At 33.5% G+C, this 72089-nt stretch overlaps 5 protein-coding genes and 1 non-coding gene across 6 annotated transcripts; 3 read left to right on the forward strand and 3 right to left on the reverse strand.

The window, feature by feature from the left end:
- Positions 1 to 12871: 12871 nt before the first annotated feature.
- LOC133285345 (auxin-induced protein AUX22-like) lies at positions 12872 to 16323 on the reverse strand. Its single transcript, XM_061482554.1, has 3 exons — positions 15963 to 16323; positions 14597 to 14690; positions 12872 to 12986 (listed from the first exon to the last, which is right to left on the reverse strand). Exons 1-3 carry the CDS (start codon positions 16321 to 16323, stop codon positions 12872 to 12874), a joined length of 570 nt encoding a protein of 189 aa, XP_061338538.1.
- A 4625-nt stretch (positions 16324 to 20948) lies between these two features.
- On the forward strand, positions 20949 to 24098 carry LOC133285355 (E3 ubiquitin-protein ligase At1g63170). Its single transcript, XM_061482565.1, has 4 exons — positions 20949 to 21616; positions 23175 to 23300; positions 23386 to 23677; positions 23931 to 24098. The coding sequence occupies exons 1-4, from the start codon at positions 20949 to 20951 to the stop codon at positions 24096 to 24098; spliced, it is 1254 nt and encodes a 417-aa protein (XP_061338549.1).
- A 2200-nt stretch (positions 24099 to 26298) lies between these two features.
- Positions 26299 to 40519, reverse strand: LOC133285332 (N-terminal acetyltransferase A complex auxiliary subunit NAA15). The gene is made up of 26 exons (XM_061482540.1): positions 40347 to 40519; positions 39403 to 39481; positions 39114 to 39196; positions 38883 to 39032; positions 38103 to 38218; positions 36688 to 36793; positions 36187 to 36258; positions 35975 to 36090; positions 35557 to 35689; positions 35077 to 35154; positions 34936 to 34989; positions 34747 to 34817; positions 33469 to 33523; positions 33265 to 33360; positions 31907 to 32035; positions 31710 to 31792; positions 31389 to 31619; positions 31017 to 31149; positions 30832 to 30939; positions 29821 to 29952; positions 29392 to 29448; positions 28929 to 29026; positions 28750 to 28808; positions 28543 to 28654; positions 27582 to 27682; positions 26299 to 26977 (listed from the first exon to the last, which is right to left on the reverse strand). Exons 1-26 carry the CDS (start codon positions 40395 to 40397, stop codon positions 26775 to 26777), a joined length of 2706 nt encoding a protein of 901 aa, XP_061338524.1. The 5' UTR covers positions 40398 to 40519; the 3' UTR covers positions 26299 to 26774.
- Positions 40520 to 47224: 6705 nt separating this feature from the next.
- On the reverse strand, positions 47225 to 52003 carry LOC133285384 (DNA-repair protein XRCC1). The gene is made up of 8 exons (XM_061482592.1): positions 51961 to 52003; positions 51526 to 51764; positions 51230 to 51418; positions 50245 to 50356; positions 49572 to 49657; positions 49334 to 49444; positions 48699 to 48785; positions 47225 to 47672 (listed from the first exon to the last, which is right to left on the reverse strand). The coding sequence occupies exons 2-8, from the start codon at positions 51754 to 51756 to the stop codon at positions 47331 to 47333; spliced, it is 1158 nt and encodes a 385-aa protein (XP_061338576.1). The 5' UTR covers positions 51757 to 51764; positions 51961 to 52003; the 3' UTR covers positions 47225 to 47330.
- Positions 52004 to 52117: 114 nt separating this feature from the next.
- TRNAS-AGA (transfer RNA serine (anticodon AGA)) lies at positions 52118 to 52199 on the forward strand. The gene has a single exon. It is a non-coding gene; the product is annotated as a tRNA-Ser (tRNA).
- A 1884-nt stretch (positions 52200 to 54083) lies between these two features.
- LOC133285388 (centromere protein C) lies at positions 54084 to 60101 on the forward strand. Its single transcript, XM_061482595.1, has 11 exons — positions 54084 to 54337; positions 54592 to 54800; positions 54898 to 54986; positions 55071 to 55185; positions 55290 to 55450; positions 55595 to 56491; positions 56581 to 56652; positions 58635 to 58723; positions 58976 to 59084; positions 59156 to 59263; positions 59626 to 60101. Exons 1-11 carry the CDS (start codon positions 54176 to 54178, stop codon positions 59748 to 59750), a joined length of 2136 nt encoding a protein of 711 aa, XP_061338579.1. The 5' UTR covers positions 54084 to 54175; the 3' UTR covers positions 59751 to 60101.
- The last annotated feature ends 11988 nt before the right edge of the window (positions 60102 to 72089 follow it).

Below are 72089 nucleotides of genomic sequence, written 5' to 3' on the forward strand. Positions count from 1 at the left end.
CGTCCCACTTTTGAAAGTGGGCTGAAAAATCATCTCACCCCTCCCTGTTTGGCAGGTTGACCGGTCAGTCCGAATCTATTTTACACTAATCTATCTCGACCCGCTTATGCCCGCCATCAACACGCCAAAAAATGAGCCCGCCCTGCTCTGCTCCATTTTTGAGATGAGTCAAAAAATTCAATCCGCTCCACCCGATTTGACGAATTGGTTCGTCGAGTCTAACCCGTTTTGCCAGATATAGCTACAACTACACCTAGCCAGCCAAAACCTCAGTTTAGAACTGTACTTGTGCTCAAGATTTAGGTCATGTTATGGAAGAAGGTGAAAATTGAAATAAAATTTTTGTTGGAAAAGAATTAGAAGAAATAGCCCGGGGGACAGGTGGGCCCGTGTGTTTCAGTTTTAGTCTTATAGAAGTAACGGTCAACTTTATGCAAAATCCATGTGCTCGTTGACAACTAATGGTTTCAGGTATAGGCCCCACCTCACCCATGTGAACTTGTTTCTTTGTCGGTTCACGTAACGACTCTCCATTTGTTGCTTTTTTTTTTATCGCATGGCCCCTCATGCTTAAGCTTTAGGAGAAATTTAACTTAGAGAATCATAATTAGGAGGCTTAAAAGGAAAGAGAAGAAAATAAAAAAAAGGACTGTTTTATTAGAACATTTTGATTTTCTTTAATAAATTTTAAATAAATATTTCAATCAAATATTTCATAATTAAGATTTAATTTCAAATTTAATCTGACCACTTATATAATTTCAGGTATGTGCCCCGCCTCACCCATGTGAACTAATACTTTTATTACACTGAAGGGTGAAGGCGTTATTATTATTATTATTATTTAATTTGAACTTCTATATACTTTAGTTCTCAACTATAGCCCGTATTATTTCCATAAATAAACCGAAGCACATACTCCTGGTATATGCTAAAACAGTATATGAAATGATTTCTTCTAACATTTTGCTCGGGTAATTAATTTTTGTATAAGGTATGAGTTTTTCAAGTTTTAGAACAAATTATTTAAAGAATTATATTTATCTTATATTGCTTAAGAGAAACAAATTTCTTACCCATATAAAAAAGGGATAGATCTGATCACCTTTATTTATTTCTTTTTTCTTACCTGTGGGTCTCACTTATAATTTTATTTCTATTATATAAGATAATTATTTTTCTAACGTAAGAAAATTATTTCCCTTATTTTAAATAAGGGAATAACATCTATCCTTTTAAAAGATGTAAACTTATATCTTTTTAGATCCTAACCGTTGATTTCTGTCCATCAACGATTATAATTTATTAGATTAAAATTATTAATTAATTAATAATAAATTTGGCCCAATAGATTATAAGCGTTGATGGACAGAAATCAATGGTTAGAATCTAAAAGGATATAAGCTTATATCCTTTAAAAGGATAGATGTTTTTTCCTTTAAATAAATAAATAAGTGAATGTCTTCTTAAATTTTAATAAATTATAATTATAATTCATAAATTGTTATGAAATAAATTTATGAATGTTCCCCTCCCTATCTTTATATATTTTGTAGGGTTTTGCATCTCTTCTTTGACTGCAAAGTTTGAAAATTTGCAGCTGACATAAAAATATAGTGGACCTCACCATTTTTAAAAAAATAAAATAAAATAAAAAATAATAATAATGATGAGTGTGTGGCAGAAGAAGATCACTTCTGCAGTGAAAGCAGAGGTGATTTCCCCTATTTTGTATTATGAAAAGTGTAACCATTTGAATACGCAGCTAAATTTATTGTGGTTACTGTTCGTAGATATTTTATATGTGGATATTGTTCGCATTTTATACGCGAGTATTGTTCGTGTTTTATACATGGGTACTGATACTGTTCGTGTTTTATACGAGGTTACTGTTATCACGAAATTACTGTTTATGATACTGTTCATGCACAAGATATTATATGCATTTTATATACGGTTATTTTACGTTTAATAAGAGTTTTTATACATGGGTACTGTTCACGTATGAATTTACTGTTCACGGTTACACTGTACAAATACTAAAAATATTGTGGAATAGTAAAAACAATAATTTATAAGTAGGAGTTTCTGTAATCAAAACCCAATACACTTCCTTTCAATCTAAAATTCTATTACATTCTTTTATGAAAAATGCATTTGTTATGTTGAATAGTTATTATGTTAAGAAAAAGATAAGATAAATTTATTGAATAATATGTCCTCTTATTTTTTAATATTATATAATTTATTTATTGTTTAATATAAAAATTATTCATTTGACATGTATCATGACAAATGTATTTTCTTCTTTTATATCTATCAATTTTATAAGAAAAATTATTAAATTATAGTCTTGAATAACATTGTATTCTGCATTTACTTTACAACTTAATGTCTCTTAAATAGACATGGATCGTTACATGTGACTGGACTCTAACGTATCAGTTTGTTATACACAACTGATGCCTAAACAATAGGTAACGATAAGACTAAAGCTAACAGATAATAACTACAGCTAACAAATACAGAGTAACAGATACAGTATCTAAACTAATTTATACAGATTATAACAATAGGTCCTTTCCAACACTCCCCCTCAAGTTGGAGCATGAAGACATGAAATGCCCAACTTGGGAAGGAAGGCAAGAAAAGAAGCTCGACCAAGGGCTTTGGTGAAGATGTCTGCAAGTTGTAAGTGGGAACGAACATATGTTGTCTGAATATGCTTGGCTAGAAGCTGCTCCCTAACATAGTGGCAATCGATTTCGATGTGCTTGGTGCGTTCGTGGAAGAAGGGGTTTGCAGCGATGTGCATGGCCGCTAGATTGTCACAACACAACTCCATGGGGTCTTCATGAAAGACTTGTAGAGAAGCAAGGAAGGATTTTAGCCAAGTTAATTCGGCAATTGCCGCGGCCATGGAACGGGATTCAGCCTCTGCGGAGGAACGAGATACAGTAAGTTGCTTCTTGGTCTTCCAGGATATGGGCGAGTTTCCTAGCATGATGAAGAAGCCAGAGATAGACCGCCGAGTGATAGGGCAGTTGGCCCAGTCTGAATCACAAAATGCATGAATTTTAAGGTCACTTGTGGATGAGAGAAAGATGCCTTGACCTGGACTCATTTTAATATAACGAAGAACTCGTAGGGCCGCTTCATAGTGTGCTTCTTTTGGAGCTTGCATGAATTGGGACAGGATGTGCACCACATAACTCAAATCTGGACGAGTTATAGTAAGATAGACCAGCTTACCAATGATACGCCTATAACGACTTGGATCACCATACTCCGGGCTGTCATCTAAGGCCAAGCGATGATTTTGTTCAATGGGAAAAGAAGCTGGTTTACAATCCAACAAACCAGTTTCCTTGAGGATATCTAACGCATATTTTATTTGGCACAAGAAAATTCCTTCTTTGTTCCTTGCAATTTCCAACCCCAAAAAATACTTCAAGGGACCCAAATCTTTAATTTTAAAACACTTATGGAGATAAACCTTCACTTCTTGGCAAATTTGAGGATCATTACCTGCTATGATTAAGTCATTAACATAGATTAAGATAGCTAAAAACACAGAACCACACAACAAAGTAAATAATGTGTGGTCTGCCTGGGATTGAACGAAGCCAAACTGAATAAGAGAGGTGTTTAACTTTGCAAACCAATTCCTGGGAGATTGTCGCAGTCCATACAGTGACTTTTGGAGACGACATACCTTACGGTCTTGTCCTTGATTGAAGCCTGGTGGTATGCGCATGTATATTTCCTCTTCAAGGTCCCCATTAAAAAATGCATTGTGAACATCCACTTGGTGAAGTGACCATCCTTTCGCAGCTGCTACTGCTAGAAGGGTTCTAACACTGACCATCTTTGCCACGGGAGCGTAAGTTTCATGGAAGTCTTCTCTAGGAACTTGGTGATTGCCCGCGATCACCAACCTGGCCTTGTATCGCTCAATGCACCCGTTCGAGAGATACTTGATTTTATATACCCATTTGCATGGTAGTGCATGTTTCCCTGCGGGCAACTAAAGTAATATGCCAAGTCTGATTATCTTCAAGTGCTTGTATTTCCTGTGCCATGGCTTCACGCCATTCTTTTCTTGCTACGGCTTCCGTGAATGAGTATGGTTCACTCCCTGCATCAATAGCTGCAACAAAGACTTGATGGTTTTTAGAAAACTGATTAGAAGTTACATAATTTGCAATCGGATAACGCTTACTTGAGGAGGAGTCAGACAGGATGAAATGAGGGGCATGCATTTGTGTTTCAGCTAAGTTGCATTTATAATCACTCAAATAACCTGGAGGCTTGCGTATGCGAGGCACTCGTTGAGGCGTTGTTGGGGCGGATTCATTTATCTGCAGTGGAACAGTATCTTCGTCCACTGCTGGTGCAGGTTCGTCCACTGCTGGTGCAGGTTCCTGCAAATTAGTGCTCCCCTATCATCCGTATCCACTTCGTTTGCAGCATCGTTGTGTGGAGGATGTTGGTCTGCATCTTCAGCATCGCTGGGAACTGGCAGTAAATCAACAGTGTCTGAATGAATAAATGGAGGCAATGGTGTGCCAGCAACATTTGGAGCAGCATCAACTGTGTTTTCTGCAGCGAAGGGAAATTCTGTTTCATGGAAACGAACGTCTCTTGAGACAAAGAATTATTCTCTTTCCAAGTCATAAACTCTCCATCCTTTCTGACCAAAGGGATAACCAACAAATATACACCTTCTCGATCGTGGACTGAACTTGTCAGCTGGTCTAGGTTGGGAGGCAGCGTAGCATAGAGAACCAAACTCTTAAGTGTTTATAGTCAGCAACAGTTCCATAGATTAATTCATGAGGGGTTTTCATAAAGAATTTTCGTAGGAGTTCTATTAATAATATGTGTTGTTGCGATAACGCTTTCTCCCCAGAACTTGATGGGCAATTGAGCTTGAAACAACAATGCGCGAGCTACGTTTAATATGTGTCTATGTTTCCGTTCCACACAACCGTTCTGTTGTGGGGTATGAACACAAGAGGTTTGATGAATTATACCTTGTTCAGCAAACAACGCAAGCATTTTATTAGATGTGAATTTCGCTCCATTATCAGAACGAATACTTTTTACTGTTTTTCCAAATTGAGTTTGCACCATGACCAGAAATTTACGTACACAATCAAATGTTTCACTCTTTAAACTTATTAAATGAACCCAAACCCCTCTACTGTAATCATCAACGATAGTGAGAAAATAATGTGCACCAGATAAGAAACTCGTATGATAGGGCCCCCATAAATCACAATAGAGAAGTGCAAAAATATTATTGCTTCGATTGTCACTAAGAGGAAACACATAACAAGTTTGCTTAGTGCGATAGCACACATCGCAAGCTTTATTATCAATGCTACTAACTTGAATACTATCATAAAAAGGAATCATAGAAAAAGCTTCTGGTGATGCATGCCCTAACCGTTTGTGCCATAACTCTATTGTTTCACAGGAACGAACCCCCAATGCTGAAGCTTGGTTTGGTCGAAACACATACACACCCTCTTTGTAATCACCCAGTCCAATCTCCATCCTCAACCTGCGGTCCTGCAAAGTGCAACTTGTATCAATAAATATTATATTTCCATGTCGTTGACGCAACAATTGAGACGCAGAAATTAAATTGCATTTTAATTTGGGCACAAATAAAACATCAGATAGTATAAAATTATGACTGAGAGAAACTGATCCTTGTTTCTCAGCATATGTTACTGCTCCATTTGGTAACCCAACTGCCAAAGGTTCAATATTTGTAACATTTTGGAGTGAGTCAAGTTCCCCTGTCATGTGTCTAGACGCGCCGCTATATATAAGCCAAGTATGATCAATATTTTTACCAATTAATTTGTCATTAGATGGTTGAGGCTTGTCCACCAAAGATAATAGGCGTGTTACTACTTCTGGTGTCAGGACCGAAAATGCATTAGCTTGCTCATGTGGTTCTTCTGTTTGAGCTGCGTTTGCAACGTGTTGAGTTGCATGGAAACCTCTTTGCGAGTTATTCCTTCCACCGCCAAAGTGTCCACGTCCTCTGCCATTACCACGACCGAAAGAGCCTTCACCACGATCAGGATACCCAAATGCTTGCCAACAACGTGAAGCTTCATGGTTGGTCTTGCCGCAATGCATGCATGGAGGACGTGGGGGACGTTCAACAAACGTGTCCTTCTGCTGCAGTGCTTCCATCCGCATTGCATATCCAATTGCTTCTGTTTTATCAACCTGAGTTCGTGCGATGGAGCGGTGTGTCTCTTCCTGTGTGACCATAGCGTACACCTTGTTCATCTACGAGAGTGGTGAGTGATTTAGAATTTGAGAACGTAAATTCCCATAGGCTGCTTCATCAAGCCCCATAAGGAATGTATATATACAATCACGCTCCTTTTCTTCCTCAACCTCTTTGGCATAAACACAATTTTCACCACATGCACACGTTTTGCAATTTTTACTTCCTTCAATTTCATCCCACACACCTCTCAATTGCATATAATATTCGCTAACGCTGCATCCTTGCTGTCGAATATTGGCTAAGCTAGCCTTGAGCTGATATTGTCGTGAGAAATTTTCCACCGTGTACCTTTCCTTCAAGTCATCCCAAAGATCTTTTGCTTCATCAAAACACTTTATGAACGACTGCAGTTTTGGATCAATGGTGTTATGTATCCACCCATTAATCATTGAGTTGCACATCTCCCAGGCTCGCCATTCCACTCCATCTGTCTTCTCCGGTCTCTTTACTGTTCCAATCACAAAACCCACCTTGTTCTTTGCTTTGAGTGCGTTTTTCATGAGCTTTGCCCAATTTTCATAATTGGCTTCTCCTCGCAGCAAAACGGTCGCCTCACAGCACCACGATCGTCAGCAAGATCCCTGGGTTATCCGAACCACCCAAGTAAAGTGGTGATCCAGGGTCAGACGCCTTCAGATTGCTAGTTCCCTTATGCGCCATATTGGGCTCTAGCTTTCGCACTCTTTCTTCAGAATTTATTTGTTGCGGAAGTGTTTAGTACGGATCGCTCTGATATCATATTAAATTATAGTCTTGAATAACATTGTATTCTGCATTTACTTTACAACTAAATGTCTCTTAAATAGACATGGATTGTTACATGTGACTGGACTCTAACGTATCAGTTTGTTATACACAACTGATGCCTAAACAATAGGTAACAATCTAAACAATAGGTAACGATAAGACTAAAGCTAATAGATAATAACTACAACTAACAAATACAGAATAACAAATACAGTATCTAAACTAATTTATACAGATTATAACAATAGGTCCTTTCCAACAAAAATGATCCGTTTACAATTTTTTTTACAAATTACACTAAGTATGACCAATCATACACTCTTGATTAAAGTATGACCGGTCATACTTAATATAATTTATAAACAAAAAGTTTGTAAATATAATCTTGCGAACGAAATTTACTTACAACTTTACGTGTCAGTCTCACACCTATCCTACAGTTTCATTCGTGGGTTCAGCTATCATAACGCCATTTTCGTGTCATGTGGCCTCAACTGATACTCGTGAGGAGTAGTACGTAGAAAGTACATTGCACATACCACCAATATATATAAAGGAAAAAATGTGTGTTATTTTAAATGATATATCTTTTTTTTTTGGTATCCTAAATGATATATCTTACTCTCACAAAGAGGTGAGAATCACACTTTAAAAAAAAATCATCCATTCTCTCTCTCATGATTTATCTCTTTCTCTCACTTAAAATGACATAACTTTGTGTTCTTCAAAATGATACACATTTTCCCATATATAAATTCAGTGACATTTATGCATATTTGAATATCTGATAAGTTAATATGATAGGGGAGGGTAATATTTACAAATTTTTTATTTACAAACTACATTATGTACTCCCGGGGGTACATAGTAAGATTTGTAAAAATTTGTAAAAAGAAGTTTGTAAACGGATCCTTTTCCAATATGATATATTATGTTTTTTTATTTAAATGAATATTATATTATATAAGTTTATCTGTTAAATTTTTTAAATAATGAATAACTCAATAGGTTTTGGAGAGTATAATTAGAATTTATTGGTTTTAATGTAAAAGTCAGGAATTTTTTTTTCATAATCCTCACAACCTCAATATATTTGTAGTTTGTGCCTTGCTAATGATATCGCTGATCTCCACCTCTGTGACACCATACCTTTTTTTTTTTTTGGGTACATATGTGGCACCATAACTTCTCCTTTCTTAATTTTTGTTTTTTTACCTAGAATAAGATATTTAAAAAAAATTATATATTTAAATAAAAATCAATACATTTAAATATTTTTTATTTTGAAGATTAAATATACTGTAATTTTATTAAGAGCAAACATGATACTTTACATGTTATAAAATTTAATACAAATTGAATCAGTTTTTGATTTACTTGGGAAAGCTTTATTAAAGGGGTACTTTTTTTCTTTATATCGGTCAAAATAGTATAAGAAGATTCCTCTATGATGTATGCGCCTCTTTACTAAAGCATAAAAAGAAAAAGAAATATAGAAAATAATCATTGAGGAAGAGAAGGCGTAATACATATATAATTAGGTCAGCTGAATAATTTATTTGTACAAAATCATTCATGTTTCGAATTAAATTTTCCGTGATTAATGGCCATTGATGTTGAAATTTTCGTACTATTCGAGAAAGCAATCATAGGCTTTGAGTGTTTGGAAAGAACCATAGAATTCACCCTTTAAAATAACTAATATTTAACCGTTATTTACTATAGTGGTATTGAATTAACATTTGATTGGATAAGAAATAGTTGTGACTCAAAATGAGGATTGATCAAGTTAAAATTGTATTTCTTTTGGGTTCAGAATTGGAGAAACTGGCAATAAATTAACTCAAACAATGGTACTATATGTACCCCATCAGTTCTATTTTATCTTTTAGCAATCAATTGAAAAAGAAAACAAAACAAGGGGAAAGTGTATTGTCACGAAGCTTCTTCCAACTTGCAAATATCAGTGCTTTATTTCTTGTCCTTTATAAAAGAAACTCAAATCAACGGGAGAAAGCACCCAGTCTACCATTATACTCACTCTGGAGCAAGCACAACTCAAAATCTCATCCCCTGTTCTTTCCTAAAGGGAAGGCAATTGATGGCATTGTGGACCCTTTTTTTGCTTATTAATTATGGAATATATTTTTTTTATGTTGTAAGAAAAAAATTACCTTATGTTATAGAAATAAAAGTATATGTGAGACCCACGGGTAAGAAGAGAGAGAAAAAAGAGTGGTGGGACCACACCTCTTTTTGTGTGTATAGAAAAATTGTTTATCTCATATAAAATGAGATAAACATAACCCATTAATTATAGTGTAAAAAAGAGAGCACTAGTGCTAGTATTTGTGCTTAAATTTGCTTCCTTATTCACATGGAAGACCTTGACAACAACTAGATAGACCTTATCGTTAGCCCAAGTTCCTATAGACATAGTATGGCTAGAGGCTAAGATCAATGGTACCTTGTCTTGCCAAATAGCTATAAAAGGACATCTGACATTTACTTCCATTGTTGAAGCCTAGCTAACTAGCTATGGCCCAATATATGTTTTGTATTTACCATTGCTTTCTTCGTTCCTTGTTTTGAAAGGGCACAATAGTTTCCCATCCACTTGGAATCTTTCTTTTTTTGTTCATAGAATGTCATTTATTTGTTTTGTAACTGAGAGAGGTCCATCTCTATTTCTCTTTCTCATTATTAGGGAGGCTTTATTGGACAACTTGCATTCAGACAAATAAGCAGCATTGCAGTTGTTAGCATTAGGAGGGGAACATAGAAGATTTTATTTGATTGCTTGATAATACTCTTTAGATATACAATCTATTAGAAATTTAACTTACCAAAATTGGTCTAAGATGTTCGACGGGTGCCTCGTGGGTTTGGCTAATCTGTGTGGTCCTTTATATTTCCATTTTCACTTAAACACTTCTTTTTTGTAATATTGATTTCTAATCTTGCACTACTTGAACTGGACTAATCAAATTTATGAGAATTTTAAGACAATCGTCCCCTATATGAGTCCGATAACACTTCAACTAAATAAATCAAATTTCGGATTAACTGGTTGGTAAAATAGGAAAAAAACTTACAATAAAATTATGTTTATGCAAGGACTTATATAAAAAGTTTACGATGGTTTAATTTTGTGAGAAACATTGTTTATGCAAGTATATATCATTTTCTCTTTTTTTCCTGTTTTCTATTGCAAAGTTCTTTTTGGTTCTAGGAAGACTATTAATTGAACTCAAGAAACGAGAAGAATGAAAAATAAGGATGCGAACGATCCATCTCTTGCCACTTAACTATAACCCTTAATAAAGACGGGGGAGATTACAGATAAATTAACTATTTATTCAGCCAATTATTGCAATTATAAGTTCTATTAATTTTATAATATCTATAACAGGAGATCAAAGTCAGAAATATTTCGAAGGGTCGTCAAAATAGAATGCGAAATGAATTAGCGACCATGCATACTCAAACCCACCATTCATCAAAAGATTCTTACACGAGCTTATTTAAGGGGACCTCATGCAACGAATGCAAATAAGAATAAATCAGTTTCTTTCATTCCATATACATCAACTATTAATCTCGATAAACTAAATTCGTTGCAGGCAGACAATTAATTTAGATCCCAAAAGAACATTGATAGCAATGCGTGCAGCTTATCGAGTACTCGTGCATGTGTCAGTGTTTGTACATGTAATAGCAACACGAAGAAAACACTTAATCAAAACATCTAAACCGTATATGCTTATTTAATTGATGAGTTCGAATTATTTTCAGTTAAGTAGTTACCATACTTATCAAAGAGTGTTTGGTATACACAAAAGGTGATGGATTTGAACCTTCGAGTTCGTAAAAGAATACATGAACGGGAGTTAATCTTATATCAAAGAGAGTAAAAAATAAATAAAATACTCAAGACCAAAATTTAGTGTGTTTGGTTTGATAAGTTGAAAATTTTGGAATTTAAACCAATTTATAATTATTTAGTGTAATAAAAATATGAAAATAAACTATATATATATATATATATATATATTTGTGGATAAAGATAAAATATACATATTTTTACTTCTCATTGGAAATTACTTATTTGATTTTCCGTTATTTACATTTTAAATGTTCAACTACTCAAATTAAAAAATTTTAAAAAAGAGAGAGTTTAGATTCCATCCAACCGCTTTAGGTCTGAATTGATTTATAAAATGATGAGTTAGTTAGTGTTTGTAAGAAATACTATTATTTTGGGATGTTCGGATTCAACTAAGATTCTGTACCTAGGATTAAGCTAGTGCTCGGTTTTTGCGCTCTTATCATGTGCACCCTTTGTCCGAAACATACATAATATCGTTCACGAACTAGGAATACGGTGACTCTTATAATAACTATATCCACTTGGTTGAAAAGATAATATTGATCCCTTTTGTATTGAACGGCCTCTAAATTTGTATAATAAAAAGTAAATTTTGTTTTAATTCTTAAAAACATACGCTAGTTGTCAACTTGATGCATGTTCAGCTGATATTAATTGGTAATAGAGTGGGTTTTATATCAAATGCGCGCATATGAAATTCTATCATAAACTTGGTTAACTCAAGTATAGGATTCCAATAAATTATTGATAAATATTATAATATTTAATCATTAGTTAATTAATTTTAACAACTAACCATGAAATAATTAATAATGATAATTAAATAAGTAAAATGAATAAAGTTTATGAAAAAATTTCCCAACGCGGAAATGGGGGTAGAGTTTGTGGAGGACAGAGCCTACCAACGACTTATAAGTTTACCTCTCTTCTTTATCAATCATTTAATCCTTTTTTTAATTTATAATTCTTTTCCTATATATGTTCATATTCTCAATTTAATTTGATTCACATTTTCTTTTAATCTGGCTTCCTCACTGTGTGTAACCGGTTACAACCGATGTTACGTTTCACCTTTGTATTTGATCATGCATGGTTGTTAATAACAAAATCAAATGTACTTTTGTTAATTTATCGATCAGTAAAATTTGCACTTTTACAAAAAAAAATAAAAACTGAAAAAACAGAACAATTGATGAACAGCTCAGTATATCGGTTTGTACTGTATCAATGAAAATAGGAAGACAGTTAGGTGAAGGAAATTAAAGGAGATGAAATGGAATTAGCAAACAAAAATGGATTGACAATAAATTTGCTGCAGCGTGCAGTATATTAATATGCGTATGATATTTTTCATATAATAGGAGATAAAATTATCATTTTATTCTTACACACATATAAGAGTGTATGAAACTCTCATACCCACGTGAAGTAATGTGAAGAGAATAGAAAAAAAAAAAATTTATTTCATATAACATGAGAGATATTAAACTCTTAACATATTTCACAAAACTTTTACTAAAACCGATGAGTTTCCCTATTTCATTAAACATGGTCATATGTATATCCTTCATTTCTTAGGTCTTATCATAGGCATAAAAGTCTATGGGAAAAGTGTTTATCCTTTTAAATGGCACAACTTATATCTTTTCACTCTCACAAAGAGGTAGGACCCACAACTTTATATTTTTTTGTCTACTATCTCTCCTCCTTTATCTATCTCTTTCTCTCACTTAAAATGACACAACTTTATATCGTTTAAAATGATACACTTTTCCCAAATTCTATTCATGCATAAAACAATAAAGTGTTGCTTCCTCAAATATAATAAAACGACAGCATGAAATTGGAATGATCACATCAAAACGTGTACGAAATAAATTAGAAGCCTATCTTCTTTGTTTCATCTCTATTATCTTTCACTTTGTCACGCCTTCTATAAATCCCTTTAAGGACCCTTTTGGTTGCAGATCGAAGCCCTTTGCATCTGATCTCTTCATAATCCTCAGCCTCTTGCATGACTCGATAAACATCCTGCAAATGTACCACTTTATATATGAATACAAATTTTTCTACTAGTTGTATAAAATTTTACATGAAAAAATAAAGGTAAAATTATTATAGTTTCAAATAGAAATAATTAAAATTACTATTATCGTTATATGTATCCTTGTTAAAAAATTTATTTACTTATATTTATCTTTTATATACAAAGTTCATATATTTTTCGTGGAAGTTGTAACATTTGACCAACCAAATGATGATAATTTAGTTGATACCAGGAAACTGAGTAAGTGAAGATGAGAGCATATATTTAATCTTTTTTAGTATCGTCTTTGGAAGAGGTTTAAAATTTTAATTTCGAGACATGTCTCGAATCAGACTAGTTGAATTGATTGGAATATATCTAAAAAATAATTATTCTCGGGAAATGTGGCCAACTAATCCGAAGTTTTTCTCTCTTTATTTTAGTGTGTCTAACAATAATAGCTTTGCCTTTTTGAGGTCAGGCCATTATTGATGATATCCTCCGTGCCCCCCTCTCTCTTCCCATGCTGATGTTGTCGAATCTTATAATGAGAGATTCACACATGTCGGCAATATGTGATCCAAGATAATTTTTGGTTTTGAGATTAAGATGATATTTGGCATATAAAGTAGAACTTGGACTTGATTAGGTCAATCGACAACTAAAACAACTTAATCAACACGTATCTAATCAAGTTTCCTTTTGGGGGACTACAAAATGATTTTGTCAAACTTATTCTGCGTTCAATTTTTGGACCAATTCGGATGGCATTTAAATCTGTGGGACTACGTACTAGCTTAGTTGACTCATCATATTATAAACCATGCATCTTTAGTAGTTGTAATTAGCACGTAATAAGCATCATTTATACATAACAGTGATAGAGATCAAGTAGCAAAGTTAATGAAATTCCCTAGCACACAGTTTTCAGACACGGAATCATAGTTGGTGGTGGATGCACTATAAATGTTTGGCGGTTTTTCTGAGCAAACACGGAAAGCTGACTCTATGGTGGACAAAAGTATTTCTGATTTACTTGACTCGTATTTGACACGTATATTACTTTTGTATCTGGAAACATGAATAGATGCACACACCCCAAACCAAAAACAACACACACAAAAAGTGTAACCAATTATAAGGGATTTATTTATTAAGGTGCTTGGGAAGATTACTGGTAATATTATTTTGTATAAATTCAAATGTTAATTAATGGTATAAAAAATATATTTATATATGTATTATAATTGTAGTATTAAACTAATATAATATAACCTAGTTGGCTGTTGTGTGCTATTAAACTGAATCTGAGTTTCATATCTGGTATAGTTAAATGCAAGTTAATTTTTATCATCCATCTCTAATTCAATCTAACAATTTATGAATTTGTGCAATAAAATGGGTCAGCGCAAAAACCTAGCTTGTTGGTTGCTAATTGTTATTGGATTAAATTTGAGACAAAATTAGAGACAACATAATTATTCATATACAGAAAACTTCAATTATGGCTAAATTCAATTTGGTTCGAAAAAGTTGCAGGCCTGTTACACTAGACAACATACTTTTCTGTATATAAAAAAGAAAGAAAGAATAAAGAGGGGCCAGAAGGACTTACTCCCAAGGAACATCTCCAACCAGCATCCAGTCACCATCTTTGTCCTCGTAGATGGGAACGTGTTCAGAATTGTCCGCATCCTTCAACGCCTCGCCTGTTAATTTTGAACAAAATATTATCGTTTTTGATTGTCATTAACTCAAAACCTTTTCTTCTTTTTTTCTTTCTTGGCGATAAGGGATTTGCTTCCCTTTTAACCTTTTCTGATTAAAGTTACATTATTATATATTTAAGTTCGTGATAAACTTTAATATATAGTAATATATTTATTATTAAATTTTATAATATAAAAATATACATTTTTATAATTTTAAATTGTTTGAAGTAGTGATTGTGTATAATATTTAATTTGAATTGTATACTCTTTTAACATTATTTTTCTAATTAAGTGTTTATGAATAATTATATTATGCTTAATTCCCTGTCATGCATCGAGAGATCGAGTAAAACAACTTTATACACTGCATGCCATCACATATTAAGGAGAATGTCTAACTATTATATACGGTTTCCTCTCCCACTTTATCCCTCTATGTCTCCCGTCTAAATTATTTTAATAATGCCCATTCTTTCTAGGATTTTCAAAATTAATTAAGTAAAGCTTCTTCATAACAATTATCGAGGTTAAAATATAGGTAGTGAACATTAACTTAAATGGATGGGCATCTCTATTTTTTATTGGAAGAGAAGAGGTTATACTTACTACCTCTTTTTTTACTATTAAATTTTAACTGTTGATTTCTGTCAATCTAACGGTTATAATTTATTAAAAATTAATAATTAATCAATAAGTATGATCCAATAAATTACAACCGTTAGATTGACGAAAATCAACGGTTAAGATTTAATAGTAAGAGGTAATAAGAAAAAAAAGTAGTAACTATAACCTTCCCATTTTTTATTTTTTCGGTGCATAGGCATCTCGAATTTTAGGTGTACGTTGAGTTCATGAAGCGCATAGACTACTAAACCTATGAAGCACCGTGTTGTTCTTACGCGTTCAAGTATATAATATTCGTACATATGCTCTTATGATTGAGAAGATGAGATCTTGAGTTCCAAAATACATCAAGAAAAATATAGCTAGTAGGCTATAATACTTTTTCAAGTTCCAATAATCTTGTTTCTGAATTTCTTCATTGATAGCTGGCCATAAACTATAACTAGCACGATTAATTAATGTTTATTATACATATACATATATATAGGAATTATACACCTATATATGTATAATTTTGCATGTTTCTTTCTAAAATCTCAACCATATATATGTGTGTACCCTAACTAGCATGAAAATATTTTACAACAATATTAAGGAAGATTTAATTATTAATGATGCACAGATAAAAAAGAAAACGTAACTAACCGATTCCATAACAAGTGAAGAGCATCTCCAAGGCCAAGGCTAACTCTGAGTATCCCTTATGCATACCTAAATCAATTTTACGCAAGAACGGAGCACCGTCCATGCTAACCTTAACGTACATTTTTGAGGCTTCATTCATGCTGTTCTTCTTCCGGTACGAGCACACCGGAGGCCACCCCACCACTTGATTCTTCGTCGGCATTTTTTTCTGCCGGTTTCCGAAGCAACTCATCATGTTTTCATCATCAACATCAGCCTCATCAATCTCCGAGAACACCCTTTTCTTCTCGTTCTTGTCCACCGCACCAGGAAGGCCCAACCTTAGCTCAGTGATTTCAAGTCCAAGACCTTCTTTGTCCATTTCTCAGTTGATATTCAGATTCAGGGTATCAAATACAAAACTAGTGTTCGGCAATTTCGGTTTTTGGATTGAGAATATATATTTTGTGAAGAAGCAATGGTTTAATTTGTATATGGAAGGAAGAAATTAAGGGTTGGTTATAACTTATAATATATAAAAAAAGTGAATGAAAAGAATATAGTGGGAGCAATGACAGGTCAACTAAGGCGAAGTGGTCGGTCACATGAGAAACAAATGTAGGGACTGAGTGTTTCCCTACAAAAACCATTAAAGACCGGCACCATAAGTTGGACATGGGGACAGATCCTACGACTGTAGCTGCCTTGTGATTTGGTGAGATTTGATCATAGCCGTTTGATTACCTGACTGGGGAACAAACCATGTGGTTCGCTTGATTGAGAGTACAAGTCTTCGGAATAATTTATACCTGAGGCTGAAGGTTACTTGAAGAATTAATGTACATGTTTGCATACAATTGCATGTTTTCAAATAAAATAATACACGTCTCTTCTTTAATTTTTAGAAATTACAATAAATTCTCACACTTTATCTTTTTATTTTTATCAAAGAAGTACTTCCATTTAGATTTACTAAAGTTATAACAGAAAAACCTCTTTTAGCTATATATATATATATATATATATATATATATATATATATATATATATATATATATATATATATATATTTGTACATATATAGTAGTGTTTGTGTTTGGGGTGGGGGTGGGGGAAGCACAGAGGATAAATTTGTATAAAAAAATTCGAATTAGGGGAGGGGAGTAAATGTAATATTAAAAAAGAGGAGCATACTGAAGTTTCTCAAATTTCAGGTGAGGTACATGCTGATAATTTAGGATATTTTCTAGGACCATTAAAGAGCCTGTTTGTTTCGTCTTCTCAAAAAAGTAACTTTTATCTTTTTCTTATTTTAAAAATGCTTTTTATAAAGTTAAAGTTATTTATATTTTTATAAAGATATTTAGTTTTGAAAAAAATATTTGGTTTTTGACTTTTATTTTTTTTAGAATTTGAAATTTTTAGTTTATGAAAAAAGTAGATTTTTGATTTTTTTTATGATTTCTGTTTTTTTTTAAACAGACAACCAAACAAATTAAAATTGAAAAGTGTTTTTTTTTTCAAGAAAAAAAAAGCAGCTTTTAGAGAGAGAGAAATCTATCGAAAGAGGCCCTAAATGCTTAAAGGGGCTGGTAAATAGTAGTCCGGCTCATATAAGTGTAGCCCACGGACTTAAATGAGCTTTTTTTTTTAATTATTCTGCTTAAAAAATAAAAATCCAATATTAACATAAAATTTATATGATAGTAATTTATATAAGCCTTAGATAAATTAGTAATTTACTAATCTCCGATAGGGTCCAAAATGTACAACATTTTCTAAAAGCAGCTCGATGCATCAAAGAATAGAGGAAGACAAAATAAGATACCTTCATAATCAAACTTCGAAATATATGTATTGTCAACAAATGTTCATGACAATGCTGAGTATGACGTTTGTGTTTTTCAAGGAAAGAGTTATTTGCCTAAAACAGAGATTTCCCATGCAAGTGACCATTTCTTTAATTGGTTGCTTTTCCTCAACTTCTCTTCTTACTTTTTTTTGCATTCTAATTTTTGTCGCGAAATTAACGTTTCTTTCTTGAAAGACCTTTTGTTTTGTGTCCGCGCTTTATTTTTTCCTAGAATTCGAACAATTTTGCACAAGTGATTGAAACGAAACCGTACAATTATGGAAGCGCATGCGCATTATACTGATCATAGGTCTCCCCGAGGTCCACCAATCGACTACACAGGGACTTTAATTCGGATCTATTGAGGCCCATTTCAAGGTTGGGCTTTAACTATTTAATATCATTAAGTATATAAATGAGTTAGATCGGGTTAAACTTTATTTTAAATAGATCAGATCTAAATAAAATATTTTGAGCCTGACTTTGCTTATTAATCTTGTGTAAGCTACATTATAGGCTTAGTATGACATATATTAAAAAATTAAAAGGTATATCATAAACCTATTAACTTGTTTAAGCTCATGAAATCTTCAATAACTATTAAAATTAGAAAAAAAATATAAAATATTTTTTATTGATTAAAATTATTTAAATAATTGTTTTATTTTGATTAAAATAAATAATACAATACAAATCGGTGTATAAGCTTGCAGGCCAAATTTTGTAAAAATAAACTTATGAACTATTTTCTAAACAAAATTTTTTCAAAGCTCAAATCTGATCTATTTTATTAAATATATTATGTTAAACATGGTCTGACATAGGCCATAGCATAGATTCTTAATAGCTCACCTAACTCATTTAGGTCACTAAATGTCATCAAAAAAAGAAAATTAATCATCATATTAACGAAGAAAATGATAACATTGACACTAGAAAATAATCAATACAAATGATGAGTTTTGCGACTAAGTATGCTAGTTATTATTCTATTCTGTTACCTTTTGTTTATAACTAGATAAGCACAACCAAGTAAAGAAAATATTTAAAGAATGTAACGAATATTCTTTTTAGTAGTAGTGGACTTCTATAATTAACGAATAATAAAAATGTTGTCCTCTTTATTTTTTAGTCTAAATCAAAACAATTTTTAAAAAAGCAATAGTATTTAGTTTTTTAAGAACAATCATCATTATGTAAAATAATAATAGTATAATAGTATATAGCACAGACAAATCCTATATAAGTACAGCGACACCAAACCAACAAAGTAACAAGCAAATCAATAATTTAAGTCAAACAAATTTTGGCAAGTATCTGAATTGCTAATCAGATAGCGACTTGAAATTGAAAATCTTGACCCCCACATGTCTAGTGAATTTCATTCTTGAAACCAAAACCATTTTCATTGCTCCCACAACACAATTTGTATGATAAGAGAAGTGACGATTAGGAGCATATCTCAATATTCCGGGAGTATGTACAGCGTTCCCCTTTATCAAAAGTAGGAAAAAATAAAATTTATGTAGTGTTAGGGAATAAAATAAATTATTAAAAAAGTTCTCACCCAACACTTTAAGATTTTGGATTAAAATAATATTTTATATGATATCAAAGTTTTAGTGAGCACAAGATTACGAATTCGATTCTCACTACTCCACTTGTGAAATTAAATAAGCATAAGATAAACTAAAAAAAAAAATTGGACCTAAACAATATTCATACTTCAAGTCCAAAAAGTTCTTGTACGAGGGAGATTAGAAAATAATATAAACTATTTAAAAGACTTATATCAAGTACCTTAAAATTTTAGGCTGAAATAGTTCTTTACATATAACGTTAGAATGGAAAAATCATTAGAACACTTAATTATATTAAAGAGTGATTGTTCCGTAAATAATTTGATATGAAAGATAAATATGGATTACAGATACAGATAAATAATCATTCTCCCAATTCATAATAAATACAGACATTTTAATTTTATTGATGATACATTAACCATAATTATGTTATATATTTTATATATTTAAGATACTTGATTCTTCGTAGGTGACTAAAAATGGTTGTGATTAAAGTGTAAACCTTCACTTTATCTGATTAGGTGGGTGAGTGAAAATATGTCAATATTAGTCTCTCACATGGAAAGATTAACTAAAATTATAAAAAGAATAACATGGATAAGGTAACAAAGTGACCCCACCTTATAGTTATACATATGATAAAGCTTCAATATCTATCATGATGGGGAGATTCTTGGCCGTTGGATGCGGCTATGAAGAAACGCGTTTCTTAAAATTTGACGGCAAGGAAAGCCCGAGGTTAACACAACAGCACACATGATTTCAACGTTTCTCCTTCATTTCTCTTCTCACAGACACGTATCTTTGTGTAAGCAGAAACGTTGCTTAAATGTAAATAAATATTTTTGTTTAGTAAAAATGGAAACTCTGAAGAAAAAGAAACGGCACAGTGAGCTTGGAATCCTTTGGTTGAGCTGAATCATGTGCAGACACTCTTCTTCACACTCACAATCCAAAATGTCTATAAAGTGTAGGTTGTTTTAAATTTAAGGTTTCGTTTCGATATTTTTTTTTTTTGGTTTTGGATGTCAAATGTTGTTGCCTGAATGTATTGATGATGTGGGTGCTGGTGTTTAACTTGGAATTTGGATTTACTAGGTTTCTGTTTCAGAGATACTCTTTTTGTTCTGAATTCACTGTTAGTAATGTCATGTCATGTTCGTCCCACTTTATCCATTTACTTTCAAATTCCTAATGCACTGTTTTTGGCATTACATTCAAGTCTTGATTGACATTCTCTTGTTATAGGAACAAGATCTTCATGTAATGACGTATCAAAATTATCAATTGTAATAAAACCGTTGCTGCACTGTATTCTAAAACAGGTTATAGAGCATTATGGAGTAATAAGACTTTAATACATAAAATTATCTGTCTGGTGTTGCCTAATCAGGATAAAAATTCTATCCTTTTCAAGGTATGGTGCAAAGTGCTGCAAAGATCTTGGTACATTTCCTTCTGGTTATTACAGCAGATTTGTACATTATAGGAATCAAATCAGGAGAAGGTGCTGATTGGAAACCTTATTACTACCAAATATTGCCTTATCAGTCTTCTACCTTGGTAGTTTAAATGGATGTTGCATCTCTGTGTCCAAATAGGAACACCCAAACCGACCAACATCCTTTGCTAATGGAGCAGCAAGAAACCCCTAATGGCCACATAATCAACATTACAAGGAGTGGTGAAGCTTTATCCACATTATCTCAGAATGATCATCACTCTGAAATGCATTTACCACAGAATGAAGATCTTCCAGATGGGGGCCCACAAGATTATACTCATCAGGGGTCTTCATTTTTTGCAACCAGTTTCAGCTCTAGAAATTCCTCTTTGTCGAGAAGAGGTGAGGGGTATGGTCATCATAGCAGAAGCATACCATTTAATTCTGGACTGTGGATTTCTGTTGAGCTTGTTGTCACTGTGAGTCAGATCATAGCAACTATAGTGGTTTTGTCATTGTCCAGGAATGACAATCCTCAAGCTCTGTTATTTGAATGGATTGTGGGTTATGCAGCTGGTTGTGTTGCCACACTTCCAACTATTTACTGGCGTTTTCGAAACCGTAATCAAAGCGCGGACGAAGATACCTCTCAACCATCTCAAGGATCTTCTGTAAGCAATCCTCCTGAAAGTATTTATACTGCCATCTATGTTTCTCGTGTTTCAGACGAGGAGAATGGTCATGCTACAGAATCAGCAGCAAGAAACACTAATATCCCTGGAGCCTTTACTTCTATGTATGATTTTTTTTTTCCCTTCTCATTCTTTGCTTTTTTTTTTTAAAACATGGCATTATGATATAAGTATCTCTTCTTTTTTCCACCATTGATAGAATAATGACCCTCATATTTGATATTGGATACTGCTTAACAAGGAAGAAGAATAATAGAAACCAATTTGCCATCGTAGTGTGATAGATCATACATCTACATTACGGATGACTTTCTTGCCACCTTTTTCTTTGCATTTTCTAAAACTTTTATCTGCAATTACTTGGATTAATATATATATATATATATATATATATATATATATATATATATGAGAATTTGGGTCGTTCATTGAACTTGTATATTTATTAGACTTGAATTTTTTTTTTTCGGATAAAAATTAGTCTTTGAATTTTTTTTAAACTATAATTTCAGCTGTCGTGTGCCCTTTTTTGAGCAAGCTTTATTAGTTTATTGTTTACAATCAAATAACCTTATTCCTGTAATGTACTTTTGCCCATCATAGTTTGAAATGGGATTGACATCCAATTTGAATTATATTTTCATTAATTGAAACTGTCCAATATTTAACTCCAAAGAAGGCACATGAGTTTATTTATTTGTTTTTGGTGTCTTTTTCTTTTGGGGGTGGGGGTACATGGATGATGGACTGAACAAAGGTTCCAGGGAACGGATAGGAGAAGAAGGACAACCAAATAATAGACTTTTCCACTCACTCCCACATTGGAGACACTGTAGCTGACCACTTTTTTAAAACAAGGCTCTACACTTTACCATTGGGCTAACACGGCCTGAATTAAGACATAATATTGAAATATTATCTTCATCTGCTTGTTCTGTTTTTCAATTAAAAGTTAAGGTTTATGGATTATATATAACATACATGTGGCAGCCACGGTGAAAGTGCTTTTATAAGTTTGGAGTTTTGTTATAACTTATAAGGTATAGGATGTGAAGACAGATTTTTAGTAGTGACATCTCTTTTAATGATGATGGTATAAAAACCACTCCGCATTAAATCCGATTAGGGAGAATAGAGATGAGGGCAATCTTTGTACACAATTTTACCCTTGCATATTTGCAAAAAGACTGTTTCTTGGATTCAAGTCTGTGGTTTTTCAGTCACAATGGAACAACTTTACACCTGCTCCAGGCTCGACCTCTTTTTAATGATGATTTTATGCAGTGAAAATTATCATTGCAGCAGTTAAATTATAACACCTAGTTTCCTCTGAGGTTATTGATATCCAATTAAAGTTAATATAAAACCTTATCAAATTTTATCCTTGTTTATAAATGTACTAAGTAGAGAAACTTCTTCTTAAATTACAGGCTTAATGAAACATCTTGTGAGCTTCATCTAGTACTTGGTGACTGGGGGAGAAAGGGAAACCTTAAAATATGTTGAATAACTTTATTTCCTCGTCAAGCTATTGAATGTCAAACTAAATTTGGTACAAAACTTTGACACCCAATCTGATTTTATCCATTTTTAATCAATGACTAGTGCACTAAGCTGAGAATTTTTATTTTTGTTTAATTTTTTTTTTCTTCTAAATTGCAGGCTTAGTGGATTAGCATACTGTTTCAAGATGACCTTGGATTTCTTCTTTGCAGTTTGGTTTGTAATAGGAACTGTTTGGATCTTTGGAGTTCACTCTGCTCCTTCTGATGCTCCACAATTGTATAGGTACCTGTCACAATATTTTTGCAGTACCACTATTTTGCTTCTCATTTCTCAAGTCTTTAAATAATCTGGGCTTCTTTGCGTGCAGGTTATGTATAGTGTTTCTTTCCATTAGCTGTATTAGATATGCTATGCCATTTATACTAAGTGCAAAAATTTGTTGGTGCCTACCTTGCATACTATCTGATTCGGGCTTTCCGGAGGATTTTTCTCTGAACGGAGGAGCAACAGTAGAATACATTAACACTCTACCAATCTACAAGTTCAAATTGAAAAACAATAAAAATGGTTATGATCAGGATGTCAACGCAGGTATAGATGAAGGTGGGATTTTGGCTGCAGGGACAGATAAGGAGAGGGTCATTTCAGGAGAAGATGCTGTAAGTTTTATAGGTGGTTGTATTGTTTTAAAATTATGAACTAACAGTATTTACCTTGAATCTATACTTACATTTAGCTAGTAACAAAAATGTAGAATGAATAAAAATTTATAGATATAAGTAGAACCTGAATCTAAGGATGTATGTACCTTTATAGTTATTGTTATGATATAATGAGGAGAATGCCTCAACTTTTAACTTTTGATGTAGAATTTAATTTTGGTTTCCAATAACATTGTGAAATTTGTTGCAGGTTTGTTGCATTTGCTTGGCAAAATATGCAGATGATGATGAGCTTAGGGAGTTACCCTGCTTTCACGTCTTTCACGTTTGGTGTGTTGACAAATGGTTGAAGATAAAGGGATCCTGCCCTCTTTGTAAAAGTGAAGTTGGTATAATAAGTGGTGGATGGTCACCTTGAGCTTGGGACTCCGTTCCAACCACCAATTTTACATGCATATCCACGAAGTATTATCATTTCTGCATCTGTATATCCAGCAAAATTTAATGAAAATATTTGCTTTTCTTGAATTCAAAATTTTAAAATAAGCTCAAGTTTTTTGGTAATATTCCTATTCAAAAGTTATACAAAAGTTGTTATAATATTTTCTTTTTTGCCGGTAATTAGCTTGTCTGTACAATTCTTTAAATTTCAACTTGTAACTATATTTTGTTTTATTTTTACTCACACATCTAGAAAGGGAGAACATTTTCCGTACTGAGTAGTGGGTATTACTTCCATTCAAACTGAAAGTATAGATTATGGATTCCTGAGAATATATAAGCATGGGAATATTATAGTTATTACCTTTTTTTTTTATTATCTCCTACTATTAAATTTTAATCATTAATTTCTGTCAATTTAACGATTATAATTTATTAGAAATTAATAATTAATTAATAAGTATGATTCAATAAATTATAATTATTAAATTGAAAAAAATCAACGATAAAAATTTAGTAGTAAAAGGTAGTAAGTATAACTTCTCTTAATATTAATTTTTTTTCTCACAAAAAACATGTCAGCACAGGTGTTCTCTTCTTATTGGGCAGATATACGTGCCACAGTCCACAAGTATACTAAATTTTTCCCTAAAAAAGATTGTAACTGATCTGTAATTTGAAGTCTCCATAATTAACTTGAAAAGGTTTTATCAGCTGAACTTGGCAGCAAGTAGCAACCTCTAAAACTATATAATTGCAATAAATTTTTGTAACGAAAAATAATAAATAGTTGAATATACCTTTCAATCATAAAAGAACAGTTTTACTCTGATTCATCCCCTTATTGAAAGTTCAAGCAGATAAATTGACAAAATTCAGATTTCGTAAAATAATTTATCAAAAGTTGAAAGTTGAAGTGAATAATTTATTATTTAATCTCGTTACCATTATCATAGCTTACATGAAATGAGCTTATAAATTAAGGGATTAGTGTTTTTGATGTTATAGGATAATTTTATCTTCTATATACAAATAAAAGTGTGTAATGAGCCCATTTAAGAAGAAGAAAGAGAAAAAAAAATATAGACCCCGCATAAATTTATGTATACATGGGAGATAAAATTATTTTCTACGACATGAAAAATATTAATCTCATAAATTAAATATGTAACTAATCATCCTTGAATTGAACAGAAGGTAGAAAATATATTTTTTTATACTTATGCTTAATTTAATTCATATACAAAAATTAATTTAATTCTTATAATAAAATCATTTTTAATTTGATTTACTTAAGACTATTAGAACATGAATCAGAGTTCCAAAGTAAAGAGATATTCAAAAAAAGAGTTCTAAAGTAAAGTACAAAGACCAAATTAAAAACAACTGACAAAATAAAATTATATTTTTGATTTATATACATTAGAATTTTTTATTTTTTTATTTTTTATAGCATATACATTACAATTAGTTTCAATTTATTTCTTATACTTCCGAATAAATCTATACTAATCTTAAAGAGGAAGGTTATATTTACAACCTATTTTGATTTACAACTTCTTACAACCATATCTTAACCGTTGATTTCCGTCAATCAACGATTAAGATTTTTGCAAATCAAATTCACAATAAATAACAATCATTGATTGGCAAAAATCAACGATTAAAATATGGTTGTAAGAGTTTGTAAGGAAAGAGTGTTTGTCATTTTAAATGACATAAAGTTATGTCATTTTAAGAGAGAGACAGACACAGAAATTTTTTTTATTTAAATTTTAAATTAAAAAAACTACCCACTTTTTTTCTCCCATGATTTTCATTTTTCTGTGTTTATTTCTCTCCTAAAATGACAAACACCAAACCCAAGTTTGTAAACTATTTGGATTGGAAATATAACCCCTCCTAATCTTAAAATATTTTAACTGTAATAAACATCAACAAAGTAGAAAAAAAAAATGTATACATAAAGTTTAAAACTTTTTTTTTTCTTCATATAATGACTGATTTGAAAATTAATATTCTGCATACAAACCAAAATTATATTTTAGTATTGAATAAAATTGTTCTTTTGCCTCATGTTCATAAATTAACTTATTTAATCATAACCCCTTTACAATAGTCATCTCAACCGTTGGCTCGAATTCAACCGCAGCATTTTCACGCAAAGTTATGTATGGATTCTGAAGCAAAATTTTCATAATTTTATGTTTATACATGTAAATAAGCCAACAAACATGAAAAGTACAACATGCTCTCTGTATAAATATGCTGGCCACATGCAGGACCAGAAGCTTAAAATTTCGGAAGCTCTCCTGCGACCTAAACGGTAACCTTGGACAATGACGCAAATCCATGGAGCCTACTCTAACATATCTCCGGAAAAAGGGGTGAACAATTAAAAAATTCAACCCTAGAAACATATTTGAGGTAAAGTTATACACATTTGCAAAAAGGATACAAATCAGTTTGGAGGGAGAACTCGTGCAAAGAAAATACATCCGTGGGTTGTGTCCAAATTCGACATAACCCGCACCAAAACTAGGGATGAGCCTTGCTGGGAACTGTAACCTAGTTGTGTTCAAATGCAGCTTGGTTTACCAATAATCCAAACTGGGTTAACTTACGAATCCTTTTTAGCCCGTGTTGAACTTCATCAGATGGTGAGATCTTTAAATGCCTCTAGTTTCCCATTTGACGTGACGCATTCCACATCGTGATCGCCCGCCGAATGGGTAGAAATCCCATTTTCAGTGCTCTTGCATCTCTGGTTGAGAATGGTGTTGGGAGAGGCAGAGCTGTGACAGCCCTCAAAGTATGTAGAGTAGGGGAAAAACTCAGCACATCGCACTTTCCATCCTGCAAGCAAATTTATCATTTCCAAATTTATAAAACATGAGATATGAACTCCTTTGGGGTTTTTTCCCAGACTATTCAAGATGGAAGTAGTCACGGTTCTTAGAGTATCAGTTAAGGACACCAGGTTTTCATGGCAGAATTATTATTGTAGACATAAGAGGTTCTTGTGCACTATTACCAGGTGCCCATCAATAATAACTGGCGGAAATGGAAAATTAGAGAAACAGCTCAAATTTTGGTAAAAATAATGAAAATTAAACATTAAAATTCCCGTGTGCATAAAAGAAGAAACCTAAGCTCAAAATCAAGACCTTGAAATTGCGTTATATCATGAATGGAAAAAGATTAAAAAAAATAATGCTTTTTGCAAATATATTTTATTTCCTTTATCATTTTTCCTAAAGAAAATCTTGTTCTCCTTAGAGCGATTAGTAATTTGTAAATCCCCAATAGGCATATGCACCCGAATACACATTATTCTTGGAAATCACAGGCACAATGTATACCCAATATCTCCGTCAAAAGTTCGTTATAAGCACTTGCTCATTTTTAAGGCCATCGAAGATAAAAAGATTAATCAACAGAAAATCCAAATTATACTTACTCAATGCAGCATCCTGATCAACAAGGACTGTTCCAAGAAGTTTATGAACTGCAATACAATCTTCAAGTTTCCATTCCCTGATTGGTCCGAGTGCTCCGTTTCTATCAGAACAAATTATTGCACGATTCAATATTACCATTGCTCAGACTAGAAAGCCAAAATTGGGAAAACACAAAGTCTATGAAGCACACCGCCAGAAAATACAAACACTTATATACACGGCAAACCCCAAGAATTATAAAATATGCTCTGTCCAACATTCTTTAATTTTTCATTTTTATTTAATTTCTTGATTTTTCAAAAAAATAAAATAATAATATGGCTTTTTTTGTTAATAGTCTGTTTTATTTGATCTAGCACTTATTTCCCTTTTGTCTATGGACATTTTCCTTTATTTTCGTCCATCTATCAGTCTTTTTTTTTTTAACAGTAACGAAATTTCCGAAGAAAATATATTAGAAAAAGGACAAGAGGTTCGTCATTTTGGGCAACCCGCAACCCCGTAGCAATTCAGGGGAAAACTTGCTCTTTACATTTGTCTTCATATACAAGGCCCAGAACTCCCTCACCAACTCACATTTTTGATATCTTTTGAGCAGAGGGGTGGTTGCCACTAGAAGAGATAGGCTGAAGGCAACACCATCCCTCCATTTTCTCCTCCCCTCTTCACTATCCCTTAGACAATCTAAACAAGTGTCTAAGCTAAGACAATCTACATAAGCACCAGCTAGGTGAGGCAATAAATTCCAGTAAGCTTTTTCAGTTGCAGTCAGTCAAAATGTGATTAGAAAGGTGAGCCATGTCAAGCCTGCTAGAGCTGTGAAACACAAAACTTTACTAATCCAAAACATACAGGCATGCATCACATGCATGTCAGCATTATTCAATTTGAAGACAGACACAAGGAATATCTTGTGTGGTGCTTAATAGCAGGAAGCTTGAGATGTTATAAGAATATTACCTTGGCACAGGGTTATTTGATGACTCTTCAATCAACTTGACAGCCTCAGACCTTCTGTCAGAATCCAAGATATACAAGATTTCTCCAGAAGCAGCTCTATGCATCAGAGAATCTGCGAACAAGAGGAATACAAAATAAGAAACCTTCATAATCAAGCTTGAAATTAATGTATCCTCAATAAATGTTCATGATAATGCTGAGTATGACCTTTATGCTTTTCAAGGAAAGAGTTATTTGCCTCAAACAGAGATTTCCCATGCAGCCAACTACATAAAAAGAATAACCAGAGTTTTAAAATTAAATCATAAATTGATAAAAAAAAGTACATATCAGCCACCCAAAAGACAATAAAAGGAAGGAAAAAATAAACAATTGCATTGGAGAACCTAATAGTTTGGCGCTCAGCTTCTAAGACACTCCAAATGAGTTTGTCGCTGTCAGTCACAGGAGCATTCATGTATCCCACTTTATGGAAGAACTTAATCTGCAACATATGGTCATAGAAATTAATGACAACAAAGAATCATTTTCCTCAATGGAGGAACAAATAAATGACAAAAGAGAGGGCAATATATTCTAAAAAAATGAGAAAAAAAGTTATGTTTGTTTTGGGGTGGTGGGGGGGGGGGGGGGGGGGGGGGGGGGTTGAGCGGTAATTCAAAGGAATGGTTTTCTTTTGACTATTAAATTTGTCACATGCTAAATATAAACAATTTAAAAAGATGACTTGTAGCAGTAGAATATCAGACATTACTAATGTAGTGTTTTGATATTGACAAACAATTAAAACCTAAACTTTCTAATCCCAGTAACATGAAATTGATTTGTTCTTCTACCGAAATAACATACCAAGCAACAATGAGAATCAGGGTGTTCAGCATCCAACCTCAGCAACTGCTTTACAGCCTACAAGTCAAAAGATAGAGAACAGAACACATTTAACTTGCATCATATTCTAAAATGACAGTGTAATATAACCTCAGGATATGCAAAATAAATATACAATCAATCAGCTAGAATAAGCTTAAAGTCACAACACAGAGCAACTAAACTCCTGTAATGTGCTTAAAATGTCAAGGAAGATAGCCTGAATTGTTAACCCCAATCAATTACTACATCAAAAATACCTTTATCCCAAACTAGTTGGGGTCGATAGCAGATAAACCCAAATAAAAAATTATAACCCAAATCAATTACTAGCCTGACAAAATTACTTTGCTGTGAATAAGATGCTGGACAACAAAAAAACTCTAGGCTCCTCATTTAACACATCAATACCTGGAAGGCAAGCAAAATCTTCTGTTTTCTCATGTATAATTCAAAAGAGAGAAAGTGTGTCTCCAATGAATCAGGTGAATTCTTCTGCAGCAACTTCAGGTATTTTGTGGCTTCCAACAATGGATCTTCAACCTAAGCAGGAGAAAATCGCACAGGAAGCAGGACAATATCAGTTTTAACAATTATGATATGATATATGATAACTTGATAAGCAAAGTTTGTCAGAATAATTTCCAGTAAAAGTTGCAATGAATTTTTGCTGAAACATTTCACAGTTAAAAATAGTATGTTTGACAAACCAAATACTTTAATAAACTATATTGATGTTAAGTGTTCACAGTTTGTTAATTATGACATGCACAGTAATGAAACTGTGAAAGCTGTTGTTAGTCTATTCAACATGGCCTTTTAACTGGGAAACCTAGTACATTTCATATCACTTTTATTCAAGTAAAAAAGATTACAAAAAAATCCTGAAAGAATATTGTTAGTCAAATTTACATTATGAATCTAAATTTAAATATCTTTATTTTACCAACTCATAAGTTGAGGCCTTGCAACACTATAACAAGAGAATAGTCTCTCTCTCTCTCTCTCTCACACACACACACACACACACATCCTGCCAAACCACCAGAATAGTATCCAAACATTGTTTGAGGATCAGCTTTGGAATAAATGGGAATTATTATATAATAAAGCCTCTAATGGGCCTTCACCTAACTTCATAAGTTCTTCGACATGGAAACTTTACACGTTTGAAGTCCAAAAAGCTCTTGTGTGAAGGACTACGTTAGAGACAAAATAAAGCCTTTCATGAACCTTCACAGCTTCATGTAATATCTTAAACTTTTGGGAGAGTTGGTTCTTGACAGGTTTTACTAATTTTCTACATGAATTTGCAGAGAAATTTTTTACTTTGTACACAATTAAATTTAACACAGGTGCCAGTGTTGAACATGGATTTAAAATATAAGAATCTCCATGGCGATATATGTATTGAAATTTAACCTGTGATAACTTTTCCCCACGTGGATCTGGATCAATAGGTTTCGCATGCCGTTTCCCAGACTTTGATATACTACTGGCACTTGATTCTTCATTTTTTTCTTCTGTCTCCTAAAAAGGAAATGAAACAACAGCATGAATACATTTCCAGTAAAAAGTTACACAGAATCTATAGAAATGATTAATACTTTCTTAGCTCTTGCTTCTGCCTTTCTCTGTTTTTGCCTCATTTTCTTTTTCTGAGAAGGAAGCAACTTAGATGTATCATTATCTTCCTCAGCCGTTGACTTAGGAGGAGAATCATGCAATTTTATATAACACCTGCAGCTCAAAACATTACATACATGAGTTCATAAATACAAGATCAGAAGTGATTTCCATTTGCTTATATAAATTTAGGCAAAAAAAAAAAACGTTCAGTTTCCCAATACTCTTTGCAATTCAAGTGTGGGAATAAAGCGCTTTGAACTCCATGCATGAGAACCCAATTACACAAAGGCACAACACTAACCAGCATAACAAGTCATGTAGTAAACCAATTAAAGAAAACATATATTCACCTGATAGCTCCAGCAGCTGCTTTATGAAAATATGAATGCGAATGCAATCGGTCTTGAAATTTAAGCATTTCCACATACGTACGCAATGTCATTTTCCTTAAGCAGTATGAATGAAAATCAAATTGGTCTTCAGTAATATCAGCATAGTGCTTCTCCACTGCTAAAAATTTTTTGAGAGCCAGTCCAAGATCGCCTTGACGGAAATAGCTTTCAGCAGAGGCAAGCTCATACCTTCCAAAAATGGATGTTACAATGTGTTATGAAATGAAACCACAATATCACTAAGACAGTACAGAATAATATACGTCATTAGATACATACCACATGCACTGCATGTCATGGAGGTTGTTGTGTTGATCCCCATCTTTTGTGAACAACACAGCAGTTTTTTCTGCCAAAGCCACCTGGATATCAAGGGGATAGACAACAAAAGATGAATCAGAAAAGGCAAAAGAGAAAGTTAAACAAGTTACAATGCTCAAGTGTGAATAAAATTCAAACATATAGATAGACAAAACCTGATCAGCCTGCAGCATGCGCTTAACGCATTCACTATTAACATAACGATCAGCAAGATCCATGCACCTAGCTTCTTCTGCAAATGCAGCAGCAGCAGCCAAATCACCAGCATGCTTCAGTATCCGACTCTGTTATTCAAAGACATGCAACAATCATTCAACATGTTTTTCCCGCACTATTGACTGTTAGGTCAAATCACCAGTCACCACTAATCCCAACTACATTAACTCAATTTTACCCATCTTTGGTCTCTAACAGACTTGTGATTTAATCATTTAACTTGCCTCACTTTTCTCTATAATAAATATTTCCCCTCAGATAGCAAAGAGTTTTTTGCAAAAAAATTCTACTTTATGAATCTTTGAAAGTACATGACACCACTGGAATGACTAGCGTAGATAATATATACTCTTGATGCCTTCATTGCATAGCATTTGAGTAGTATTTATGATATTATTAGATATCATGAATTTTTAATACAAAAAAATATATATATTAAACATGTTTTCTGTAAAGAACAAATTCAACTCAAAAGCTTAAGTTGTTGGGTGAAGCTACATTAATGGTTTTATATATCTCTAACACGCCCTCCCAGACACGAGAGCCCATTGGACTTAAAGTGCGGATGATGCATCAGGCTCAGCCTACCTGTGCTAAGAAACTCCCCAAGACATAATTAATTAATAATTAAATGGGAGCCAGTGAGGATCAAACTCGTAACACTGAAGCTCTGATACCATGTAAAGAACCAATTCAACCCAAAAGCTTAAGTTGTTGGGTGAGGCTACATTAATGGTTTTATATATCTCTAACATTTTCTAATACCATATTTATTTTCAATATTTAGAAATTGAATTATTGGGTAAAACATAGAATATCCTCCCTTATTATGTCTCATATTTATATTTTTTACTGAAGAAATACTGCAAATATATCATATAGCAGATGAGTCAAAAGCATTTTATTTTATTTGGTATGAAGAGCCAAAAGCATTTACCACAAACAGATAGTTTGAAGTGCCGTTCTAAACTACAAGGAGGCAAATAGCTAATTGAAACTGCTGTTTAGCCCATAGGTTTTGCAATACACACAAATTGCACGTGAGGGTCACTTGTGTAGCTAGAAGCACCAAATGCAATATTTCACCATAACTGGTCAATTGGTCATTTAAATGTCTTAGTGTTGGTCTCTGTAAATTATTTATGCTAATAGCACTTCACTAAGTTAATTAGGCAAACCACAGAATTAAGTGTCATTTATACACACTCACACACAAAAATAAATAAATAAATAAAAACAGCGTAGAAATGAAATAATGCTGAAAAAAGCAGAAAACTGATTAGAAGTATAAGCAAACCTTGACAGAATATAGATCAATGACGGTAGGTGTGTGTTCTATAGCCTCATTGATTTTAGAAAGAGAAATTTCATATTGTCCCCGCCTATCATAATGCTGCAAAGATAGAATTCAGTAAAGTGAACAAAATACAAAATAAATATGGAGAAACTCTTAAAAAATGAAAAAAAAAAAAAAAAAATCATCCAAAACATAGCCACCAACCTGAGCCAACAAGAACAAAGTCCACAAAAGAGTTGAAGGGGGCTCTTTTTCAACTCTGTATACAGGATAAACAATGGTTAGTTATCCAGTACGACAGAAAAGCTCCAAAGCATCAAAACTTCAATGTATATTATAAGGGTTTTCGCCATTGAATTGTAATGGGCTGGTATTATGCTTATACCTTCTATTTGCAAATTTTTAGCCAATTTGACTTATCCTCTCCCAAGATGCACATTCTTTCTTTTCTTTCTAAAATTATTTTCTTATTTTATAAAAAAATATAAGATGGACCCAAAATGTTCGCTATGTTTCACTAAAGAGAAGGACTAAGAGATTTGTCAAAGAGAGCATTTACGGTGAGGGACATTCTTGACAGGATGTAGAGACACTTTTTCAGTTTCTGTTAGGACCAAGGAAATTAGGGAGTTAGTTAGAATGTTATAGAATTAGTTGCAAAGTAATTATATAGTTAGTTAGGTGGTTAGAGTTATAAGAGAAGGGGCTTAGCTTAAATCGTAGGTGGGGTTAGAACAGAGGGTCATTTTGAATTGTATTATTTAGAAACTGCGCATTAGCTTGGTTGAAAAGGGGGAACCCTTTGTGAAAGTGGAAACCCTTGGAAGGAGAATTCTCTCCTTTTTCTGTGGAGATTCAATAAACCTTGCAGATTCGTTCTCTTTTCTGTGTATTTAAGCTCTCTTGCTTGTGGGTTCATAACAGTTCCTGTGGTTAAACATAAGTAATACGTCTTGGCAATATCATGCCATGCTTGAAAAAGCCACTCCTGCACCTTAATTTGTCCGGCTCAAGATCCACCACGAGATGACCCAATTAATTTCCATAATCCATATAGAACTTTTTCCATCACCAAAGAGGGGTGGGGAAGGGGGTATATTTGAGAGACAGAAAGTAGGGAATGAAGAAAATAACAAAAGGACAGAAAATTCATTGGAGTCAATGCAATACTACGCCATGATAACTGTCAGGAAATCCAACCAAGAGAAGTTTAACTTGAAGTAACAGAATATGGATGTTATTAATGAAAAATTCAGTAAATCCTCCTGAAGAAAAGCACCATCAACTCTGCATAAAACTTCCTAAGCATTCTAAATTTCAGTGAGGGAATAATGAATTCAGAAAGAGAAATCTCACATAATTTATTAACATAAGAACTAATTTAAATCACAGAAAAAAAGTTCAAAGTTTACAATCGTAAAATATGAACATCTTAATCACAACTCCTGTGTTACAACACAGATGTTAACGAGCATATCTTACCTCCCAGGGTATTGACCAGTTGTCCTAATTGAATTCTCTAACTCAAGAATGAGTTGTTCCAAAATGTCTGCCTGGAATAGTGTGAAAAAATAAAAACCCACAGTAACATTATTTTCTAACACCTTAACATACAATAATAAAACATACCAAATTATTTAAGCAGTAGAAATGTAAATAAATAAAACTGACCTTCCCAGGTTGATTGTATAAAGAAGAAAGATCAGAGAATAGAGATGGAACTCCCTACAGACAACACGAAACAAATTCCCAATTTAATTTTGAAACTAGTAGACTAGGCAGAACATCATACCAAAAAGGATTTGTACATACCTTAGTTAGGAGAGGCCTAATATAACTATCTGCTGCTTCTCGAAATCTGTCACCTTGTAGAAAATCTAGTGGTATTCTCTGGAAAAAAATAAATTAAATAATAATGTGGGATGAATTTCATTCTAAAAGATTTGGCGCTCAAACAGAGCTACTCATGTTGATAAGAGAAAAATATCATTAGAATACAAAAAATCATTTATAAAGAGCTTTCCCTGATCAAAACAAGGGGAGTTACATATAATGACTATAGAAACAAAAATTAACAGTGACTCCTTTCCAGTTAACCTGCGTTTTCCGTTACATGAGAAACAACAAAATTCCTGCCTGCTTTTTTTAGTTGGGGTTGGAGGGGCATCTGTGTGGTTTCATTTTACACAGATGATAAGGCAAAATAATAATTAAGTGATGATTCTCATACATGAAGATGAAGGCAAGCTATTAAGTAAAAGTATATATAACTACAAGAATTGACTGCAGTACCTTAACAGCAGAAGACCACTTGAATTGCTGCCCAAGTGATTTATATAAGGCGTCTAATCGATCTATTTCATCAGGAGAAAAATCGCCATTTTCTGAATATAATCCAACACATTTTTGGAGGCCTTCGTAATATCTGAGCATTGACATGAAGCACAAACAATTATTTAGCTTCTACAAGTCAGTAAGAGGGTAGACAACATAAAATACAAACAGATTAACAGAAAAGGAAGTTAAGAAAATGAAAATCATAAATGAAACAAAGATTAAGGCACCTGAACCAAAATTAGCCCATATCCTTTTAAGCTAGTGGCTAATGCAAATAGGAAACAATAATAGAGGAAGAACATAAAGAAGAAACACAGACAGACTTTGCAATTGAGACATTCAAACCTGAAATTTAAGTGGCCAGAAAGATCACCTATAATTGTCAGGATTCATGGACAGTAATCCCTGGTACAATTTCTCGCCTTCTTCTAAGCGACCAAGCTTCACTAAAAGTGAAACCTCTTGTTCTTTATATTCAAGCTTATCAACCTAAAAAGACATAGTCAAAAATGGGTAATGATATCAAGGTTCTCATGCATAACAAGTTACATTATCAAAGTACCTCAGTAAATGAAACACACATACAATTTTCAATTCTTTCTTGTGCAACTCCTCAAGTGCTCTCTCAAAAAATCCGCATTCCTCTAACAAAGAGATCTGGAAAAAGATATTTGATACAGAAAATCACCATATGAGCGCAATATTAATTTTGGCATTGGAACAAATACGAAAGACTTCATATTCCTGAACATGCAAAAGTAGAAGTTACAGCAGAAACATTCACGTTCAACAAAATAGAATTTGACCATAGACGGATATTAGCCAAAACATTTAATTACAGATACTGAGAGTTTTTCCCATTTGTCTTGCATAGAGGATAGAGGCTATCATTGGCATTTAGCAAGACTCGAGTCGAGAATGGTAAAAACCAATTCAAAAATCTATCATGTTATACCCAAATAATTAATGCAAAAGTTACATTCAAACAAAAAATATGTGAAGAGGTATAAGCAACATGCATTAAAAAGAAACAGCTATATTTACTTTAAAAAAAAAACAGCTATAGACAATAGCCAGAAGAAAGACCTTGTATAGAAGCATTTCACCATGCTCACACCGTTCATTTTCTGGAGGATAATCATCTTCTAATGTTCCTTCATATGCTTCCAGAATTTCAATAGCCTTCGATGCACTGTTTCATATTTAGAAGGTCAGCACAACATAATACCAAAAGAATAAAATTATGCCATTTCAATAACACCTATCAATAATACCAAAGCTAGGGAACTAACATGATCCAAAGCTTCACACCAGAATTGTGATTCTGTTGCAAGTCAAACAACACGGATCCAAAATCTCCACCCATGACGTTACTGGGTATGGATCAGATCCTAGATCCTATAAGAACCACCCCACCCCAAAGAAAAATTGAAAAGTATTTATCCCCTTTTTTGGAATGTTTCTACAAAAAAAAATGGAGGGGAAAGCCGAAAAAGGGTATTAGGAAATTAACTTTTTTCTTGAAACAGTAGTCATTTGACTATATGACTTGAATCATAATTTACTAGAGTCTAAAATTTTAACTTTTAGGTACATGATGAGTTATTTCACCTTGAATGTTGATATTTCACTTTTTAAATGATTGAATCATATATTGGAAGACACATTATATGCTATTTTTTAATAATGTAATGAAAATTATGATTCATAACTCGAAAATTGGCCTTCCAATTCGCAATTTGTTGACAAGTTTACAACCATATTATATATATTAGACAACAGTTAAACTTAGTCTCTTTCATTCCAAAACCACACATCATGAATATGCAAAAATCATAAATACGAGAATGTCATGAACCAACTCTCCCAAAAGTTCAAGCTATTAAGTGAAAGCTCACAAATAGTTTTACATCTGACACGCCCCTCAAGGTAGAGCCCTTTGGACTTAAAGCATGGACAATGTACAAACTCACCTATCTTGTGCTAAAATTCAACTTTTATTGAAAAGTATGGGGGATGCGAGTATCAACCTCCTAACCACTTGGTCATAGAGGCTCTAGTATCATGTCATGAATCAACTCTACTAAAAGCTTATACTAATAAGTGAAAGCTCATGAATGCTTTTTATATCTGACAGGAATTTCACAATTATCATTCATGAAAATGATAAGTTTCAAAGTTCACATATTAACTTAGAAACAAGTTCAGAGTTCAAGACCGTTTCTCTATGGACCCCATTATGATGCAAAGGAAGGAAAGGATTAAGGTGTCTTGAAGTTTTTGGATCATTAGGGCCTACTATGTAGCCAAAAAAATCCTTGCAAAGAACCACATAGCAGCCAATTATATTATCTCAAAAGCATCAACAACTTAAACAGTAGAAACCTTGGCAAACTAAAGATGATAGTCCTTAGCTCAAATACTATTCAGTATAAAGGCAGCTCAAGCTGTCATTACTCATTAGGAAAAACCATTTAATTCAATATAAACAAAAATCATACTTAGAGTTCAAATGATGTGCAACAGCAAAGCCAATCCAGTTCATGCGATGATTTGACTTGAGAGTCAGAAGTTGTTGTCTTGTCTCAACAAAGCCAGTTAAATCTCGCATTTGAGCCTGTCAATGAGACAAAAAAGCACATATACATGAGTAACACAAATACATTTTAGAAAAATTCGCTGAGTGTTTGTATGTGTGTATGATGAAAACTGATACACAGCCCAATATCCCCGCAAAACATTTCTTTACTCCAGACTCCAGTATATGGTGAAGGCATCCCCTCCCATGATGTGGCTTTTGGTTATGCATTGGACAATTCCAGATGGGAAGAGACTGGAGAGGGATTTTTCTTTCACCTTTATTGTTAATCCAGCAAAAGTTTAATGACACAAATAATTCTAGAAATACAGCATAAGAGCTTTATCTTGAATTTGAAAAGGCGACAGAAGGGCAGTAGCATTCTGATTTCTGACTCAAGCACCTATGAACTTCACCTAGAGTCATAAATAAACTTAGAAAGGATATTACAGTATCACAAAAGGAAGTACCATTACTAGCAACCATGGTAAGTTAAGGACAAGGTTCATAATAAATTTTCCTCCATATCAAACAGACAAAAACACCAACATGAAGCAACTTGTTTATGTTCAGTAAATGCCATAGATCATGTCAGTATAGGAAAACTAACATTGAAGTTAAAGCCAAAGCAGAGAGAGAGAGATTGTGAAGCATTCTCCTGCTAAAATAAAGCAAATAGAAGCAAAAGGTATTAAGATGCTACCTGTAAAAGTGATAGGTCACGTAAGATTTCAATATTGTCAGAATCTATTTTCATTGCATTTCGATAGCACTTGATTGCTTCCCTATATTCTCTGTCTGACCGATAAAGGAGACCATAAACATGCCAGCAAACATGACTTTTAAGGTCATTCTGCACCAAAACAAAAATTAAGCTTGGTTCAGCTGATAACCATTGATTTGAAGATTGATGAATGGTGTGAAATCAACGCACCTTAAGTCCTTGGCGAACCAATTCATATGCTTCAGACTTACGATCCATGCAATTTAATGTCAAACCCTTCATCGATAAAGTTTCTATCAACCAGAAGGGGGAACAGACTCATAAATAAGAAAAATGCCCAAAGAAACAAAATATTAAGAGATGGAGAGAGAATAACTTTTGTGCTAAAAAAAATAACAAATCATTTTTTATGCTACTAACTTAGACAAATAAGATGGAAATAAAATATTCCCGGACGAGGAATGAAAAGCATGGAAAAACAAGCACAAAAAAAGTATACCTCCGTGATCTGGAAATTTTTTCAAAATAGCATCAGCAGCTTTGAGGCCCTTTTTGTATTGTTTGGTTTCATAGGATTTCTGCAGCAACACAAACAAGGAAAATTAAGCCCCACATGATTAAAATTTCTTACAGTCCCCATGGCACCAAAAGTATTTTACTTACTCATAACTTCCCAATAACCAAGATGATTAAAATTTAAATACATAAGGTTGTAAGCATACATTTGCTTATTCACGTTGACAAAAGTAAACCCCAAAACATGGCCATTAGAAGGAATCCCAAGGGGATAACTGAAAGTTAGATCATATAACGTAACTATTTATCTCCAGAAACGGAACCCATACCAACAACTGCAACAAGTAGGAACAAGAACAATGCCCAAGATATTCAAATCAAGGAATTCACTCCAAGTACTTTCTTCTTTCCGTTTTATCCCCTACTATTTCAGAAATTATTATCTACATTCATTACATTGAAGGGCCAAATGATTAAGTCAGATTGCCTGCGCACACATTGATAACAAGAAGAAAATCCACACTCCTGGTTAGAAAATTCAAATTTCCTTCCTGCTTCCTATAGTTGCACCAAAAAATATACAGAATGCAATAAACTCAAACTTCAGAGTTCGGAAATTTTCAAACCCGCCCTAACTCCCACCTGAAACTCAACGGTTGACTTCACAAATCACAAAATAACGCAAAAACGATATAATTAAAACTGAACGGCTCGAATTTTCATTTTTATCAACTTTTTACCAGATTATAAGCAAGCAAAAAAAAACAATAAGGAAGTTCTTAGAATAAGAACAGAATCTAGGGTTTTAATATGAAGAAGTAATAGAGGAAGCAGAAGAAAGTGATTGAAGTTGGATCGAGCGAGGAGCAGCAAGCGTATAATTAAAGAGAGAGAAAAGAGAGATAGAGAGAGAGAATCGAAGCTTACAACAATAAGCTTGAAGAGGTTGGCCTCCTTGGGTGGAAGAGAAGCACCCATTGTTGCAGAAACAGAGGAGAGAGAAAGTGAGTTGGGGGTTTATAGGAGAGAGAAACAGAAAGGATGGTGAGGTAAAAGATACGGAAAGGGTTCTGGATTGCGTCTTATGAACTGCAGTGCAACCCTACTATCACAAACAAGCAAGGAAGGAACGAGTACGTGCTCTTTGCCTCTAAAAGTATACGGTGAATTATACGGGGTATTTTGAATTTAACAAAAATACTTTAAAATATAAAATTGTAATAAATGTATGCATGATTAATTTTGATAAAATATTATTTTTTGTTGGGACGTATCAAACAAAAATACTTAAAAATATAAAAATGTACTAAATGTATGCATGATTAAATTTGATAAAATGTTATTTTTCATTGGGACGTATCTTATGTAGTGACACGTTGCATCAGATCTCCCGGTATAGCAAAAAATGGGTTAGGGCTCTTGCCATAAGGCAAGGAGCTGCATCGAATCTCGGGTGTAGTGATAAATGAGCTAGGATTCTTCTCCCAAGGCAAGACGCCACATCTTCACCCGGATTTGGTGACAGGAGATGTTCATCCACCGATGCATACTGCAGTGATCGAACCGAAAACCAAAAATTGAAAAAAAAAATCCACATATTTTAATTGGATTGGATCAGTTTTCGATTTTGTTATTGAAAACGAATCCAATGTATAATATTTATTTATTATTTTTGAAAGATGGTAGCTTGGAATCTTGTTATTTTGTAAACTTGAATCTTGGATGTTATTGATAACAAACTATCTTGTTTTAATTTTTTATTGTCTATTAATCTATTTTAACTCTTCATGAGTTTTAAAACTTATTTTAATTTGAAGACTTGAATTTCTGAGTAGTTTGTAACTTTGTATCGCTTTATTTTGATATAGTTAATGATCTGTAGGATTGAAATTTTAGATTTTTTGAAAAATTGAAAACTGATTCAATCCAGACTGAATAAAATTGGATCTGATTTTCAAAAAATTCAAACCAAAGAAATTGGATAGGGTGATTTTTTGCTTCAAAATCGATCTAATCCAGACCGCAAACACCCCTAACAAGTAGGTCAAAGTCCAAACACGCAGATGGGCGAGCGTGGTAGGCAAGTAAAGCCCAGGGATTAAGGATGCGATGAGGAAGCTAGAATATAGGAACTTTAACAAGTAAATTGGAAGAGTTAACAAATATTTTTTCTAGAATGAAATTGAATGTTGTTTGCTTGCAAGAAATTAAGTAGGTTGGAGAAAAAGCTAAGAAAGTGGAAGGCACCGACTTCAAGTTGTGGTACACAGGTATAAACAATAATAGAAATGGTGTCGAGATCATGATCAATAGAAGTTTCAGAGATAAAGTTGTTGACGCCAAAAGGAAAGGTGACAGGATAATACTAGTTAAACTTGTAGTGGGTGATTTAATTTTAAATATCCTTAGTGTGTATGCCCCTAAAGTTGCATTGCAATTAAACGATAAGAACCAATTATGGGAAGATTTTGAGGAGGTTTTGAGGGGGATATCACGATAGGAGAAGATTTTCTTAGAAGGAGAATTAAATGGTCGTGTTGGTAGAAGCAGTGGAGGTTTTGATAGAATCCGTGGAGGTTTTGGCTATGGGACGATAAATGAAGCTGAAGAAGATAGCTTGAACGTTGCACTTGCCTATGATTTGATGCTAGCGAACACCTTTTTTTCGAAAAAAGGAGTCCAATCTAATCACTTATCATAATGGCCAAAATTGTAGTCATATTGATTTTTTTATGGCTAGAAGAGAAGATAGAACCTGTTGTGTTGATTGTAAGGTCTGCCCTGAAGAGTGTGTCACTAAATTACACAATTTGATAGTTCTAAAGGTTTGGTTCAACAAAGTACTTAAAATGCGGAAGAGTGCTCAAAACCCAAGGATAAGATGGTGGGAGTTAAAGGAGGAAAAACAAATAGAGTTCAAGGAAATAATGCTTCATAAAGAACCATGGGAGTTTGATGTAGGAACAAATGAAATATGGAATAAGATGGCTATGTGTATCCAAAATATGGGAATGAGGGTGTTGGGAGAAAGTAAAGGAAAAGGATTTCAAACAAGGGAAACATAATGGTGGAATGGAGCGGCGTATAAGGCAATTAAATAGAAGAAGAAATGCTTTAGATGTTTGAATAAAAGTCCCAATGATGAAAACTTACAAAAGTTTAGATTGACGAGAAAAAATGCAAAGAAAGTCGTGCAATAAGCTAGATGCAAGGTTTTTGTCGATTTGTATAAAAATCTCGAGAGCAAGGATGGTGAAAAAGATATATATAAACTTACAAAAATGAGGAATAAGAAAAGTAAAGACCTTACTCAGATTAGATGCATCAAGGGTGAAAATAAAAAACTTTTGGCAAGAGACACACAGGTAAAAGAAAGGTGGATGAATTATTTTAACAAGCTTTTTAATGGGAATGGTGATAAAATATAGGTGGACTTGGAGGACGCTTATGATGATTTGAATAAAAGATTTGCGCGCAGAATCAATGCATATGAAGTTAAGGAGGCTTTAAAGAGGATGAAGACTATTGAAGCTTTGGGACTCAATGGTGTCCTTATTGAAGTGTGGAGAGGCCTAAGGGATGTCGAAATAAAATAGCTTACCAATCTTTTCAATAAGATTCTTCAAACAAATAAGATGTTTGATGCTTGAAGAAAAAGTATGCTTGTGTCTATTTACAAAAACAAGAGAGATATTTAGAATTGTTCTAACTATAGATGCATTAAGCTTATGAGCCATGCCATAAAATTATGGGAGAGAGTTATTGAACATCGCTTCAGGAGAGCGATAAAGGTCTCTGTAAATCAATTTGGATTTATGCCAATAAGATGTACCATGAAGCAATTTTCTTGATGCAACAATTAATGGAAAATGTCGAGAAAAGAAGAAGGACTTGCATATAGTGTTTATTGATCTGGAGAAGGCATACGATAGAGTTTCTAGAAAAGTTTTATGATGGGTTCTTGAGAAGAAAAAAGTACCATCAGAGTATGTAGATGAAATCAAAGATATGTATGATGGTGCTACTACATGTGTGAAAGCTTGTAATGGAACATCGAGTTATTTCCCTATCATGGTAGATGTACATCAAGGTTCGGCTCTGAGCCCTTGTCTTTTTGTTGTAGTTGTAGATGAACTAACAAAAGATATTCAAAAGTAAGTGCCACGATGTATGCTTTTTGCAGATGATATTGTGCTTATTGATGAGACCTAGGCCGATGTTAATAGAAAACTTGAATTATGGAGAAACATATTAGAGTATAAAGGATTCACGTCAAGCCAGAGCAAGACTGAATATATGAATTGTGAGTTTTCTACAGTAAGAGATAGAGATGCTTTTAGATATCTGGAATCAATTTTGCAAAAAGGTGGAAAGATTGATTGGGATGTAAATAATAGAATCAGAGAAGGGTAAAAGAAATGGCGTAGTGCATATAGAGTTTTGTGTGACTGCAAAATTTCCCTTGAGTTAAAAAGAAATTTCTATAGAGCAACACTAAGACCTGCAATGTTATATTGATCTAAATGTTGGCTAGCACATAGACAACGTGAACATAAAGTGGGAGTAGCAAAAATAAGAATGTTAAGGTAGATGTGTGGTTATATGAGGACGGATAAGATTATAAACAAAGACATTCGACGAAATGTAGGAGTAGTATCAGTGGCTGAAAAGATGAGAGAACATAGATTGAGGTGGTTTGGACACATAATGAGGAGTCCCTTTATGCTCTTGTAAGAACAAAAGTTTGCTACCAAGAGATCGACTAAGAGAGGTAGAGGTAAACCGAAACTTACTTGGGAGCAGTGACGGAGCCAGGCTCAAATTTGAGCCCGGGCCAAAAAATTATACATGTATTTATTTTTCTTAATTTTAATTAGTTCATATCACAATATATTTAAATTGGGAAAGGATCCGTTTACAAACATTTTTTAATTTTTTTTGCAAATTATATATACTCCCGGAAGTACAAAGTATAACTTTTCTGGGAGTACATAGTGTAGTTTGTAAACAAAAAGTTTGTAAATATAACCCTCTCCATTTAAATTATATTAAACACAGAGCACCTGAGCAGCAGTACCAAGAAGAATTATAATTTTATTATATTTTTTTTAATTTTACTATTTTTTTCCTTATACAAGTAGAAATTGAACACATAACCTAATACAACTTACCCAAATCTTTTACTAAAAATATTTTAAGTTTTAGATAGGGTCAAATTAAAAATTGTAATCGGGCAAAATTATAATTTTAACATGGACTAAATTATAATTAATTATATAATTATATAAAATAATTATAATTTGTTAAAATTTAGCCCGAGCCGAGGCCACACCCAGAAGATATGTGGCTCCGCCACTGCTTGGGAGAAGATAGTAAAACAAGACTTAATGAAGTGAGATATAGATTGATGGATGATATGTCTTAGGATGAAATGGAGAAAAGTTATAAGCATAGAAAAAGGTTAGACCCGTTATTATTCTATATTCCAGATGAACCATTTTTAGTTATTTTTCTTTTCATCTCCCTCTCTCTCTTTTTCTATTTTCTTTGTTTTCTTTTCCTTATTTTTCCCTTTCCCATATTTCGTTCTCTTACTTTTTTTTTCTTCTATAACCCTTTTATTTTTATTTTTTATTTCTTACCCTCTCACTATTTGTTGTCATCCTATATATCATTATCTTTAGTTTATTTTAATATACTTTACCTTCTAATTTTATCCTGCTTTCTATATATACACTTAAATTTAATTTTTATCTTATTTTTTTTCAATATATGCGTATCTTTCATTTGGATTCATTTATTATCTGTCCAACTAGTTTGGGATAAAAGTATTGTTGATGTTGTAAATAAAAATTATATAATAAAAAGGAAATATGCACATAACTAATTTAAATGAATTTCATTTTAATTTTTAAAATTAAAAAAAGAGAATAAAATTCTTTAAGGAAAAAATAAAAGTTGTGCTACTATTGATGGCTTTCTTTAAGAAGCTCAAAATTATCCCACCAAAAGGCTGAATTCTCAATTTAACTTTGTGTTTGATATGAAGATTTGGAAAAACCTCTTTTAGTTGATGGAAATTTGTTCATCTGTTAGGAATTGAAACAAAACTTGTGGTATGCTGGGTCGGAGCAGATATGTAGTGGTCCAGGACCATTGGTCTCCCATAGAGAGAAAGGGGAGGAGAGAGGAAGAAAGAGGAGAGAGAGGGACCGGGAAATTTATTTCCCCGATGTTGCCAAAAGAAGAAGAGAGTAAAATGGGTTTAAATGAATTGATTTATTTTTGGAAATTTTTATTTGATAAGTAATTTTGATATGATGAATATTGTCTGAATAGTGTTGATAAAAATCAATTTTAAATGTATAATTACAAAAAGAAGATATGGGTTTTTCTTTTGGGTTAGATTAAAAAAAATTAATGTTAAAAAATTAACTGCAAATAAATTTATGGTGAAAAAACTTCTCTTAAAATTTAAGTTTGTTTGAGTTTTGTAAAATAAAATTTCTTTTAGAGTATGACTTAAATTAAAAGACTATTAGATTTTATTTATTTAAATATTATTAAAATAGTGATATAATATTAATTTAAAAGAATAATTCTGATAATATACATGTAAAATGTTATTTTCACGTTTAAGGGATTGGAATCAAGTTCGAAGCTTGTATCCATTTGGGTTGTTTTAACAAGCAAGTGGTATCTCCTGACTCCTATATCATGTGAAACATTTTTCCAAAAGTCACGGCATGCTACAGCCTACAAGTATCAACATAATTTATAATAATACTTACAAATAAGTTACCAACAAATCAAATTCCATACTAACAAACGATAATAAAAAAAAAGGATATTAAAAAAAAAAAAATACAAAACCTCTGGTAAACGCAATTCCATTTAACTAGTTGAACCAGCTCTCATTCATTGGCATCAAGATCATTGTTCTATTAAACTTTCTCGGCCCACAAGAAAAAATCACATTTGCGAAAGTAACGCTGCTCTAGCTTCCCTGTTTGTTTCTAAACAGTCAACTACGACAGGTATTCCATAGGCATTAAGTGGCAGTGTTCAAGTCTACCCATTTTTAAATTTGGGCCGTAATTGTGTAGGCAAAAATTGATCCAGAAAAATTCATGTCGTATTGATCTACATAATAAATAACAATTTGGGGTTGATAGATTAGTGTGTAATGTTATGTCAACTCACCTAATAAACGACACACTATGAGTATGCAAGTTATTCATGTCGTGTCATGTCAACCTGTAAAATAAACGGATCGTGTTCGTGTCAAAAATTTTAACCCGATTTCAAATTCGTGTCGTGTTAAATACATTCATATTCGTATTGAATTCGTTTCGTGTAGTATCGGTCGGAATTACAACCTCTAGCCACTAACTTTTTCAAGCAAAATGTAGTTACATCTAGCCTATTAAAATTGGTCCGATGATGAGAGATTTGGATAATCCGTAATTTGCATGAGGTCAATTATAATTTTACATACAATAAAAAAATCACTCTCCATTAAATCCGACTAGCAAGTGTGGGATGAATGCAATTGTTGTACTCAGTCTTATCCTTACATAATTTCAAAGATGTTGTTTTCCGGATTCAAATTCATGACCTTACAGTCATGAAAGAACAACTTTACCAGTGCTCCAGTTCACCCACTTATAATTTTACATACAATGATGACAAAAGAAGAAGAAGTAAATTCATGTGCCCCTTCCGACACTTTTAAGTAATATGCATGGAAGCAACAAAACATGCTTGAGATCTAAGGCTGACAAAGACCGTTTGAAGAAATGAATTTCAGAAAGAGAGGTCATCCTTTCTAATATATTACCGTAGAAAGATAAAATGAAAGTCTAGGTAAACCAAAATGACAGCTTTTCATCCCAAAAGAAACAAGTTCAATCAGCATTCACAGATGTTAGAGGACAAAGTCTTATATGCAAGGTCTATTTCTTGTTCCGTCATCTCGATCGTGTCATCACTGTCATATTCAATTGCATCAGAAGATACGGCATTTGTTCTTCCAGTTTTGCTCCTCTGTTCTCCATTTAACTTTGAATTCTTTTTCCATTCAAGCTCTAAACTATTTAGTTCCACCTCATAAATACGTTTACAATCCAGAGCCTGTTTGTGAAGATCTTCCTTTGACACTGAGGCCATATTGTTTCCTACTTCATCCAACTTTGCAAGCTCTTCAACAACACGGGGTAAGCATTTCCAGTCCTCAGTTCCTTTCCGAATGTCCTGGTTGAAGTTAATAAGACAAGCACAATCAGCAGTCATATCATATATTTGATTTAAGGGTTCATCTAATCTCATGTTACATGAGAAAATATATCTTATGTTGTAGAGACACATGTGGTGGGACCCACTATTTACAAAAAAAGAAAAAAAAAGAAAAAAAGAGTATCACCATTTTCGATGGATCTACAGGAGATAAACTACTCTTATGTTGCATAAGAGTAGTTTTTTCCTTGATTTAATCCTCAAGATAACGGCACTGCACTGGAACTAAAAGTAAGAATACCCATGATTGCACAGAATTCAGACATCTGTGTTAGGCCCAATATAATGGAAGATATAAAAATTACTAAAACTAAAGAATCAATTCAACAAGTGTAAATGCAAATTGTTAGTGGCTATAGACGTATGTCATTCAGTGTGCTGACTCAATAAAATCATCAGCCAATTCTTATCAAAGTGAAATTAGTCAGCATTGTTGGGTATTATATATTGTTCCTAGGACCATAAAAAAAGTACAAAGGTCGCAGAGAAAACTTAGGAACAAAAAGAGTTGGGACGGAAAGGATTAAAAAATAGAAAATACTAAGTAGTACTGGTGTTAATGCGAATGGTTACGGTTTGTAATGTTTCCCAGTTAGCGGGCTCATAAGATAGGCAAACAGCAATGAATTTTCAAATAACAATCAGTTGCCTTTGAAATAAGTCTTACAATGTATACCAGTGATCCCTGTCTTACTTAAATGGTTGTAAAAAGTACCCTCTAAGAATGTACCCAAAAAATAAAAAGTACCCTCTGAGAAAATTCAACTGAGTATTTGAATGATAACATAACTCTGTGCTCTTGATCTATCAGTCAGACACTGATTACTCTGACAAGGAATTTAAAGAAAGGACTGCATAAAAAATCAAAATCTATATGCAGGGGGAAATTTTACGCATACTAGCATTCCCCAGAGAAAGAAAATACCAGAAAAAGTTGCTTCCTAACTCATAAGAGTGACAAACAGTTGTCTATGTGTGCTTTACCTGCTTTTCCTCGAGAGAACATATTACATCTTGCAAACAAGTTAGAATCCCCTCTGCAGCTATTTTTGCTATCTCACTCGGATCTGGCTGAAATGGTTAACATAAAATTTAGATTCATATAAAATATCAGAGATGTAATATAAAATCATTGGTTTGTCTACATCTAATAGCTTAAACTCCTGAGAGAGTTAGTTTATGACATGGTATTAGAGCTTGTATGATCAAGTGATATAAAGTTCGATTCTCACTGCACCCGTTCTTAAAATAAAAAGTTGAATTTCAATACAAAGTAGGTAGTTTTGTGCATTATCCACGCTTCAAGCTAAAGACTCTTGCGTAAGGGGACATGTTAACAATTTAAGTATTTGAGGTAATTGGTTTATAACGGAAGGTATAACTATTAACCTTAAGTACACCTAACTAGAGCAACAAATAGCTGCAACTTTCAAGCATTTACTATTATAAGTGAGTGAGCATGAAATACTAAGCTTCTGAAATGAATAAATTTGGTTCCAATGCAAACTTCACTTTCAGCTGTTTAGTCTGATTCTATGCAACTTACTAGATGCTTAATAGAAAGTCATGACCTCTAGAATGATCTAAAACAGTTATTTATACCGGACATGGAAGATTACCTTTTCTTCTTGACTTTCCAGCCACTGAATTGTTTTGTTCAAATCATCAACGGCCCACTTCTTCACTTCAGAAGGCTCAAAGCATTTCCTAGCAACATCAGTGTCTTTTCCCTGGAATATTCAGCAAACATAAAACTCTATAACAAATTTAATTGTTTGCAGATAAAATAAAGGTTATTCAAACCCATTATACTCAAATCAAGTATAGTAAAATATAAAACATCTTGTCAGCCTTTACCTTAGATTTTAAGGACGCAGTTGGCTTTGAAGGCAGTTCTCTTTCAACTGGCTTTGGTGATTTTTTGGGTACAGATGGTTTGTGATCTGCATTCACCCATAGAATTCACAAGAACTGATTAGATGTGAAATTGGAAGGACATAACGGTGTGGGAGTGGTGGGGCTAGGATTTCGGCAAGAACATCATAAGGACATGTGGTATAACACATTTAGGCTATTAGCTTCACCATTATATTGTTGCACCTATTTATATATACTTCCAGTGAAGGATATTGATGTAAAGAAGGCTTTTAAGAAACAAGAGTTTTGAGTATTTTCAGAAATAACTATAGATACTATCAATATACTGGAGCAAATTTAGAAAGTGGAATAAAATAGCCAATAGATAATAGCGGTATCTCTCGTGAAATTGCAATTTTATCACAAAAACATATCATTTTTATTTTTCTATTTATTTTCCAGAAAAAAAGAGAGAAGAATTTGAAATGTAAGATAAAAGAGACAAGAAACCGGAACCACACAACTTTAATTGACTTTTCTAAAGCTCTAATATTATGTGAGAAGTTACAAACAAGATGAATGTGGCAATCAGTATAGCACACATTAGATGCCAGAAAGAGCTCTAACTTTAGGTCCTATCCTACTTACTAGTATATACACACAATTATATCACCTTCATTGACTTCATGTGATCTATTTCCTTTACGCCATGGTTTCCCAGCATGCATAAAGTAATTTTCAATTTCAATCAGCTTCCTCTGGTTGTAACACTCTACTATCCAATCCTAAAACCCAAAAAGAAGAAAAGAAAGGATGCATCATGTTACATTAGGTTAGACCATAATTCACAAAATATATAGAAAATGATACAACCAAGAATCTGCATTAAAAAAAAAGAAGTGGTAAAGCTACCAAGACTAGTAAGAAAATGCATGGCCTGGGTTATGTGATAAATAGCATTCTCATTATCAAAGTACTTCGATCAGCACACTACATAAAAATCCCATTCAAATAGACACAGCAAAGAAACGCCTACAATCTTTAAACATTGTAATGGAGTCTAACATGATACAAGGAATTAAACAAGGAATCCTATTGAGTAGTATCATTTCCTTGAGCAAAAAATCCAATGTCTGAGTGTCAACCATGCCAAAACATACCCAATTTGCTTCATCCAGAAAAGAAAACCATTAGGTCTCTGCTAACCTCTAACCACCACCACAAATTAAGGATAGTAGTAGTACAGCAATTGATACTGAGTTTCACATAGAGCTCAAAGATCGAAATAAAGGCTTACAAAGAAAATTATTCCACAAACGAAGAAGAATGACTTTGAACACAAAGATTCCCTTGTATCTTCTCGGCTATTAGCTGGTTCAAGACAATAGTTTCAATTTTAATTCCATGTGCTTGTCAACAATGGATCAAACCAGAGACCTTGTTTTTTTGATAAATAATTGAGTTATAAACTCTGAACATGAGACATAAATAAAATCACAACTACAACAATGTTCTTATGTATTCCACAAGTTGGGAGAATACCACAGAATTCCTGAGGAGAATCAGACAGAGATTCTTGAGGAGTTCATCCTCTTCAAGAATGAATGTACAAAGAAATCATTCACATGTAAACAAAACAAGAAAAAAAGAAGGAAAACCTTTGACACAATGGTTCCACAATCAGCTTCAACTTGTCGAAACTTAGGGGTATTAGGAAATGCACAAATCAAGAGAGTGCAATCGGAGTTCCAGTCAGGTTGATACTCTGCTCCCATTTCCATGGCTCGTGACCTCAACATGCCACGTTCAGGATTGACAAAGCCAGACAACACAAAAACCACACCTTCCTGTTCAGAAACCAGTTGAACAAGGAGTTAATGAGCTTAATCAACAACAATGCAAGCAAAGACAAAAACCACGAGGGCTCCTTAATTGTTCATTATTAATCAAGTACCAGAAGCTTGTTGAAGCTTTTAGATTCCAAACTAGAGGCAGAAGATTTTCCACCACTTTCAGTTTGAACTTTGCTTTTCTTGGCTGTCTCAATTTCACTGGATTTCTCACCTTCACCATCCAAAGTTGGTTTCTTTACACAACTTTCATCCTGATTCTCCTTTGAACTCATCCATGATGGTAGGTTTCGCTTGGAACCTTTGTTATTAGCACTTCTTTTGATATCAGACATTGCAAGAACTACATAGAGGATGCCAAAGTACAAAATTTGAAAAACACCCAAGTTTCAGTAATTCGCGAATTGTTCCAAAATTTCATCAATCAAGACATGCATGATAATTTGAAAATAGCTTGGAATGTCCCTATTGAGATGAACAATATAAATATAAATATAAATTGGCAGGGAAGTTAATTAAATAAATAGAAGAAAAACAACCTCTTTGGTTCTTCCTCTTTCCTTTGTTATGAAATAATGGAATGATTTCGCTTCCGTTTTGCTGCCACAGTTACGTGCTTAATTCCTGAAACCAAACAACGGTCGATCCGTTAAAATCATTAAAGAAAAATTAAAATTTCTAATGGAACGTTCAGCGGTGGACGTGCCGGAGTGGTTATCGGGCATGACTAGAAATCATGTGGGCTCTGCCCGCGCAGGTTCGAATCCTGCCGTTCACGGTTTTATTTTGTGATTTTTTTTTCCTAAAAGAATTCTCGATAAAAAATTTAGGGCCAGTTTGGATGATTTTTTTTTCTTCAGAAGTTGCTTTTTTTTTTGTTGAAAAAAAGCACTTTTCATTTTTAATTCATTTGGATGTCTGCTTTAAAAAAAAACAGAAGTCATAAAAAAAGTCAAAAACTTACTTTTTTCTGAAGCTAAAATTTTAACTTCTAAAAAGTCAAAAGTCAAATATTTTTTTCAAAATCTAAATATTTTTATAAAAATATAAATAGCTATAACTTTTGTAAAAAAGTCTTCTAAAATAAAAAAAGAGGATAAAAATTACTTTTTTTTAAATTGCAAACAAACGGGCACTTATACGCTTACCTGAAATGAAGCAAGAAAGAAATATGCTTATGTACAGTTTAGACATATATAATTAGTGGCCATTTTTAACTTATTTAGTAAGTGAGCAAACATTGAAAACAAAATCAATGATTTCTCTTAAATAATTTCTTAAAATTATCTCTTATAATATAAAAATATTAATTTTTTTTAATATTGAGGAGTGTTATACAAAAATAAATAAATATTGAAGAGTCAGTATATTATTATTAAAATTAAAAAAAAACATATTTCACCTATCTTTTATAATTAAAAACAATTCTATTTTTTCTATTTTAATTATAAAAAGCTTATTTTTTTAATTTTTTTTTTGGATTACTAAAAAAGCTTATTTTTTATATGTTCTTACTCGACTCAAATTAATAAAGAGGAAAGTGTTTGTCCTTTTAAATGACACAACTTATATCCTTTCACTCTCATAAAAAGGTGGAACTCTCACTTTTATATTTTTCTGTCCACTCTCTCTCCTCTTTTATCTATCTTTTTCTCTCACTTAAAATGACATAAGTTTATATCCTTTAAAATGATACATATTTTTTCCATTAATAAATGATGAGTTGATAAATAATATTTGAAAAATCAATATGCTTTTGGCGAGGGCCTATACGAGCTGAACATGCATGAAAATTCATAAATCACAAGACCAATGTTGTAAAACTCGAGTTTCTACGTAAAAACAGAAAGGGGTGGTAGAAATGTAAAACGTAGAAACGACACGAAACGTAAAGTTTCTACCTTCTATCACTTAAGGTCAAGATATAAAATTATATATATACATGTTAAAAAAATATCACATAATGAACATGTGTGTTGAGCCACTTATCTATCTAAAAAGAAAAATTATTTTTCATAACCAAGTATCAAAATTATAAACAGTGATAATTAACAAGTAATGGATAACAAATATGCTCTAACTGCTTTATACACTCTGCAAATTTTGGATTATCGCTCATCAAGATATAATTTCACTTCTTTCAATGCACACAATAATCCAAAAACATAAAACAATTCTCATAGCATAACTTATAATAGAATTGCAGCTTTATAAGACATAATAAACATATATCCAAACAAAAAGATATTAAGATACTCTGAATATGATTTGGGGAAAACGAAAATTAGGTTTTTATTTTTTTGTAATTTTTTTTTAATTAAATTTTTAGTTTTAAGTAAAAGCGGTCAAAACGATAAAAACATAAGTTTTTACGTTTTTATGAGGCGTTTCTATCAGTTTTTACCTAAGACAGTTCCTACTTGAGTTTTAACACGCACCACTCTAGTAAAAACACTAGTTTTTGACAACAATGCATAAGACTATAAACTGACAGTTTGGAATTAAATCTTCTCCTCATCGAAAATTTTGTATAAAAATAAAATAAAACTAAAATTAAATGAGAAAAATAAAAAATAAAAAATTATAGGGCAAAGAAAACGAGCGAGGAGGAGCTCCCGCTCAAGTTATTCATGTTTAATTTTGAATTGAAATAAACAAAAAGATAAACAGTAAAGGAAGGAACCACATATCTAGGGTTTTGTCGTCGGAATCTGTGATCTCTGAACTGAGACAGTTATGCCGTGTGAAATGTAAATGGAGAAGGAAGGTGAGCGCTGTGATGGCGTAGTTGATCCTCTCGCTGACTATTGGGGGCTTTCCCTCTTTCCTTCAAAATCTGGTTCTGGTGTCCCATCCTCCGAACCTTACAACCCGGACCACGATCTTGACGCCATTCACAACCATCTCAGATCTATGGTATTCAATTCCTTCGAGCTCTTTTTTTCTTTTTTCTTGTTTCTGAATTTCAGGTTTCAACATTTTGATGCATAACTAAATAAACGTCGAAAATACGGTCTTCAAAATTTGAATTCGATGTTTCCTTTACTTTTCTCTGGAATTTAAGTATTAGGAATGGTTATTAATTTTAAGTGATTACAGTTAATTTTAGTTTTAGTGTAGTATTACAACAATAATATTAATTGCCATCCATGAATCTTGTGGTTGTACAGGCCTTGCAAAGTCCCTCTAAACTTGTGGAGCAGGCAAAATCTATAGTAGATGGTAATCCTGGACTGTTCAACTCTGAAATTTCAAGTGATCCAACATTTGATGAGAGCAATGATGATGTTTTCGCTGAAGATGCTGAAGAATTTCCTCGAAAACGGAGACCGGGCTTAGGCCTCAAGCGTGCACGTTTCTCTTTAAAGCCAACTAGAAAGTAAAGCTTATAATCATCATTTTCACTATCGATATCCCTTTCCTCTTGCTGTTTTTTTTTTATTTGCATACTTGTTTCTCATGTATCCATCTTGCAGCCCATCTATTGAGAATTTGATACCCAGCTTGGACATCCAAAACCTGAAAGATCCAGTGGAATTCTTCATGGCCCACGAACGGTTAGAAAGTGAGTCACTGTTTGATTACGCGCTGGATGGCATTTCTATGGTTTGCTCTTAACTTTCTTATTGGATTTGAATTTCATGAATAGATGCAAAAAGAGAAATACAGAAGCAGATGGGTGGTGTATCATTTGAGCCAAATCAGGATAATTTGTCCGCTAAACCACGACAACGTCGACCAGGACTTCTGGGGAATAATCAGCGGTACTGTCATCATATTTAAATAATCAGTCTCCATTGTCCTTGTTTATGATGTTTGTCATTGTTTATTCTGTTGTTTAATATCGTCTTAATATTATATGGGCCAGACCAATCAGATACAGGCATCGGTATCCAATAGAAACTTCTGACAATAATGATCATGTTCCATCCTCTCAAGAGGCATTTGGATCTGACAGTCTTGATCCTGTTGGTGAGAACAATGACAAAGGTGGAGCTTGTCTTACATCATTGGAAAATGAAGTAACCGGTGGGTAAATGCTACTCTGTACAATATGGGCAGGCTTTATTACCTCCCAGTACATCTTATTCTTTCATTCATCTTGCCTTTTTCTCCTAATCTCAATACCCTTTTTCATACTTTAAAACATTCCTATTATGTGTTTTGTTGCAGATTCATCTACTATTGAAGAAAACAAGCTCAATGATATATTGGATGGATTGCTTAGTTGCAATTCTGAAGATCTAGAGGGGGATGGGGCACTTACTATTTTGCAGGAGAGGTTACAGATCAAACCCATTGTTGTAGAGAAATTATCTGTTCCGGACTTCCCAGATGACCAAGTGATTGATCTAAAATCTTTTCGAAGCAACTTGTCAAAGCCAAGGAAGGCTTTATCCAACATAGATAATTTGTTGAAAGGAATGAATAATAAGACACCTCTTAGACAGGATGTAGGATGCCCTGTGCAGCAGTTAGCTTCACCCACTCCACCAAGAAGTCCATTTGCTTCATTGTCAGCATTGCAGAAGCACATTTCACGGTCAAAGCCATCAGTAGATCCATTTTCAGCTCGAGAAATTGATCATTTATCCAGAAGAAACTATTCTCCGACTAATATGATAAACCAGGATTTCAATCTAGTTGGTTCTGGGAAGCCATCAAATGAACTGAATGCACATATAATTGAACATGTTACTGCCGTAAGTAAGACAAGTTCAGTTTTGGATACTGTCAGAAATTGTGCCAGTACTTCTGAAAATTCCAAGGAAGATAATTCTGAGAAGTCATCAAATAAACTGAATGAAGCATTAATTGAAGATATGTTTGCCGTTAGTCAGACCAATTCGGCAGAGGACATTGTTAGAAACTGTACCAGTACTTACCAAATGTCCACGGAGGATAATCCAATGGAACCTGGGTTTGGGGCTAATATTGACTCAAATGAACCTCATATTGACATGGATGTGGAAATTGGAGGCAGTGGTAAGGGTAAAAGTATTATCGATGACATGGTAGGCAGGTCAAATATGGAGGCAAATGAACCTTGTCAATTTGAGGACAAAGTACGTTTCCTTTGAGTATTTTAGTTTTATCATCTGAAATTATTGGGAAAGTTTTAAATCTGAATAAATTTTTTGTATTATGATATATGCAGGCAGAAAATGTGCCGGCATCTGCAGCTTCTATGCCAACAGATGATAGGAATTTCAACTTGGTGAATCCACTAGGTATGTATATATGCATCTGCTTCTGAGATATATTCACAGTGCAAGTAACTGAAAGCAGAATGACTAAATACTATATCAACGGCTGATTAATCCATGACTGACGTGGAATCATCTCGTTAATATGTTTCACTATTATAACTGTATGCTAGGCATAATATTTTATTAACTGCTTATGAAAACTGATGCAATAGTAATTTAATTAATTCAATTGAAATGTATTGTACATTATTTTTTTGAGCAGTTGGACAGGCTGAGAAGCATAAACTTCTTAATTTATCCCTCGTTGGCAGGGGGAAAAATTGGCTACTTGAAATCACCATTTTCTGTGTGCTTTTAAATTTTCTTTCTTTTAATGATGCAAGGATTTCATTTATTTATTGATTGCCAATTTACTATTGCTGCATTATTCATCAGTTCACTTTTAGCAATGCACAAGGAATTTAATTTTCATTTACTCATCAATATATGCAAAAAGCCATCTGTTTGTGTTCATGTCAAGCTAGTTTTTCTTGTGAAGTTACACTTGTTCAGAATGCATTTCTCTGCAAAATGTCGAGTTTCATTTGCATTACTGACTAAATAAAAGAAAAATAAACAACGACAATTAATTTATGCACGAGGACTACTGTCATGCGCAAGGCTAGTTTACTCCATTTAAAGTCCTTTGGCTTAGGAGATGCCTTTACGCTGAAAGGCTATGCAGAAATCTTTGAACCTGCAGCACTGAGCAGATTTTGTACATGCATTAATGCTTATGACCTGAAGCTATATTATGGTCCTCGTTGCCAATATGACGTCATTTTCCTGCTTAGAGTACCTTTTTTCTTGATCGTTGTTAATACTTAATAGGTTATTCTTCTTGTTATTTACGGTAAATGTGATGGGTTTGTGGACAGAAACCAACACTAGAATTTTATGAACATTCAAAATGTTACTATGTAATTGTAGGGTATGAGACTTGAGTCCCACATTGGTTATATGGGTGACTAAGTGGGGTTTATATAGACTTTGGACTCTCCTACTTCTTGAGCTAGCTTTTGGGGTGAGGTTCTCTCAAGGTTCGTATCAATTGGTATCAGGACCTTCCACTATGTCTCCCGGCTGCAATCGAACGGCGCGGCTGGTGATGCTGGCATTGCGTGGGCGTCGAGGCTATGAAGCGTGGTGGAATGTTACGATCTAATTGCAAGATATGGGACTTGAGTCCCATATTGGTTATACGAGTGACTAATGGGGGGTTTATATAGACTTTGGGCTCTCTTACCTCTTGGACTAGCTTTTGAGGTGAGGCTCTCCCAAGATCAACATCAACAACACTTTTATCCCAAACTAATTGGGGTTGGTGGTAGATGAACCCAAATAAAGGTACGAAGGGATAAAAATAAAATAAAATAAAATAATAATAATAATATATATATATATATATATATATATATATATATATATATATATATATAAAGTAAAAATAAAAGGGGTGTAAATAAATAAATAAAATATGGGGAAAAGATGGGGAAGGGGAAAAGAGATAAAGGAAAAGAAGGGGAAAAGAAGAAGGGGGAGATGAAGGGAAAAGGACTAAAAAGGGACCATTTGGAACATAGGAATAACAACAGGTCTAACTGTCCACCATGCTAATAGCTTTTCTCTATTCTGTCCTAAGGACACTATCCACCAATCTATATTTCACTCCATTAAGTTTTGTTTTATTACCTTTCCCCAAGTAAGTTTCGGCTCTACCAAGATTCATATCATAAAATGTTTGAAGAAAAGACCCAAAGTGTATTTATTGAAAAGTTCAATGGTATCATTTGATCCATGTATTTCACTCCACCTAGTGGAATGAGGCTTATTGTTGTTGCTGCTGATAACTTGTTATAACAATGTAGTAAACTCCCCAGATAAGTTGCCATTTGATCTAAAATCAGGGAAGTATTTGTTTTATGTACGTTTGATGGCGCTAACTCAGTGGTGGTATGCATTAGCTGATCAATCAAGTCCTGCTGGGTTTCAAGCCAATACTATGGATAAATGCACCAGAAGATCAGATGATGGTCCAGAACAGTATTTGCAGGTTACTAGCTTTTCTGATTTCCTTTTTTACATTCCCCTTAGGTTTTGTACTCATGTAATCATTATTATTTTTGAAAAAACAATTTGATGCTAATAGGTTGAGCTGTCTGGGCATTAAACTTGTAAAATAAATAACCGCAATATAATGTTCATTTACGTGTTTCCAAGGGCTCAAATCTTAAGGACGAAAGCAATTAAGCATCATAAAATACTAGCTGCTTTTAGAATTGAATCTCTCTGTCTTCTGGTACAGGAAAAGACAGACGGTACTATGGCGCCTGTTAATGGACAAAGGAGAGTTAAATCACGTTCGCAAAGAAAATCTAAGGATAAAAGACTTCCACGGAGGCAGAGCCTTGCAGGTTTCTACATACCATTTATTTCGATGAATTCCTTTTGTTGTTGTGAAGTTAATTTTTTTTTATCTTCTCAGCTGCTGGTACATCATGGAAGTCTGGATTAAGGAGAAGCACCAGGATCAGGACAAGGCCTTTGGAATACTGGAAAGGAGAACGATTGGTGTATGGTCGCGTACACGAAAGTGAGTACCATCATAATGCTTTATCATGGGCACGCACTTGGTGAATTAGAAGTTTGTTTGGGGTGGGGTGGGGTGGGGTGGGGTTGGTCACTAGACTAGATATTTTGGTACACCATGACTTCTGCGTTTAGATAACTATCTGCACACTGACACAGAAAAACATGTTTTACTAGCGTAACACGTTACTAACTATAGTGGAAAAGCAAACTCATAAAATATTTGTCATTAAATACTGGTGCAAGCCGAGAGTTTCTTATTTTGTTTTATCCATTTAGCTTTGACGCTTTGAATGTGAAGTGAAGATTAAATTGTTCTTGTCACGTATCCTTCCCATTAGAGTTAAAATAAATTTATCTGTGCAGGTCTGGCTACTGTCATTGGGGTGAAGTGTATGACTCCAGGAAGTGATGGGAAACCAACTATGAAGGTGAAATCTTACGTATCGGATAATTACAAAGAGCTTTTGGAGTTGGCTTCTTTATATTGAAAGTAAAATACATTCTGCCATATTTTCTTGAACGTCCTATTCTAGTGTATCTTTTGGGGGAAGATTCTACGGTGCTCTTAGACTAAAGAGCTGCATGGATATTATGGAATTGTCATGCTATTATCAGTAAAGTGTATTTTGTAATAAACTCATGTGATGGTTATCTATTTTTAAAGCCCCTTGTATTATTGTTATGTACTTTATAGTCGAATTTAGTCATCATTATTAGAGTTCGAAACGAAATCAAAGAATCCAGAAATGCTGCACCAACGCGACCAGCCATCACGGCAAGCCCCTGTCGTGATCCACTCCTAAACCCTGCGCACCTCCACCACACCTGTTCCTCGTTCACTCCCCCTTGCGATCCCGTGGACCTGTGTTCTTTTGATTTTTGTGGGGTCTTGATTTGGTGTCCGGAACTTTTTTTTTTTACTCAATGATAGTACTGAAATTCAAATTTATAATTTCGTACAAATATTCAAGTCCCTAGGCTTGAGTTCAGAAAATATTTTGGTTAGTTCAAATCAGCTGCGGCTATCCACCAAGTTGACTCAGTGGGTTTGATATAAGGGAGAGAATGGAGCGGTTTGTTCAGGACATTTGCACAATTTTAGTTCAAACGAAATGTTTATTCATAGTTGGGATCTAATTTACTAATAAGATTTTTTAATCGGAAATCAACATATTTATGTTTTTATTGAGTGCAAGGGTTAACTTATATAATAATTAAAAGTAACCAATTTGACTAAATTACCTTAATTTGATATTGCCAGGGAATGAATCTAAACGAAATTACGAATCAAAATTGATAAAATGATGTTGAAGAATGGTCGATATTCAAATAGCAAGAAAATCTGCTTGGTTCTGCATTATTCTGAAATTACCAATTCAAGCTACCATAGAAACCACACGTCATGTATAGTGCTAACCCGCATGAAAATTGACCAAGCTTAAGGGTACTGACTTTCAAGGTCTAAACTTAAAATGGTTCGGGAGAAATTTTTTTTACTAGGGAAATGTAATTGATAGGAAAGTGGTTGGAAAGTGAGTTTGATAGGAAAATGTAAAAAAAGTTGTTTGGTTGACCCAAATATTACCAGAGAAATTTATTTAAATATGCAAAATCTATGTTCGGGAGAAACTTTGCACCTGTTTTTTCACTTCTCCAGTCATCTCAAAATACCACATCTCAAGTGGTATTCTGTAACAGTGAATTTCATCCAAAAATCAACACAAAAGTCATTTTCTCATCTAACATATTTGCCTGGTATCTCTTGAAAAAACCTGAACCAAACATGATATTTTTCAATATCCACCTACACTTTCCCATTAATCCTAAAATAAACCTTCAACCAAACACTAGCTAAGGGATTGCAACTTCGCTCACTAGAACTAGAAGCATCTATCATTACGACATTGGTACGTGATTAAATTATTTGTTTTTCAGATAAAAACTTTTTTTTACAGCTTTAAAATAATTTTTTTTAAAAGAAACTAAAATGAACATATACTTGTAATCTTTCATGTATTTGAGAGTATAAAATTCCTCTGCACTTCATATGGTGTTGGACGTAACTATATGTTTTGGTTCTTTTGTAACTAAGGGTAGAAATGATTTAAGCCTTGCCTTAAATGAGTCAATATATGTTTTTGACATATTTTTAAACACATAGAGGTATGTTATATTTATATTAAAAAAATTCATTTTAACCTGTTACAAGTTATTAAATAACAAGAGAGAAGAGAAGAACATTTGAAATAATACTCTGTGTATTGACTGATGAAGGCTGTACAATATATAAACAGACTAATGGGCTAAGCCCAAACCTAATGTAATCTGACCTAATACAAAATAAGGAAATCCTAATTACAAAATAAGGAAACCTTAATTACAATATATTTTTAACACTTCCCCTCAAGCTGGAGCTTATAGGTCATATGCACCAAGATTGTTACATATAAACTCTATTCGAGGGTCCCTCAAAGATTTTGTAAACACATCTGCTAATTGCTCATTAGAGGGTACAAAGCTAGTTTTAATTTCACCAGCAAGAACCTTTTCTCAAACAAAGTGGCAATCTATTTCTATATGCTTGGTTCTTTCATGAAACACTGGATTTGATGAAATGTGTAGAGCTGCTTGATTATCACAAATGAGAGTTGCCTGTCCAGTGTCTCCAAACTTAAGTTCTCTGAGAAGCTGTTTAAGCCAGATGAGCTCGCAAGTAGTAGTCGCCATGGAGCGGTATTCTGCTTCAGCACTTGATCTGGCAACTACACTTTGTTTCTTACTTTTCTAAGAAATCAAGTTGCCTCCAACAAAGACACAATACCCAGAAGTAGATCTCCTATCAGTTGGACAACCAACCCAATCAGCATCACAGTACCCAACCACTTTATCACGACCTTTATCTTCATATTCAAGGCCTTTTCCTGGAGATGCCTTGATATACTTAAGAATACGAATGACTGCATTCCAATGTTCTTGACATGGAGAATTGAGAAATTGACTGACAACACTAACTGCAAAGGAAATATCAGGCCGAGTGACTGTGAGGTAGTTCAATTTTCCAACCAATCTTCTATACTGCTCAGGATCCGAAAAGGGCTCCACCTGATTCGGTAGAAGCTTGATACTTGGATCCATAGGAGTATCAACAGACTTTGAATTTAACAGAGCAGTTTCTTCAAGAATATCCAGAGCATATTTCCTCTGAGATATCACAACACCAGCTTTAGATTGGGCCACCTCGATTCCCAAGAAGTATCGAAGTTTCCCAAGATCCTTAGTCTGAAAATGATGACATAAGTGTTGTTTCAATCGAGTGATCCCATGCTGATCACTGCCTGTGATGACAATATCATCCACATATACCACCAGATAAATAGATCCAGAAGCAGAATGACGATAAAAGAGAGAATGATCAGCTGCACTCCGAGTCATGCCAAATTGTTGAACAACACTGCTAAATTTACCAAACCAAGCTCTTGGAGATTGTTTGAGGCCATAGAGAGACTTACGAAGACGACAAACAAGACCTGACTCCCCCTGAGCAACAAATCTAGGAGGTTGCTCCATATAAATTTCTTCCTCAAGATCACCATGAAGAAAAGCATTCTTGTTTGGTGCTGAAACTTGCACCCGCGCGTGAGAGCGCGTGGGTGGTCTTCTGAGGGAGCGGCCGGTGCCGGTGTGACCGCGTTGTCAAGACGATCACGGCGGTAGGCTGCGTGCCTGAAAATTCCACCGGACGGTGGTGGTTGACGGTACAGAAGCGTGAAGTAGAAGAAAATCTTTCGGAAACTGACAATGAGACAGTTCCAGATTTTTTTTTTTTTTTTTTTTTTGTAAAATACGATGAACAGTGGCTTCACCGGAATTTTTTTTTCCTTAGGCTCTGATACCATATTAAATAACAAGAGAGAAGAGAGGAACATTTGAAATAATACTATGTGTATTGACTGATGAAGGTTGTACAATATATAAACAGACTAATGGGCTAAGCCCAAACCTAATGTAATCTGACCTAATTACAAAATAAGGAAACCCTAATTACAATATATTTCTAACACAAGTGTTGATTTAATTTTGATTCAACAACAAAAATATTTATAAGAGATTGAAAGTATAATCTTCCTATTATATATATATATATATATATATATATATATATGAGTTAGGATCATTTTACACCAGTGTAAGTTACACTCTCAATCTTGATCGTTGATCGCACTTATATCTAAGGGCTCTAATGTTTTAGTAATGTGAGCCATTGGATATAAGTGGATCAATGCTCAAGATTGAGTGTAAGACTTCTAACTCTTACACTTGTTAAGAATATCTTGCCCCTATATATATATATATATATATATATATATATATATATGAACAAGATTCTTTGACACCGGTGTTAAATTAAAAAATTCGACATCAAATCTTAATCGTCGATTTTCATCAATTTAATGATTATAATTTATTGGAAAATTATTAATTAATTAATAAATATGATCTAATAAATTATAACCATTAGATTCATAAAATCAACAGTTGATATTTGGTGTTAAACTTTTTAGTTTGATACTAGTATCAAAAGATCTACCATATATATATATATATATATATATATATATATATATATATATATATATATATATTGATTGATGCTGCTCTTATTTTATAAGTATTATTTGAACAAAGTAATACCAAGGAGAGGACAGTTATTCGTTACACAGTTGTGGATTTGGATAATAATTGTTACCTAATTGAATTATTGCATTCATCATTTTATCCGGCCATATTTTGATTAAGTTATTGTGTAACGTGCTCATCACACCTTTTGTCTTTGTATTTCTTCTAAATTGGTTGCATTTGCCTAACTATATCGTTATTAAGATATATTCACATTATTACGCTATCAGCTTCATTGCATTTGTTGTGTTATATACTTGTATATTGTATTAATTAAATTCGACGCTGGAGAACAGCTCTCGCTTTTAAGATTTAAAAGGCAAGTCTGTCCCCACGTTGTCAGGGCTCGTGATTTGTATGTATGCTTTTTAAATTAAAAATTGGTGACCCCACTATAAAATAATTAACGTATATTTTTTAAAGTTATTGATTTTTTAAAATTAAAAGTCTAAAGTAATAAATAACATTATTCACTTAAAAATGTGAGAGCATTTTCTGCATGTCTTCTGGAATAGACATTTTTTTTAATAATAATAATAAGATTTTAGAGTGGACAATCATATATATAGTCCTACTTACGTTAAGTACGGCTATGTTCTTATTAATTTTGTTACTAAAGAGGTTAATCAAAGGTATTGATGGGGGCATTGGTCATATAGTTTAGATAGACACTCTGAAGACAATAAAATTTAGTGCATGCTTCATCGTGAAGTTTGGAACAGGTGACTTTAGATTTTGTAAGAAGGCCCCTTTTGCCAATGAGGTCAGATTTCAGTTTGGTCAAAGACCATTGACACCATGACTACTAAAAATAAAGGCTAAGACAAAAATTCACCTTTTTTTATATGTGAATATCCACATTATTATCTTAACATGCTAGCTAGTATTAGGTATTATTTTAAAACATCATATAAGAAATTATAGAGTTTACTATAAATATAAGGATAAATTTAAAATTGATTTCATAATTACTAAATTAATGTATTTTGTTTTTTGGATACAGATGAAAGAAAGAGACAAACAACAAACTACAAGCTAATCAGTCTAGGCATTTCAAAGCCCTTAATATCATCTAACACCAGCTCCATGCAACCTTCTGGAGTTTGGTCATACCAGTGGGTAACTAAGTCATCATCATCAGCATGTTTAGCCATCCAATCTGCCACTCGGTTCACTTCTCTGTGAGTGTGCAACAGTTCCACCCTCCAAGAATGAGACAACTCCCTAATTTTGTTCACAAGGGGAAAATAAGGGTGAGAATTGACATATCCCTCTAAAATCATCTGTTTGGCCACTAGAGAATCCCCTTTTAGGAGGACTTGCCTCATCCTCTGTCTCCAAGCCCATTCCAAACCTATCAAAAAATCCCACAATTCATCCATAAGAGTTGTACGATGACCCAACTTCTTGGAAAATCCCTGGTCCTAATTTCCTAATTCATCTCTAATAACTTCACCATATGTTAACTGGTTCCATTACCTAAATAGGATCCATCAGTATTAACTTTCATCCATCCCTCCGGAGGAAATCTTCAATTGATCATGATTCCCTTATTTGTTTCTAGAGCTAAGCTAGCACTAGAAATAATTTCATTCGCGTGCTCAATCTTGTTGACATACAAGGAAGCTTGAATAAAAATCTCATGTGGGGATGAACTTCTGTCATTGAATACTAGGTTATTTCTGTCTTTTCACATAGTCCAATAAATAACACCAAATCTCAATCTCCATTTATCATTCATCTGTTTATAGTTGAGATTCTTCACAATCCATCTGTCCATGTTATCATCATAGAAGGAATTAAGTTTCGTGTTATCCAACCAAAGAGTCCACACATCTCTAGCCTAGCTACATTTCCTGAAGACATGATCACTATCTTTTGATGAGAAATGGCATTTGGGACAAGTGGCAATATCAGTCATGTGCCCCCAAGACCTTTCTGCATTAGTCAACAATTTGTTGCCATATAGGAGCCAAAGGAAGTACTATATGCGTTGAGGTCCTTCCTATCTCCAAGCTAAACTCCAGGCTTTGGGATTAGAACTATTCCGGTTAGCAGATAAGTAGTTGTAAGCAGAACTGACAATAAAAGTACCAGAGGGAGAATGACCCCAAAATACTTTGTCTTGTCCTTCAAGAATACAAGGTGGAGCTATACCTGCTATAGCTATGAAAGAGTCTTCTGGGAGAAAGTGGTTGCATTTGCTCCAATTCCAAACCCCTTCTAAATTAACATAAGCGTCCACTTTCCATTTTATAGCTTCTTCAAGAACATTTATCACTGCTTTATCAATTAGCCTACCAACTCGAGGGATCTAGTTGCCCAACCAGAAAGTTGTGATGATGCCATCACTAAGGATTATCGGATTATCTTAGAGCCTGATTGGATATGATCCCAAACTTTTTTCTATTCTTTTCCAAGTATTGGATACACACCTACCGCTATTAAGGTTAGGAATGACTTCTTCAACCTTATACTTGCTTTAGAGCACTTTGACTCAAAGATCATCTTTATTCGTTAAGAGGCCAAAGCTCGGCTTCATAGAGAAGGCCTTATTAACTCTCATTTGATCTCTGAACCCCAATCCTCCTTCCTTCCTTAGCTGTTAAAGTCTATTCCTCTGTTCTCATGAAGATCCCCAAATGAAGCTTCTGATTAATTTCTCCGCCTCATTACTGTAGATATAAGTTATGTTTTGATGATAACAAAATGGCAACAATAAAAAGAGAAGAGCATTGATCAAGAGTAAAAAGCATCAACCATATGTGGATATTGAAGATGTATGATGTAGCCACACAAGAAGAGTAATGTCATATCAAAGTGGCAAGATCATTGGATCAAGAGCAACAAGGAATAATTAGAAGAGTAACACCAAGATCAAAGACAACAAACCATAGACAACATCTAAGAGAAGCTCAATCTCATAACCATGGTGAAAAATGATCAAAACTAACAAAATGTCATGCATTGTCATATCTAACAAGTCAAAGCATCAAGCTCAAGTAAAGATCCAAGACACAAGACATGAAGCTAAGTCTAAAATCATATTTAGAATATATCTTTAGGACTTAGAATATATGTGAGGGTATATGGTAGATTGCAGTGTATGAGCTCAAAGTTTTCTCAAAGTAAACGTGTTTTTCGAATTGCATAATTATAACCTTAATATACTTGAAAGAAATTTGAAAACCCCATGGAAAAGATCCTTGACATATTTTATAACTTCAAAACATATTTATCATGTCAAGATCGTTCGCAAAAAAATGGTTGGAAGCAAGTTACATTTGAACTTAAAATTTGTTGCATAATTTCGCTGCTGCCTTCCATACAATTTTTCGTATCCAATATGATGGATTTGGATCTTGTATTCTTCATATAAGTTGTAGATCTTTCTTTTATCTTTCCAACAAGACTAATATCACATCAATCCAACAAGAATAGCTCAAGTTATGTCCAAAATACGAAACAGTGTTATTGTTGTCAATTTTCCAGCCTTCCAACAGGTTAGGAATTGATTCCCTGCATATGGGAATCGATTCCCAAACTAGGAAATCGATTACCGCCATGTGGAAATCGATTTCCTCTTCCTGGAAAGGTTGGGAATCGATTCCCTAAGTATGAGAATCTATTCCCCCTGCGACAGAAAGCCTATAACGGCTATAAACAACTAGTTTTGCAAAAAATATTATAAATACATTCTTTATTACCCTAAAACGAAATGATCACTATTCCTACACATTTTAAGGATGATTTGAGATCTTCTACACTATCATTTGCATATTCTTTCATATCTTTCAAAGATAAAACATATTTGAGCTCATATCTTGAAAATCCATATACCCATAGTACTTCAAGTTGTATATCCACACTTTGAGAGTGTATATTCATTTACAAATATTTCTCTCCTTGTATTCATGAGTTGAAAGGGTTGTGAGACCCATTGTTTGAGAGGTAGCCAAATATCTAAGTAAATTTAGAGTGAATTGTAAGGTTGCCAAGTACCCGTAAACTTGGAGATTGTGAGGTATCCAAGAACTCGAAGTCTTGGAAGATTGTAAAGGTTTGTCAAGCACCCGTGAAGCTTGACCATTAGTGAAAGAGTTGATCGAGCGGCTTCAGTCTGGACGTAGGTCACAAGTGGTGGTGACCGAACTAAGATATATTGTGTTTGCAATTCTCTAAACTCTAAACTCTTTATTTTTAGCACTTTAAATGCTTCTTTGATATCTTGTATGTGCTAGAATAAGTTCTATAATTGTGATATATTATATATAATGTATTGTTTGAATGTATTGATTAGATTTTCATATATCAAAGTTTGCTTGAAATGATTATTTAGAAACTAGAAGGGGGTTTTTGCGAAAATTTTTGTAATACTCAATTCTCCCCCCTCTTGAGTATGGAAGCCACATTCCTAACAATTACAAACACCACTAGGTAGAATTGCAGATTGCATAGAATAGGCTGGCAAAGCTTGCAGCACTAATTTAGCAAAAATAGCATGCCTAGCAAACACAATAAAGATGACTGATTCTAAGTAGACAGACAATTCTGAACTCTATCCAACACATGTCTGAAAGTACTTATGTTAACTATTTTATGGTGTAAGGGAACTACTAAGTACTTGCCAAGATCAGAAGTGATGCTAACACCAAGGTCGTCACTGATTTCTTTGGCCTTGCCAAAACTCACATTCTTAGAAAAATATGTTTTGATTTTCTCACCACTGACTTTCTGGCCAGATGCAACAAAAAAAGTTTTTAGAACTTGATTTATCACCAGAGCTTGATTTAGGCTAGCTTCAACACAAAGAATTATGTCGTCCGCAAAAAATATATAGGATATAGGTGGAGCATCTTTCTTCAACAAAACTAACTTCCAAGCTTTAGTCTCCATAGCTAACTGAATTATGTGGGCAAGTCTTTCAATACAAAGCATAAAAAAATATGGGGATATGGGATCCCCCTGTCTTATTCCTCTTTCAGGTGTAATGCTTCTAGTAGCTACTATATTCTAAAGCATGTTCATGGAAGCCGAAGAGATACAACTGTACAATAACTGGGCCAGGGAGTTAGGGATGCCAAGGTCTTTTAAGGTCTCTAACACAAATTTCCAACTTAAAAATCATAAGTTTTTTCTAAGCCCACCTTTCATCATCCACCCTTTATTCTCTTTTCTATTTCTCATTGAATGAATGACTTCTTGGGCAATTATTATATTATCATAACTTTGCCTTCCCTTGATGAAAACTACATTGATTTGGTGAAATAATTCTAGGCAGTAGATCTTTCAATCTTTTAGTAATTATCTTTGTTACGACTTTGTAAATAACATTACAAAAACTAATTGGTCGAAAATCTCTCATACATTAAAGGCTCTCCTTTTTAGGAATCATACAAATCAAGGTTTTATTAATTTCCTTGACTTTTTCAAATTGCAGAAGATATCATCAATCAGATTGCAAACTGAATCCTCTATAGCTCTCCATTGGCTTTGAAAGAAGATAGCATGCAGTTTATTAGGTCTAGGGACTTTGAACTTCCCTATCCTAAAAATGGTTTTCCTTATTTCCTCTTTACTAGGTCTTTTTGACAGAGAAACTTTCTCCTTAACAGAAACATTAGGAAAGGCATTCTGTATAAGGAAGATCCCATCATCCTCCTCATCAGCTTTGAATAGGTTTTAATAAAAGGAGACAACCGTGTTAACAAGCTCCTTAGTATTAGCAACCCAATTACCAAGGTCACTTTTGTAGATTGAAGATATGTTTTGACGATAATAAAGTGGCAACAACAAAAAGAAAAGAGCCTTGATGACAACAAGGCAAGAAGAATAAAACAAGAAACAATGAATTGAGATGACAATCCAAGAGCAATAAGCATTAAACTTAGGCAATAATCATGAAGAGATTTGAAGAGCAAAACCAATATCAAAGGGCTAAGTATTTCCAACAAGTCAAGAACACAAGTCAAGAGAAGTATCAAGGTCCAAGCACTAATATAAGAAGCTAAGTCCAATTCCTTATTAGAATATATTTTTAGGACTTAGATATGATTGTAAGGATATATGGTAGATTACATTGTATGAGTTCAAATTTTTTCTCAAAGTAAATGTGTTTTTCAAATTGGATAATCCATGGCCTTTAAATACTTGAAAGAATTTGAAGAACCTATGAAAAATATTTTTGACATGTTTTATAACTTCAAAACATATTTATCAAGTCAAGATCTTTCATAAAAAGTTACTGAAAGCAAGCTCGAACACATTTGAACTTAAAATTTATTGCATAATTCGATTGCTATCTTCCGAACAATTTTTCGTATCAAAGATTATAGATTTGGATATTGTGTTCTCATATAAGTTATAGATCTGTCTTTTATCTTTCCAACGATACCAAGATCACGTCAATCTGACAAGAATAGCTTAAGTATGCCCAAAATACGAAATAATGTCCTTGCAGTTGAATTTCCAACATCTAACATGGTTGGTAATCGATTACCTGCATACGGTAATCGATTACCACTGACCAGAAACGAAAAATAACAGCTATAAACAACTAATTTTCTATGGAAACGATATATATACATCCCCAATGACTCTAAACCATTTTGGGCATTATTTTTACACATTTTAAGGATATTTTGATCATCATTTATATAAATTTTAATATCATTCAAATATCACACATTCTTGAGCTCGTGTCTTGAAAACCCATATACACATAGTGCTTCAACTTGTATTATCCACACTTTAAGAGTGTATATTCTTTTTCAAATATATTCCTTTGTATTCTTGAGTTTAGAGGGTTGTGAGACCCATTGTATTTAAGAGATAACTAAATACCTAAGTAAATTTGGAGAGATTGTAAGGTTACCAAGCACCGAGAAGCTTGGAGGTTGTAGTGGTTTGTCAAGCACCCGTGAAGCTTGACGGATAGTGAAAAAATTGATCGATCGACTTCAGTCTGGACATATGTCGCAAGTGGTGGTGACTAAACCAAGATATATTGTGTTTGTGATTCTCTAAACTTTTAACTCTTTATTTTTAGTATTTTAATTGCTTTTTTGATATCTTGTATGTGCTATCATATGTTTTATAATTGTGATATATTATATGTTATGGATTGTTTGAATGTATTGATTAGCTTTTCATATATCAAAGTTTGCTTGAAATGATTATTTAGAAACTAGAAGGGGAATTTTACGAAAATTTGTTAATACTCAATTCACCTCTCTTGAGTATAGAAACCACATTCCTAACAATTTTTTAGGGTGACATTTCTATTGTGCCTATCATGGCAACAATTTTAAGGTGTGGTTTATTGACTCTTTGACTAGATAAGGGTCTGTCACCTTTAAAAGTATCAATTTGATATCTGATTGGGATATATTATTGTTTGGGGTCTTTAAGTGACATTTTGGTGGGGGCGGCTCTAAATCCTTTCCCCATCCCCCGCGGCACTCAGTTAATTTTATTTTATTTTATTTTTCGAACCCAGTTCCACCACACACCCCCACGACACTCATTTATTTTATTTTATTTACTTATAAGTGACCCTCCGAACTAGGACGGTGTGCCAAGTGACATAATCCCAGCAGTCTGAGCCCCATCATCTTTTTCCTTTCTCTTTCACTCAAATTTTTTTTCCACCAAATCCCTTATGTTCTCTCTTCTCTTTCCCTACAATCTCTTTCACTGGATAAAAAATTAAGACTGGGATATATCCAATTGCAAGGAAGTGTTTCTTTCTTCCAAAAATTTCGCGGTTTAAGCAGAGCATTATCCATTCACTGTAATATCTTTCACTCGTGTTATTTTTTCCACTGACTAGTAGTAAGGAAGTGTTTCTTTCTTCCAAAAACTTTTTCACCAATTTCTCTTTGTTTTGACCATGGGAACATTTAAAAACTTGTTCCTTTTTTCGAGGTAGTTAGCAGCAACAATATAAAGAAGGCAAGTGGTTTTTTTGATCTTTTATCATGTATTTTTTGATGTTTATAAATTGCACTTGCAATTTGTAATTGATAAAAGCATGTTACTAAAGTCTATTAGGGAAACTAAAAAAAATAAAATAAAAGCCTGTTGAAGTTGAGTTTATTTATATTTATATATCAATAGTCTATTCTGAGATGGTCTTGCTATTCAATTAA

Source organism: Gastrolobium bilobum, unplaced genomic scaffold (assembly GCF_033153095.1).
Source record: "Gastrolobium bilobum isolate Gb01-03AN ecotype WA unplaced genomic scaffold, APGP_CSIRO_Gbil_v1 utg1211, whole genome shotgun sequence".
NCBI classification, from domain to species: domain Eukaryota; kingdom Viridiplantae; phylum Streptophyta; class Magnoliopsida; order Fabales; family Fabaceae; genus Gastrolobium; species Gastrolobium bilobum.

Coding starts and splice junctions, on each gene's coding strand:
- LOC133285345 (XM_061482554.1), bottom strand. CDS start 16,323: ATGGACAAAGAAGGTCTTGGACTTGAAATCACTGAGCTAAGGTTGGGC. Junction 14,691..15,962: donor CTTCACTTGTTATGGAATCG/GTTAGTTACGTT, acceptor CAAAATTAACAG/GCGAGGCGTTGAAGGATGCG. Junction 12,987..14,596: donor GTTGGAGATGTTCCTTGGGA/GTAAGTCCTTCT, acceptor GTACATTTGCAG/GATGTTTATCGAGTCATGCA.
- LOC133285332 (XM_061482540.1), bottom strand. CDS start 40,397: ATGGGTGCTTCTCTTCCACCCAAGGAGGCCAACCTCTTCAAGCTTATT. Junction 39,482..40,346: donor ACCTCTTCAAGCTTATTGTT/GTAAGCTTCGAT, acceptor GTGTTGCTGCAG/AAATCCTATGAAACCAAACA. Junction 33,361..33,468: donor CTTTGTTCTTGTTGGCTCAG/GTTGGTGGCTAT, acceptor CTATCTTTGCAG/CATTATGATAGGCGGGGACA.
- LOC133285355 (XM_061482565.1), top strand. CDS start 20,949: ATGGATGTTGCATCTCTGTGTCCAAATAGGAACACCCAAACCGACCAA. Junction 23,301..23,385: donor GATGCTCCACAATTGTATAG/GTACCTGTCACA, acceptor CTTTGCGTGCAG/GTTATGTATAGTGTTTCTTT. Junction 23,678..23,930: donor TCATTTCAGGAGAAGATGCT/GTAAGTTTTATA, acceptor AATTTGTTGCAG/GTTTGTTGCATTTGCTTGGC.
- LOC133285388 (XM_061482595.1), top strand. CDS start 54,176: ATGGAGAAGGAAGGTGAGCGCTGTGATGGCGTAGTTGATCCTCTCGCT. Junction 54,801..54,897: donor TCTTTAAAGCCAACTAGAAA/GTAAAGCTTATA, acceptor TCCATCTTGCAG/CCCATCTATTGAGAATTTGA. Junction 58,724..58,975: donor GTCCAGAACAGTATTTGCAG/GTTACTAGCTTT, acceptor CTTCTGGTACAG/GAAAAGACAGACGGTACTAT.
- LOC133285384 (XM_061482592.1), bottom strand. CDS start 51,756: ATGTCTGATATCAAAAGAAGTGCTAATAACAAAGGTTCCAAGCGAAAC. Junction 50,357..51,229: donor GTGGAACCATTGTGTCAAAG/GTTTTCCTTCTT, acceptor TTTGGGTTTTAG/GATTGGATAGTAGAGTGTTA. Junction 49,658..50,244: donor ATCACATGAAGTCAATGAAG/GTGATATAATTG, acceptor GGGTGAATGCAG/ATCACAAACCATCTGTACCC.